At 42.3% G+C, this 72,089-nt stretch overlaps 2 protein-coding genes across 3 annotated transcripts in view; one reads left to right on the forward strand and one right to left on the reverse strand.

Moving 5' to 3' along the window:
• Positions 1-25,384: 25,384 nt before the first annotated feature.
• On the forward strand, positions 25,385-57,895 carry klc3 (kinesin light chain 3). Its single transcript, XM_056283152.1, has 15 exons — positions 25,385-25,515; positions 34,861-35,099; positions 37,410-37,475; positions 39,765-39,929; positions 43,927-43,994; positions 45,575-45,586; positions 45,847-45,973; positions 48,356-48,438; positions 49,933-50,020; positions 50,791-50,892; positions 53,141-53,314; positions 53,996-54,078; positions 54,464-54,637; positions 56,193-56,259; positions 57,767-57,895. The coding sequence occupies exons 2-15, from the start codon at positions 34,890-34,892 to the stop codon at positions 57,863-57,865; spliced, it is 1,518 nt and encodes a 505-aa protein (XP_056139127.1). The 5' UTR covers positions 25,385-25,515; positions 34,861-34,889; the 3' UTR covers positions 57,866-57,895.
• A 5,468-nt stretch (positions 57,896-63,363) lies between these two features.
• ercc2 (excision repair cross-complementation group 2) overlaps positions 63,364-72,089 on the reverse strand; it is a 21,695-nt gene continuing 12,969 nt past the window's right edge. The window contains exons 18-24 of one of the 2 annotated variants that reach the window (XR_008810511.1): positions 71,175-71,267; positions 70,890-70,962; positions 69,944-70,014; positions 67,967-68,110; positions 67,284-67,427; positions 64,753-64,915; positions 63,364-63,652 (exon numbers count right to left, since the gene is read on the reverse strand). Coding sequence is in view for 1 of the 2 variants with exons in the window: in XM_056283293.1 (XP_056139268.1) it covers positions 64,823-64,915; positions 67,284-67,427; positions 67,967-68,110; positions 69,944-70,014; positions 70,890-70,962; positions 71,175-71,267 (618 nt within the window). In the remaining variant the exon portion in view is untranslated. Of the gene's footprint in view, positions 64,916-67,283; positions 67,428-67,966; positions 68,111-69,943; positions 70,015-70,889; positions 70,963-71,174; positions 71,268-72,089 lie in introns of both variants that reach the window. The other variant, XM_056283293.1, reaches the window with a different exon arrangement.

Consider the following 72,089-nt stretch of genomic DNA (forward strand, 5'->3'; position numbering starts at 1 on the left):
AGTAAGGTAGTACACTGTACACATATAAGCTGAGAGACACATAACACAGTAAGTAAGGTAGTACACTGTACACATATAAAGTGAGAGAGACATAACACTGTAAGTAAGGTAGTACACTGTACACATATAAGCTGAGAGACACATAACACAGTAAGTAAGGTAGTACACTGTACACATATAAAGTGAGAGACACATAACACAGTAAGTAAGGTAGTACACTGTACACATATAAACTGAGACACATAACACAGTAAGTAAAGTAGTACACTGTACACATATAAAGTGAGAGACACATAACACAGTAAGTAAGGTAGTACACTGTACACATATAAGCTGAGAGACACATAACACAGTAAGTAAGGTAGTACACTGTACACATATAAATTGAGAGACAGATAACACAGTAAGTAAGGTAGTACACTGTACACATATAAACTGAGAGACACATAACACAGTAAGTAAGGTAGTACACTGTACACATATGAACTGAGAGACACATAACACAGTAAGTAAGGTAGTACACTGTACACATTTCAACTGAGAGACACAGCAGAGTAAGTAAGGTAGTACACTACACATATGAGACACATAACACAGTAAGTAAAGTAGTACACTGTACACATATGAGACACGTAACACAGTAAGTAAGGTAGTACACTGTACACATATGAGACACATAACACAGTAAGTAAGGTAGTACACTGTACACATATGAATTGAGAGACACATAACACAGTAAGTAAGGTAGTACACTGTACACATATAAACTGAGACACATAACACAGTAAGTAAGGTAGTACACTGTACACATTTTAACTGAGAGACACAACACAGTAAGTAAGGTAGTACACTGTACACATTTCAACTGAGAGACACATAACACAGTAAGTAAGGTAGTACACTGTACACATGTAAATTGAGAGATAGATAACACCGTAAGTAAGGTAGTACACTGTACACATATGAGACACATAACACAGTAAGTAAGGTAGTACACTGTACACATATGAGACACATAACACAGTAAGTAAGGTAGTACACTGTACACATGTAAATTGAGAGACAGATAACACCGTAAGTAAGGTAGTACACTGTACACATATGAGACACAACACAGTAAGTAAGGTAGTACACTGTACACATATGAACTGAGAGACACATAACACAGTAAGTAAGGTAGTACACTGTACACATATGAACTGAGAGACACATAACACAGTAAGTAAGGTAGTACACTGTACACATATAAACTGAGAGACACAACACAGTAAGTAAGGTAGTACACTGTACACATATGAGACACATAACGCAGTAAGTAAGGTAGTACACTGTACACATATGAGACACATAACACAGTAAGTAAGGTAGTACACTGTACACATATGAATTGAGAGACACATAACACAGTAAGTAAGGTAGTACACTGTACACATATAAACTGAGACACATAACACAGTAAGTAAGGTAGTACACTGTACACATATAAAGTGAGAGAGACATAACACTGTAAGTAAGGTAGTACACTGTACACATATAAGCTGAGAGACACATAACACAGTAAGTAAGGTAGTACACTGTACACATATACAGTGAGAGACACATAACACAGTAAGTAAGGTAGTACACTGTACACATATAAACTGAGACACATAACACAGTAAGTAAGGTAGTACACTGTACACATTTCAACTGAGAGAGACATAACACAGTAAGTAAGGTAGTACACTGTACACATATAAGCTGAGAGACACATAACACAGTAAGTAAGGTAGTACACTGTACACATATAAATTGAGAGACAGATAACACAGTAAGTAAGGTAGTACACTGTACACATATAAACTGAGAGACACATAACACAGTAAGTAAGGTAGTACACTGTACACATATGAACTGAGAGACACATAACACAGTAAGTAAGGTAGTACACTGTACACATATGAACTGAGAGACACATAACACAGTAAGTAAGGTAGTACACTGTACACATTTCATCTGAGAGACACAGCAGAGTAAGTAAGGTAGTACACTACACATATGAGACACATAACACAGTAAGTAAAGTAGTACACTGTACACATATGAGACACGTAACACAGTAAGTAAGGTAGTACACTGTACACATATGAGACACATAACACAGTAAGTAAGGTAGTACACTGTACACATATAAATTGAGAGACAGATAACACAGTAAGTAAGGTAGTACACTGTACACATATGAGACACATAACACAGTAAGTAAGGTAGTACACTGTACACATATGAGACACAACACAGTAAGTAAGGTAGTACACTGTACACATATGAACTGAGAGACACATAGCACAGTAAGTAAGGTAGTACACTGTACACATATGAATTGAGAGACACATAACACAGTAAGTAAGGTAGTACACTGTACACATTTCAACTGAGAGACACATAACACAGTAAGTAAGGTAGTACACTGTACACATGTAAATTGAGAGACAGCTAACACCGTAAGTAAGGTAGTACACTGTACACATATGAGACACATAACACAGTAAGTAAGGTAGTACACTGTACACATATGAGACACAACACAGTAAGTAAGGTAGTACACTGTACACATATGAACTGAGAGACACATAACACAGTAAGTAAGGTAGTACACTGTACACATATGAATTGAGAGACACATAACACAGTAAGTAAGGTAGTACACTGTACACATATGAACTGAGAGACACATAACACAGTAAGTAAGGTAGTACACTGTACACATGAACTGAGAGACACATAACACAGTAAGTAAGGTAGTACACTGTACACATTTCAACTGAGAGACACAGCACAGTAAGTAAGGTAGTACACTGTACACATATAAACTGAGAGACACAACACAGTAAGTAAGGTAGTACACTGTACACATATGAGACACATAACACAGTAAGTAAGGTAGTACACTGTACACATATGAGACACATAACACAGTAAGTAAGGTAGTACACTGTACACATATAAAGTGAGACACATAACACAGTAAGTAAGGTAGTACACTGTACACATATAAAGTGAGAGACACATAACACAGTAAGTAAGGTAGTACACTGTACACATATAAGCTGAGAGACACATAACACAGTAAGTAAGGTAGTACACTGTACACATATAAAGTGAGAGACACATAACACAGTAAGTAAGGTAGTACACTGTACACATATAAGCTGAGAGACACAACACAGTAAGTAAGGTAGTACACTGTACACATATAAAGTGAGAGACACATAACACAGTAAGTAACGTAGTACACTGTACACATATAAACTGAGAGACACATAACACAGTAAGTAAGGTAGTACACTGTACACATATAAACTGAGACACATAACACAGTAAGTAAGGTAGTACACTGTACACATATAAAGTGAGAGACACTTAACACAGTAAGTAAGGTAGTACACTGTACACATATAAGCTGAGAGACACATAACACAGTAAGTAAGGTAGTACACTGTACACATATGAACTGAGAGACACATAACACAGTAAGTAAGGTAGTACACTGTACACATATGAACTGAGAGACACATAACACAGTAAGTAAGGTAGTACACTGTACACATTTTAACAGAGAGAGACAACACAGTAAGTAAGGTAGTACACTGTACACATATAAACTGAGAGACACATAACACAGTAAGTAAGGTAGTACACTGTACACATATAAACTGAGAGACACATAACACAGTAAGTAAGGTAGTACACTGTACACATATAAATTGAGAGACAGATAACACAGTAAGTAAGGTAGTACACTGTACACATTTCAACTGAGAGACACATAACACAGTAAGTAAGGTAGTACACTGTACACATGTAAATTGAGAGACAGATAACACCGTAAGTAAGGTAGTACACTGTACACATATGAGACACATAACACAGTAAGTAAGGTAGTACACTGTACACATATGAGACACATAACACAGTAAGTAAGGTAGTACACTGTACACATGTAAATTGAGAGACAGATAACACCGTAAGTAAGGTAGTACACTGTACACATATGAGACACAACACAGTAAGTAAGGTAGTACACTGTACACATGTAAATTGAGAGACAGCTAACACCGTAAGTAAGGTAGTACACTGTACACATATGAGACACATAACACAGTAAGTAAGGTAGTACACTGTACACATATGAGACACAACACAGTAAGTAAGGTAGTACACTGTACACATATGAACTGAGAGACACATAACACAGTAAGTAAGGTAGTACACTGTACACATATGAATTGAGAGACACATAACACAGTAAGTAAGGTAGTACACTGTACACATATGAACTGAGAGACACATAACACAGTAAGTAAGGTAGTACACTGTACACATGAACTGAGAGACACATAACACAGTAAGTAAGGTAATACACTGTACACATTTCAACTGAGAGACACAGCACAGTAAGTAAGGTAGTACACTGTACACATATAAACTGAGAGACACAACACAGTAAGTAAGGTAGTACACTGTACACATATGAGACACATAACACAGTAAGTAAGGTAGTACACTGTACACATATGAGACACATAACACAGTAAGTAAGGTAGTACACTGTACACATATAAAGTGAGACACATAACACAGTAAGTAAGGTAGTACACTGTACACATATAAAGTGAGAGACACATAACACAGTAAGTAAGGTAGTACACTGTACACATATAAGCTGAGAGACACATAACACAGTAAGTAAGGTAGTACACTGTACACATATAAAGTGAGAGACACATAACACAGTAAGTAAGGTAGTACACTGTACACATATAAGCTGAGAGACACAACACAGTAAGTAAGGTAGTACACTGTACACATATAAAGTGAGAGACACATAACACAGTAAGTAACGTAGTACACTGTACACATATAAACTGAGAGACACATAACACAGTAAGTAAGGTAGTACACTGTACACATATAAAGTGAGAGACACTTAACACAGTAAGTAAGGTAGTACACTGTACACATATAAGCTGAGAGACACATAACACAGTAAGTAAGGTAGTACACTGTACACATATGAACTGAGAGACACATAACACAGTAAGTAAGGTAGTACACTGTACACATATGAACTGAGAGACACATAACACAGTAAGTAAGGTAGTACACTGTACACATTTTAACAGAGAGAGACAACACAGTAAGTAAGGTAGTACACTGTACACATATAAACTGAGAGACACATAACACAGTAAGTAAGGTAGTACACTGTACACATATAAACTGAGAGACACATAACACAGTAAGTAAGGTAGTACACTGTACACATTTCAACTGAGAGACACATAACACAGTAAGTAAGGTAGTACACTGTACACATGTAAATTGAGAGACAGATAACACCGTAAGTAAGGTAGTACACTGTACACATATGAGACACATAACACAGTAAGTAAGGTAGTACACTGTACACATATGAGACACATAACACAGTAAGTAAGGTAGTACACTGTACACATGTAAATTGAGAGACAGATAACACCGTAAGTAAGGTAGTACACTGTACACATATGAGACACAACACAGTAAGTAAGGTAGTACACTGTACACATATGAACTGAGAGACACATAACACAGTAAGTAAGGTAGTACACTGTACACATATGAACTGAGAGACACATAACACAGTAAGTAAGGTAGTACACTGTACACATATAAACTGAGAGACACAACACAGTAAGTAAGGTAGTACACTGTACACATATGAGACACATAACGCAGTAAGTAAGGTAGTACACTGTACACATATGAGACACATAACACAGTAAGTAAGGTAGTACACTGTACACATATGAATTGAGAGACACATAACACAGTAAGTAAGGTAGTACACTGTACACATATAAACTGAGACACATAACACAGTAAGTAAGGTAGTACACTGTACACATATAAAGTGAGAGACACATAACACAGTAAGTAAGGTAGTACACTGTACACATATAAGCTGAGAGACACATAACACAGTAAGTAAGGTAGTACACTGTACACATATAAAGTGAGAGAGACATAACACTGTAAGTAAGGTAGTACACTGTACACATATAAGCTGAGAGACACATAACACAGTAAGTAAGGTAGTACACTGTACACATATACAGTGAGAGACACATAACACAGTAAGTAAGGTAGTACACTGTACACATATAAACTGAGACACATAACACAGTAAGTAAGGTAGTACACTGTACACATATAAAGTGAGAGACACATAACACAGTAAGTAAGGTAGTACACTGTACACATATAAGCTGAGAGACACATAACACAGTAAGTAAGGTAGTACACTGTACACATATAAATTGAGAGACAGATAACACAGTAAGTAAGGTAGTACACTGTACACATATAAACTGAGAGACACATAACACAGTAAGTAAGGTAGTACACTGTACACATATGAACTGAGAGACACATAACACAGTAAGTAAGGTAGTACACTGTACACATATGAACTGAGAGACACATAACACAGTAAGTAAGGTAGTACACTGTACACATTTCAACTGAGAGACACAGCAGAGTAAGTAAGGTAGTACACTACACATATGAGACACATAACACAGTAAGTAAAGTAGTACACTGTACACATATGAGACACGTAACACAGTAAGTAAGGTAGTACACTGTACACATATGAGACACATAACACAGTAAGTAAGGTAGTACACTGTACACATATAAATTGAGAGACAGATAACACAGTAAGTAAGGTAGTACACTGTACACATATGAGACACATAACACAGTAAGTAAGGTAGTACACTGTACACATATGAGACACAACACAGTAAGTAAGGTAGTACACTGTACACATATGAACTGAGAGACACATAGCACAGTAAGTAAGGTAGTACACTGTACACATATGAATTGAGAGACACATAACACAGTAAGTAAGGTAGTACACTGTACACATTTCAACTGAGAGACACATAACACAGTAAGTAAGGTAGTACACTGTACACATGTAAATTGAGAGACAGCTAACACCGTAAGTAAGGTAGTACACTGTACACATATGAGACACATAACACAGTAAGTAAGGTAGTACACTGTACACATATGAACTGAGAGACACATAACACAGTAAGTAAGGTAGTACACTGTACACATTTTAACAGAGAGAGACAACACAGTAAGTAAGGTAGTACACTGTACACATATAAACTGAGAGACACATAACACAGTAAGTAAGGTAGTACACTGTACACATATAAACTGAGAGACACATAACACAGTAAGTAAGGTAGTACACTGTACACATTTCAACTGAGAGACACATAACACAGTAAGTAAGGTAGTACACTGTACACATGTAAATTGAGAGACAGATAACACCGTAAGTAAGGTAGTACACTGTACACATATGAGACACATAACACAGTAAGTAAGGTAGTACACTGTACACATATGAGACACATAACACAGTAAGTAAGGTAGTACACTGTACACATGTAAATTGAGAGACAGATAACACCGTAAGTAAGGTAGTACACTGTACACATATGAGACACAACACAGTAAGTAAGGTAGTACACTGTACACATATGAACTGAGAGACACATAACACAGTAAGTAAGGTAGTACACTGTACACATATGAACTGAGAGACACATAACACAGTAAGTAAGGTAGTACACTGTACACATATAAACTGAGAGACACAACACAGTAAGTAAGGTAGTACACTGTACACATATGAGACACATAACGCAGTAAGTAAGGTAGTACACTGTACACATATGAGACACATAACACAGTAAGTAAGGTAGTACACTGTACACATATGAATTGAGAGACACATAACACAGTAAGTAAGGTAGTACACTGTACACATATAAACTGAGACACATAACACAGTAAGTAAGGTAGTACACTGTACACATATAAAGTGAGAGACACATAACACAGTAAGTAAGGTAGTACACTGTACACATATAAGCTGAGAGACACATAACACAGTAAGTAAGGTAGTACACTGTACACATATAAAGTGAGAGAGACATAACACTGTAAGTAAGGTAGTACACTGTACACATATAAGCTGAGAGACACATAACACAGTAAGTAAGGTAGTACACTGTACACATATACAGTGAGAGACACATAACACAGTAAGTAAGGTAGTACACTGTACACATATAAACTGAGACACATAACACAGTAAGTAAGGTAGTACACTGTACACATATAAAGTGAGAGACACATAACACAGTAAGTAAGGTAGTACACTGTACACATATAAGCTGAGAGACACATAACACAGTAAGTAAGGTAGTACACTGTACACATATAAATTGAGAGACAGATAACACAGTAAGTAAGGTAGTACACTGTACACATATAAACTGAGAGACACATAACACAGTAAGTAAGGTAGTACACTGTACACATATGAACTGAGAGACACATAACACAGTAAGTAAGGTAGTACACTGTACACATATGAACTGAGAGACACATAACACAGTAAGTAAGGTAGTACACTGTACACATTTCAACTGAGAGACACAGCAGAGTAAGTAAGGTAGTACACTGTACACATATGAGACACGTAACACAGTAAGTAAAGTAGTACACTGTACACATATGAGACACGTAACACAGTAAGTAAGGTAGTACACTGTACACATATGAGACACATAACACAGTAAGTAAGGTAGTACACTGTACACATATAAATTGAGAGACAGATAACACAGTAAGTAAGGTAGTACACTGTACACATATGAGACACATAACACAGTAAGTAAGGTAGTACACTGTACACATATGAGACACAACACAGTAAGTAAGGTAGTACACTGTACACATATGAACTGAGAGACACATAGCACAGTAAGTAAGGTAGTACACTGTACACATATGAATTGAGAGACACATAACACAGTAAGTAAGGTAGTACACTGTACACATTTCAACTGAGAGACACATAACACAGTAAGTAAGGTAGTACACTGTACACATGTAAATTGAGAGACAGCTAACACCGTAAGTAAGGTAGTACACTGTACACATATGAGACACATAACACAGTAAGTAAGGTAGTACACTGTACACATATGAGACACAACACAGTAAGTAAGGTAGTACACTGTACACATATGAACTGAGAGACACATAACACAGTAAGTAAGGTAGTACACTGTACACATATGAATTGAGAGACACATAACACAGTAAGTAAGGTAGTACACTGTACACATATGAACTGAGAGACACATAACACAGTAAGTAAGGTAGTACACTGTACACATGAACTGAGAGACACATAACACAGTAAGTAAGGTAGTACACTGTACACATTTCAACTGAGAGACACAGCACAGTAAGTAAGGTAGTACACTGTACACATATAAACTGAGAGACACAACACAGTAAGTAAGGTAGTACACTGTACACATATGAGACACATAACACAGTAAGTAAGGTAGTACACTGTACACATATGAGACACATAACACAGTAAGTAAGGTAGTACACTGTACACATATAAAGTGAGACACATAACACAGTAAGTAAGGTAGTACACTGTACACATATAAAGTGAGAGACACATAACACAGTAAGTAAGGTAGTACACTGTACACATATAAGCTGAGAGACACATAACACAGTAAGTAAGGTAGTACACTGTACACATATAAAGTGAGAGACACATAACACAGTAAGTAAGGTAGTACACTGTACACATATAAGCTGAGAGACACAACACAGTAAGTAAGGTAGTACACTGTACACATATAAAGTGAGAGACACATAACACAGTAAGTAACGTAGTACACTGTACACATATAAACTGAGAGACACATAACACAGTAAGTAAGGTAGTACACTGTACACATATAAACTGAGACACATAACACAGTAAGTAAGGTAGTACACTGTACACATATAAAGTGAGAGACACTTAACACAGTAAGTAAGGTAGTACACTGTACACATATAAATTGAGAGACAGATAACACAGTAAGTAAGGTAGTACACTGTACACATTTCAACTGAGAGACACAACACAGTAAGTAAGGTAGTACACTGTACACACATAAATTGAGAGACAGATAACACAGTAAGTAAGGTAGTACACTGTACACATATAAACTGAGAGACACATAACACAGTAAGTAAGGTAGTACACTGTACACATATGAACTGAGAGACACATAACACAGTAAGTAAGGTAGTACACTGTACACATATGAACTGAGAGACACATAACACAGTAAGTAAGGTAGTACACTGTACACATTTCAACTGAGAGACACAGCACAGTAAGTAAGGTAGTACACTGTACACATATGAGACACATAACACAGTAAGTAAGGTAGTACACTGTACACATATGAGACACATAACACAGTAAGTAAGGTAGTACACTGTACACATATGAACTGAGAGACACATAACACAGTAAGTAAGGTAGTACACTGTACACATATGAACTGAGAGACACATAACACAGTAAGTAAGGTAGTACACTGTACACATATGTATTGAGAGACACATAACACAGTAAGTAAGGTAGTACACTGTACACATATGAACTGAGAGACACATAACACAGTAAGTAAGGTAGTACACTGTACACATATGAACTGAGAGACACATAACACAGTAAGTAAGGTAGTACACTGTACACATATAAACTGAGAGACACATAACACAGTAAGTAAGGTAGTACACTGTACACATATGAGACACATAACACAGTAAGTAAGGTAGTACACTGTACACATATGAGACACATAACACAGTAAGTAAGGTAGTACACTGTACACATATGAATTGAGAGACACATAACACAGTAAGTAAGGTAGTACACTGTACACATATAAACTGAGACACATAACACAGTAAGTAAGGTAGTACACTGTACACATATAAAGTGAGAGACACATAACACAGTAAGTAAGGTAGTACACTGTACACATATAAGCTGAGAGACACATAACACAGTAAGTAAGGTAGTACACTGTACACATAGAAAGTGAGAGACACATAACACAGTAAGTAAGGTAGTACACTGTACACATATAAACTGAGACACATAACACAGTAAGTAAGGTAGTACACTGTACACATATAAGCTGAGAGACACATAACACAGTAAGTAAGGTAGTACACTGTACACATATAAATTGAGAGACAGATAACACAGTAAGTAAGGTAGTACACTGTACACATATAAATTGAGAGACAGATAACACAGTAAGTAAGGTAGTACACTGTACACATTTCAACTGAGAGACACAACACAGTAAGTAAGGTAGTACACTGTACACATATAAATTGAGAGACAGATAACACAGTAAGTAAGGTAGTACACTGTACACATATAAACTGAGAGACACATAACACAGTAAGTAAGGTAGTACACTGTACACATATGAACTGAGAGACACATAACACAGTAAGTAAGGTAGTACACTGTACACATATGAACTGAGAGACACATAACACAGTAAGTAAGGTAGTACACTGTACACATTTCAACTGAGAGACACAGCACAGTAAGTAAGGTAGTACACTGTACACATATAAATTGAGAGACAGATAACACAGTAAGTAAGGTAGTACACTGTACACATATAAACTGAGAGACAGATAACACAGTAAGTAAGGTAGTACACTGTACACATACAAACTGAGAGACACATAACACAGTAAGTAAGGTAGTACACTGTACACATAAACTGAGAGACACATAACACAGTAAGTAAGGTAGTACACTGTACACATATGAGACACATAACACAGTAAGTAAGGTAGTACACTGTACACATATGAATTGAGAGACACATAACACAGTAAGTAAGGTAGTACACTGTACACATATAAACTGAGACACATAACACAGTAAGTAAGGTAGTACACTGTACACATATAAACTGAGACACATAACACAGTAAGTAAGGTAGTACACTGTACACATATAAACTGAGACACATAACACAGTAAGTAAGGTAGTACACTGTACACATATAAACTGAGAGACACATAACAGTAAGTAAGGTAGTACACTGTACACATATAAGCTGAGAGACACATAACACAGTAAGTAAGGTAGTACACTGTACACATATAAACTGAGAGACACACAACACAGTAAGTAAGGTAGTACACTGTACACATATAAACTGAGAGACACATAACACAGTAAGTAAGGTAGTACACTGTACACATATAAACTGAGACACATAACACAGTAAGTAAGGTAGTACACTGTACACATATAAAGTGAGAGACACTTAACACAGTAAGTAAGGTAGTACACTGTACACATATAAACTGAGAGACACATAACACAGTAATTAAGGTAGTACACTGTACACATATGAGACACGTAACACAGTAAGTAAGGTAGTACACTGTACACATATGAGACACATAACACAGTAAGTAAGGTAGTACACTGTACACATATGAATTGAGAGACACATAACACAGTAAGTAAGGTAGTACACTGTACACATATAAACTGAGAGACACAACACAGTAAGTAAGGTAGTACACTGTACACATAAATTGAGAGACACATAACACAGTAAGTAAGGTCGTACACTGTACACATATAAACTGAGAGACACATAACACAGTAAGTAAGGTAGTACACTGTACACATATAAACTGAGAGACACAACACAGTAAGTAAGTAAGATAGTACACTGTACACATATAAACTGAGAGACACATAACACAGTAAGTAAGGTAGTACACTGTACACATATAAACTGAGAGACACATAACACAGTAAGTAAGGTAGTACACTGTACACATATAAAGTGAGAGAGACATAACACTGTAAGTAAGGTAGTACACTACACATATGAGACACATAACACAGTAAGTAAGGTAGTACACTGTACACATATGAGACACATAACACAGTAAGTAAGGTAGTAGTACACTGTACACATGAATTGACAGACACATAACACAGTAAGTAAGGTAGTACACTGTACACATATAAACTGAGAGACACATAACACAGTAAGTAAGGTAGTACACTGTACGCATATAAACTGAGAGACACATAACACAGTAAGTAAGGTAGTACACTGTACACATATAAACTGAGAGACACATAACACAGTAAGTAAGGTAGTACACTGTACACATATGAGACACATAACACAGTAAGTAAGGTAGTAAACTGTACACATATGAATTGAGAGACACAACACAGTAAGTAAGGTAGTACACTGTACACATAAACTGAGAGACACATAACACAGTAAGTAAGGTAGTACACTGTACACATTTCAACTGAGAGACACAACACAGTAAGTAAGGTAGTACACTGTACACATTTCAACTGAGAGACACATAACACAGTAAGTAAGGTAGTACACTGTGCACATATAAACTGAGAGACACATAACACAGTAAGTAAGGTAGTACACTGTACACATATAAATTGAGAGACAGATAACACAGTAAGTAAGGTAGTACACTGTACACATATAAACTGAGAGACACATAACACAGTAAGTAAGGTAGTACACTGTACATATATAAACTGAGAGACACATAACACAGTAAGTAAGGTAGTACACTGTACACATTTTAACTGAGAGACACATAACACAGTAAGTAAGGTAGTACACTGTACACATTTTAACAGAGAGAGACAACACAGTAAGTAAGGTAGTACACTGTACACATATAAACTGAGAGACACATAACACAGTAAGTAAGGTAGTACACTGTACACATATGAACTGAGAGACACATAACACAGTAAGTAAGGTAGTACACTGTACACATGAACTGAGAGACAGATAACACAGTAAGTAAGGTAGTACACTGTACACATTTCAACTGAGAGACACATAACACAGTAAGTAAGGTAGTACACTGTACACATGTAAATTGAGAGACAGATAACACCGTAAGTAAGGTAGTACACTGTACACATATGAGACACATAACACAGTAAGTAAGGTAGTACACTGTACACATATGAGACACATAACACAGTAAGTAAGGTAGTACACTGTACACATGTAAATTGAGAGACAGATAACACCGTAAGTAAGGTAGTACACTGTACACATATGAGACACAACACAGTAAGTAAGGTAGTACACTGTACACATATGAACTGAGAGACACATAACACAGTAAGTAAGGTAGTACACTGTACACATATGAACTGAGAGACACATAACACAGTAAGTAAGGTAGTACACTGTACACATATAAACTGAGAGACACAACACAGTAAGTAAGGTAGTACACTGTACACATATGAGACACATAACACAGTAAGTAAGGTAGTACACTGTACACATATGAGACACATAACACAGTAAGTAAGGTAGTACACTGTACACATATGAATTGAGAGACACAACACAGTAAGTAAGGTAGTACACTGTACACATATAAACTGAGACACATAACACAGTAAGTAAGGTAGTACACTGTACACATATAAAGTGAGAGACACATAACACAGTAAGTAAGGTAGTACACTGTACACATATAAGCTGAGAGACACATAACACAGTAAGTAAGGTAGTACACTGTACACATATAAAGTGAGAGAGACATAACACTGTAAGTAAGGTAGTACACTGTACACATATAAGCTGAGAGACACATAACACAGTAAGTAAGGTAGTACACTGTACACATATAAAGTGAGAGACACATAACACAGTAAGTAAGGTAGTACACTGTACACATATAAACTGAGACACATAACACAGTAAGTAAGGTAGTACACTGTACACATATAAAGTGAGAGACACATAACACAGTAAGTAAGGTAGTACACTGTACACATATAAGCTGAGAGACACATAACACAGTAAGTAAGGTAGTACACTGTACACATATAAATTGAGAGACAGATAACACAGTAAGTAAGGTAGTACACTGTACACATATAAACTGAGAGACACATAACACAGTAAGTAAGGTAGTACACTGTACACATATGAACTGAGAGACACATAACACAGTAAGTAAGGTAGTACACTGTACACATTTCAACTGAGAGACACAGCAGAGTAAGTAAGGTAGTACACTACACATATGAGACACATAACACAGTAAGTAAAGTAGTACACTGTACACATATGAGACACGTAACACAGTAAGTAAGGTAGTACACTGTACACATATGAGACACATAACACAGTAAGTAAGGTAGTACACTGTACACATATGAATTGAGAGACACATAACACAGTAAGTAAGGTAGTACACTGTACACATATAAACTGAGACACATAACACAGTAAGTAAGGTAGTACACTGTACACATTTTAACTGAGAGACACAACACAGTAAGTAAGGTAGTACACTGTACACATTTCAACTGAGAGACACATAACACAGTAAGTAAGGTAGTACACTGTACACATGTAAATTGAGAGACAGATAACACCGTAAGTAAGGTAGTACACTGTACACATATGAGACACATAACACAGTAAGTAAGGTAGTACACTGTACACATATGAGACACATAACACAGTAAGTAAGGTAGTACACTGTACACATGTAAATTGAGAGACAGATAACACCGTAAGTAAGGTAGTACACTGTACACATATGAGACACAACACAGTAAGTAAGGTAGTACACTGTACACATATGAACTGAGAGACACATAACACAGTAAGTAAGGTAGTACACTGTACACATATGAACTGAGAGACACATAACACAGTAAGTAAGGTAGTACACTGTACACATATAAACTGAGAGACACAACACAGTAAGTAAGGTAGTACACTGTACACATATGAGACACATAACGCAGTAAGTAAGGTAGTACACTGTACACATATGAGACACATAACACAGTAAGTAAGGTAGTACACTGTACACATATGAATTGAGAGACACATAACACAGTAAGTAAGGTAGTACACTGTACACATATAAACTGAGACACATAACACAGTAAGTAAGGTAGTACACTGTACACATATAAAGTGAGAGAGACATAACACTGTAAGTAAGGTAGTACACTGTACACATATAAGCTGAGAGACACATAACACAGTAAGTAAGGTAGTACACTGTACACATATACAGTGAGAGACACATAACACAGTAAGTAAGGTAGTACACTGTACACATATAAACTGAGACACATAACACAGTAAGTAAGGTAGTACACTGTACACATTTCAACTGAGAGAGACATAACACAGTAAGTAAGGTAGTACACTGTACACATATAAGCTGAGAGACACATAACACAGTAAGTAAGGTAGTACACTGTACACATATAAATTGAGAGACAGATAACACAGTAAGTAAGGTAGTACACTGTACACATATAAACTGAGAGACACATAACACAGTAAGTAAGGTAGTACACTGTACACATATGAACTGAGAGACACATAACACAGTAAGTAAGGTAGTACACTGTACACATATGAACTGAGAGACACATAACACAGTAAGTAAGGTAGTACACTGTACACATTTCAACTGAGAGACACAGCAGAGTAAGTAAGGTAGTACACTACACATATGAGACACATAACACAGTAAGTAAAGTAGTACACTGTACACATATGAGACACGTAACACAGTAAGTAAGGTAGTACACTGTACACATATGAGACACATAACACAGTAAGTAAGGTAGTACACTGTACACATATAAATTGAGAGACAGATAACACAGTAAGTAAGGTAGTACACTGTACACATATGAGACACATAACACAGTAAGTAAGGTAGTACACTGTACACATATGAGACACAACACAGTAAGTAAGGTAGTACACTGTACACATATGAACTGAGAGACACATAGCACAGTAAGTAAGGTAGTACACTGTACACATATGAATTGAGAGACACATAACACAGTAAGTAAGGTAGTACACTGTACACATTTCAACTGAGAGACACATAACACAGTAAGTAAGGTAGTACACTGTACACATGTAAATTGAGAGACAGCTAACACCGTAAGTAAGGTAGTACACTGTACACATATGAGACACATAACACAGTAAGTAAGGTAGTACACTGTACACATATGAGACACAACACAGTAAGTAAGGTAGTACACTGTACACATATGAACTGAGAGACACATAACACAGTAAGTAAGGTAGTACACTGTACACATATGAATTGAGAGACACATAACACAGTAAGTAAGGTAGTACACTGTACACATATGAACTGAGAGACACATAACACAGTAAGTAAGGTAGTACACTGTACACATGAACTGAGAGACACAACACAGTAAGTAAGGTAGTACACTGTACACATTTCAACTGAGAGACACAGCACAGTAAGTAAGGTAGTACACTGTACACATATAAACTGAGAGACACAACACAGTAAGTAAGGTAGTACACTGTACACATATGAGACACATAACACAGTAAGTAAGGTAGTACACTGTACACATATGAGACACATAACACAGTAAGTAAGGTAGTACACTGTACACATATAAAGTGAGACACATAACACAGTAAGTAAGGTAGTACACTGTACACATATAAAGTGAGAGACACATAACACAGTAAGTAAGGTAGTACACTGTACACATATAAGCTGAGAGACACATAACACAGTAAGTAAGGTAGTACACTGTACACATATAAAGTGAGAGACACATAACACAGTAAGTAAGGTAGTACACTGTACACATATAAGCTGAGAGACACAACACAGTAAGTAAGGTAGTACACTGTACACATATAAAGTGAGAGACACATAACACAGTAAGTAACGTAGTACACTGTACACATATAAACTGAGAGACACATAACACAGTAAGTAAGGTAGTACACTGTACACATATAAACTGAGACACATAACACAGTAAGTAAGGTAGTACACTGTACACATATAAAGTGAGAGACACTTAACACAGTAAGTAAGGTAGTACACTGTACACATATAAGCTGAGAGACACATAACACAGTAAGTAAGGTAGTACACTGTACACATATGAACTGAGAGACACATAACACAGTAAGTAAGGTAGTACACTGTACACATATGAACTGAGAGACACATAACACAGTAAGTAAGGTAGTACACTGTACACATTTTAACAGAGAGAGACAACACAGTAAGTAAGGTAGTACACTGTACACATATAAACTGAGAGACACATAACACAGTAAGTAAGGTAGTACACTGTACACATATAAACTGAGAGACACATAACACAGTAAGTAAGGTAGTACACTGTACACATATAAATTGAGAGACAGATAACACAGTAAGTAAGGTAGTACACTGTACACATTTCAACTGAGAGACACATAACACAGTAAGTAAGGTAGTACACTGTACACATGTAAATTGAGAGACAGATAACACCGTAAGTAAGGTAGTACACTGTACACATATGAGACACATAACACAGTAAGTAAGGTAGTACACTGTACACATATGAGACACATAACACAGTAAGTAAGGTAGTACACTGTACACATGTAAATTGAGAGACAGATAACACCGTAAGTAAGGTAGTACACTGTACACATATGAGACACAACACAGTAAGTAAGGTAGTACACTGTACACATGTAAATTGAGAGACAGCTAACACCGTAAGTAAGGTAGTACACTGTACACATATGAGACACATAACACAGTAAGTAAGGTAGTACACTGTACACATATGAGACACAACACAGTAAGTAAGGTAGTACACTGTACACATATGAACTGAGAGACACATAACACAGTAAGTAAGGTAGTACACTGTACACATATGAATTGAGAGACACATAACACAGTAAGTAAGGTAGTACACTGTACACATATGAACTGAGAGACACATAACACAGTAAGTAAGGTAGTACACTGTACACATGAACTGAGAGACACATAACACAGTAAGTAAGGTAATACACTGTACACATTTCAACTGAGAGACACAGCACAGTAAGTAAGGTAGTACACTGTACACATATAAACTGAGAGACACAACACAGTAAGTAAGGTAGTACACTGTACACATATGAGACACATAACACAGTAAGTAAGGTAGTACACTGTACACATATGAGACACATAACACAGTAAGTAAGGTAGTACACTGTACACATATAAAGTGAGACACATAACACAGTAAGTAAGGTAGTACACTGTACACATATAAAGTGAGAGACACATAACACAGTAAGTAAGGTAGTACACTGTACACATATAAGCTGAGAGACACATAACACAGTAAGTAAGGTAGTACACTGTACACATATAAAGTGAGAGACACATAACACAGTAAGTAAGGTAGTACACTGTACACATATAAGCTGAGAGACACAACACAGTAAGTAAGGTAGTACACTGTACACATATAAAGTGAGAGACACATAACACAGTAAGTAACGTAGTACACTGTACACATATAAACTGAGAGACACATAACACAGTAAGTAAGGTAGTACACTGTACACATATAAAGTGAGAGACACTTAACACAGTAAGTAAGGTAGTACACTGTACACATATAAGCTGAGAGACACATAACACAGTAAGTAAGGTAGTACACTGTACACATATGAACTGAGAGACACATAACACAGTAAGTAAGGTAGTACACTGTACACATATGAACTGAGAGACACATAACACAGTAAGTAAGGTAGTACACTGTACACATTTTAACAGAGAGAGACAACACAGTAAGTAAGGTAGTACACTGTACACATATAAACTGAGAGACACATAACACAGTAAGTAAGGTAGTACACTGTACACATATAAACTGAGAGACACATAACACAGTAAGTAAGGTAGTACACTGTACACATTTCAACTGAGAGACACATAACACAGTAAGTAAGGTAGTACACTGTACACATGTAAATTGAGAGACAGATAACACCGTAAGTAAGGTAGTACACTGTACACATATGAGACACATAACACAGTAAGTAAGGTAGTACACTGTACACATATGAGACACATAACACAGTAAGTAAGGTAGTACACTGTACACATGTAAATTGAGAGACAGATAACACCGTAAGTAAGGTAGTACACTGTACACATATGAGACACAACACAGTAAGTAAGGTAGTACACTGTACACATATGAACTGAGAGACACATAACACAGTAAGTAAGGTAGTACACTGTACACATATGAACTGAGAGACACATAACACAGTAAGTAAGGTAGTACACTGTACACATATAAACTGAGAGACACAACACAGTAAGTAAGGTAGTACACTGTACACATATGAGACACATAACGCAGTAAGTAAGGTAGTACACTGTACACATATGAGACACATAACACAGTAAGTAAGGTAGTACACTGTACACATATGAATTGAGAGACACATAACACAGTAAGTAAGGTAGTACACTGTACACATATAAACTGAGACACATAACACAGTAAGTAAGGTAGTACACTGTACACATATAAAGTGAGAGACACATAACACAGTAAGTAAGGTAGTACACTGTACACATATAAGCTGAGAGACACATAACACAGTAAGTAAGGTAGTACACTGTACACATATAAAGTGAGAGAGACATAACACTGTAAGTAAGGTAGTACACTGTACACATATAAGCTGAGAGACACATAACACAGTAAGTAAGGTAGTACACTGTACACATATACAGTGAGAGACACATAACACAGTAAGTAAGGTAGTACACTGTACACATATAAACTGAGACACATAACACAGTAAGTAAGGTAGTACACTGTACACATATAAAGTGAGAGACACATAACACAGTAAGTAAGGTAGTACACTGTACACATATAAGCTGAGAGACACATAACACAGTAAGTAAGGTAGTACACTGTACACATATAAATTGAGAGACAGATAACACAGTAAGTAAGGTAGTACACTGTACACATATAAACTGAGAGACACATAACACAGTAAGTAAGGTAGTACACTGTACACATATGAACTGAGAGACACATAACACAGTAAGTAAGGTAGTACACTGTACACATATGAACTGAGAGACACATAACACAGTAAGTAAGGTAGTACACTGTACACATTTCAACTGAGAGACACAGCAGAGTAAGTAAGGTAGTACACTACACATATGAGACACATAACACAGTAAGTAAAGTAGTACACTGTACACATATGAGACACGTAACACAGTAAGTAAGGTAGTACACTGTACACATATGAGACACATAACACAGTAAGTAAGGTAGTACACTGTACACATATAAATTGAGAGACAGATAACACAGTAAGTAAGGTAGTACACTGTACACATATGAGACACATAACACAGTAAGTAAGGTAGTACACTGTACACATATGAGACACAACACAGTAAGTAAGGTAGTACACTGTACACATATGAACTGAGAGACACATAGCACAGTAAGTAAGGTAGTACACTGTACACATATGAATTGAGAGAGACATAACACAGTAAGTAAGGTAGTACACTGTACACATTTCAACTGAGAGACACATAACACAGTAAGTAAGGTAGTACACTGTACACATGTAAATTGAGAGACAGCTAACACCGTAAGTAAGGTAGTACACTGTACACATATGAATTGAGAGACACATAACACAGTAAGTAAGGTAGTACACTGTACACATATGAACTGAGAGACACATAACACAGTAAGTAAGGTAGTACACTGTACACATGAACTGAGAGACACATAACACAGTAAGTAAGGTAGTACACTGTACACATTTCAACTGAGAGACACAGCACAGTAAGTAAGGTAGTACACTGTACACATATAAACTGAGAGACACAACACAGTAAGTAAGGTAGTACACTGTACACATATGAGACACATAACACAGTAAGTAAGGTAGTACACTGTACACATATGAGACACATAACACAGTAAGTAAGGTAGTACACTGTACACATATAAAGTGAGACACATAACACAGTAAGTAAGGTAGTACACTGTACACATATAAAGTGAGAGACACATAACACAGTAAGTAAGGTAGTACACTGTACACATATAAGCTGAGAGACACATAACACAGTAAGTAAGGTAGTACACTGTACACATATAAAGTGAGAGACACATAACACAGTAAGTAAGGTAGTACACTGTACACATATAAGCTGAGAGACACAACACAGTAAGTAAGGTAGTACACTGTACACATATAAAGTGAGAGACACATAACACAGTAAGTAACGTAGTACACTGTACACATATAAACTGAGAGACACATAACACAGTAAGTAAGGTAGTACACTGTACACATATAAACTGAGACACATAACACAGTAAGTAAGGTAGTACACTGTACACATATAAAGTGAGAGACACTTAACACAGTAAGTAAGGTAGTACACTGTACACATATAAATTGAGAGACAGATAACACAGTAAGTAAGGTAGTACACTGTACACATTTCAACTGAGAGACACAACACAGTAAGTAAGGTAGTACACTGTACACACATAAATTGAGAGACAGATAACACAGTAAGTAAGGTAGTACACTGTACACATATAAACTGAGAGACACATAACACAGTAAGTAAGGTAGTACACTGTACACATATGAACTGAGAGACACATAACACAGTAAGTAAGGTAGTACACTGTACACATATGAACTGAGAGACACATAACACAGTAAGTAAGGTAGTACACTGTACACATTTCAACTGAGACACAGCACAGTAAGTAAGGTAGTACACTGTACACATATGAGACACATAACACAGTAAGTAAGGTAGTACACTGTACACATATGAGACACATAACACAGTAAGTAAGGTAGTACACTGTACACATATGAACTGAGAGACACATAACACAGTAAGTAAGGTAGTACACTGTACACATATGAACTGAGAGACACATAACACAGTAAGTAAGGTAGTACACTGTACACATATGTATTGAGAGACACATAACACAGTAAGTAAGGTAGTACACTGTACACATATGAACTGAGAGACACATAACACAGTAAGTAAGGTAGTACACTGTACACATATGAACTGAGAGACACATAACACAGTAAGTAAGGTAGTACACTGTACACATATAAACTGAGAGACACATAACACAGTAAGTAAGGTAGTACACTGTACACATATGAGACACATAACACAGTAAGTAAGGTAGTACACTGTACACATATGAGACACATAACACAGTAAGTAAGGTAGTACACTGTACACATATGAATTGAGAGACACATAACACAGTAAGTAAGGTAGTACACTGTACACATATAAACTGAGACACATAACACAGTAAGTAAGGTAGTACACTGTACACATATAAAGTGAGAGACACATAACACAGTAAGTAAGGTAGTACACTGTACACATATAAGCTGAGAGACACATAACACAGTAAGTAAGGTAGTACACTGTACACATAGAAAGTGAGAGACACATAACACAGTAAGTAAGGTAGTACACTGTACACATATAAACTGAGACACATAACACAGTAAGTAAGGTAGTACACTGTACACATATAAGCTGAGAGACACATAACACAGTAAGTAAGGTAGTACACTGTACACATATAAATTGAGAGACAGATAACACAGTAAGTAAGGTAGTACACTGTACACATATAAATTGAGAGACAGATAACACAGTAAGTAAGGTAGTACACTGTACACATTTCAACTGAGAGACACAACACAGTAAGTAAGGTAGTACACTGTACACATATAAATTGAGAGACAGATAACACAGTAAGTAAGGTAGTACACTGTACACATATAAACTGAGAGACACATAACACAGTAAGTAAGGTAGTACACTGTACACATATGAACTGAGAGACACATAACACAGTAAGTAAGGTAGTACACTGTACACATATGAACTGAGAGACACATAACACAGTAAGTAAGGTAGTACACTGTACACATTTCAACTGAGAGACACAGCACAGTAAGTAAGGTAGTACACTGTACACATATAAATTGAGAGACAGATAACACAGTAAGTAAGGTAGTACACTGTACACATATAAACTGAGAGACAGATAACACAGTAAGTAAGGTAGTACACTGTACACATACAAACTGAGAGACACATAACACAGTAAGTAAGGTAGTACACTGTACACATAAACTGAGAGACACATAACACAGTAAGTAAGGTAGTACACTGTACACATATGAGACACATAACACAGTAAGTAAGGTAGTACACTGTACACATATGAATTGAGAGACACATAACACAGTAAGTAAGGTAGTACACTGTACACATATAAACTGAGACACATAACACAGTAAGTAAGGTAGTACACTGTACACATATAAACTGAGACACATAACACAGTAAGTAAGGTAGTACACTGTACACATATAAACTGAGACACATAACACAGTAAGTAAGGTAGTACACTGTACACATATAAACTGAGAGACACATAACAGTAAGTAAGGTAGTACACTGTACACATATAAGCTGAGAGACACATAACACAGTAAGTAAGGTAGTACACTGTACACATATAAACTGAGAGACACACAACACAGTAAGTAAGGTAGTACACTGTACACATATAAACTGAGAGACACATAACACAGTAAGTAAGGTAGTACACTGTACACATATAAACTGAGAGACACACAACACAGTAAGTAAGGTAGTACACTGTACACATATAAACTGAGAGACACACAACACAGTAAGTAAGGTAGTACACTGTACACATATAAACTGAGAGACACATAACACAGTAAGTAAGTAAGGTAGTACACTGTACACATATAAACTGAGAGACACATAACAGTAAGTAAGGTAGTACACTGTACACATATAAACTGAGAGACACATAACACAGTAAGTAAGGTAGTACACTGTACACATATAAACTGAGAGACACATAACAGTAAGTAAGGTAGTACACTGTACACATATAAACTGAGAGACACAACACAGTAATTCAGGTATTACACAGGACACAACTGACAAAAACACTTGGACATTATGAGGACGTAAGGCTGTGTCGGTTAGTTACCATGGTGACGGGGATAGACTGGACTAGAATAGAATAGGGTGTCGTGGGGAAGGGTGTGGGGGGGCTGTTATGGGTCTTTACTACACACAACACCGCGTCCTCATTTAATTATGACGGAGCAGCAACGTGGTCCGGGACAATGCTGTCATTGTTACCGCCGCAGTATTGCCGATGGGCTCCCGAGGCCCCCCTGGCTGCGGTTCGCAGCAGCGGCCGATAGAGGGCGTCGTCCCGATGAGAGGCCGTCCCGCAAAGGCGGCGCGCTGCATGCCGGGAATAGGAGGATCAGGTAAGCTCCGGCGATGACAGCGGCCGTCTAGAGGGGGGGAGAGGCTGCAGGTGGCTGGTGCGCCGGTGCGTTGACCCAGGTCGCCGTCCAGTCCGTCGCGTCAGTAAAAGCCGGGACGGGGACAGCGCATGGTGGCGGTGGACGTGGGATCCGGTGTGCACGGCGAGAAACCCGGAGGGAGGCGTTTAAAAGAGGTCGAAACCAACCCCAGCGGTCCGGGTTTAAGCGGGTAGGTCGGTTATAAATAACTTTTATTTCTGTCGGTCTTGGCACCAAGCCTTGCTGATTTTTTTTGTTGTCGTTGTATTTTTGTTCTTATTATTTTTTTAATCCTGTTATCAGAGCGCCACTACATAACTCCTGCACTCCCAGCCGCTCCATGCACATTCCTCACGATGCCGTCGTTGTTATAAGCGGTTATAAGCGGCGTATTTTACTCACGACGCTTTGCGCCTACTTTACACGGCACGTTTGCCCGCTTTGACGGCTCGTGCATCTGATGCGAAGCGGCGCGCGCGTCGCTATTGTCGGCACGGGGGGTTTTATCCGTCTGGCCTGTTGCGCCGCCCACAACAAACAAAGCGCGTGGAGGCACCCCCGTCATCGTGATAAATAAGAGCCAACATGAGTCCGGATCGGACCCCCCCCCCCCCCCGAAATCATCCGCCTTCTGTCGCTGGGTTTCCTCTGTGCAAGATGGGAAAGAAGCTTTCTAGGGTCCCAGCTGCAAATCCACGTTGTGTTTGTAGCAGGCAGGGCAACTGACTGACACACGGCAGGTCTCTGCAACAGGCGACGCGGCTGCGTCTGTTTACGACCCTGGAGCACGTTTCACTTCAGTTCACCTCACTTCGTTTTGGCGGTGCTGTTTTGACTTGACTGTCAACGCACAATTTTGCCAAAGCAGTAACCTATAAGCTGAAACGTAACATCTTGCCAAAGTAACACAAAGAACGACATAGACGAGCAATATTCATGTGGAATTGTGAAGTATTTACACAGAATGATACGAAGGTCAGGAATATGTAAGATGAGGAGTCAATTGGCTTCACAGCAAATTACATCTATTTAGGAATTACAGCGCATCCGGAAAGTATTCACGCCCCTTCACTTTCCCCACGTTTTGTGATGTTACAGCCTTATTCCAAAATGGATTAAATTCCTTTTTTTCCTCATCAATCTACACACAATACCCCATAATGACAAAGCAAAAAAGGTTTTGTAGAATTTTTTGCAAATTTATTAAAAATAAAAAACTGAAATATTGCATGTACATAAGTATTCACACCCTTTACTCAGTACTTGGTTGAGGCACCCTTGGCAGCGATTACAGCCTCAAGTCTTCTTGGGTATGAAGCTACAAGCTTGGCACGCCTATATTTGGGGTATTTCTCCCATTCTTCTCTGCAGATCCTCTCCAGCTCTGTAAGGTTAGATGGGGAGCGTTGCTGCACAGCTATTTTCAGGTCTTTCCAGAGATGTTCAATGCGGTTCAAGTCTGGGCTCTGGCTGGGCCACTAAAGGACATTCACAGACTTGTCCCGAAGCCACTCCTTCGTTGTCTTGACTATGTGCTTGGGGTCATTGTCGTGTTGAAAGGTAAACCTTCGTCCCAGTCTGGGGTCCTGAACGCTCTGGAGCAGGTTTTCATCAAGGATCTCTCTGTACTTTGCTCCATTCATCTTTCCCTCGATCCTGACTAGTCTCCCAGTTCCTGCCGCTGAAGAACATCCCCACAGCATGATGGTGCCACCACCATGCTTCACCGTAGGGATGGTATTAGCAAGGTGATGAGAGGTGCCTGGTTTCCTCCAGACGTGACGTTTGGCATTCAGGCCAAAGAGTTCAATCTTGGTTTCATCAGACCAGAGAATCTTGTTTCTCGTGGTCTGAGAGTCCTTTGGGTGCTTTCTGGGAAACTCCAAGCGGGCTGTCATGTGCCTTTTACTGAGCAAAGGCTTCCGTCTGGCCACTCTACCATAAAGGCCTGATTGGTGGAGTGCTGCAGAGATGGTTGTCCTTCTGGAAGGTTCTCCCATCTCCACAGAGGAACGCTGGAGCTCTGTCAGAGTGACCATCGGGTTCTTGGTCACATCCCTGACCAAGGCCCTTCTCTCCTGATTGCTCAGTTTGGCTGGGGGCCAGCTCTAGGAAGAGTCCTGGTGGATCCAAACTTCTTCCATTTACGAATGATGGAGACCACTGTGCTCTTTGGGACCTTCAAAGCTGTAGAAATTTTTTGTACCCTTCCCCAGATCTGTGCCTCGATACAATCCTGTCTCGGAGGTCCACAGACAATTCCTTTGACGTCATGGCTTGGTTTCTGCTCTGACATGCACTGTCAACAGTGGGACCTTATATAGACAGGTGTGTGCCTTTCCAAATCATGTCCGCTCAATTGAATTTACTACAGGTGGACTCCAATCAAGATGTAGAAACATCTCAAGGATGATCAGCGGAAACAGGATGAACCTGAGCTCAATTTTGAGTGTCATAGCAAAGGGTGTGAATACTTATGTACATGCAATATTTCAGTTTTTTATTTTTAATAAATTTGCAAAAATGTCTACAAAACCTTTTTCACTTTGTCATTATGGGGTATTGTGTGTAGATGAGAGAAAAAAAAGGAATTTAATCCATTTTGGAATAAGGCTGTAACATAACAAAATGTGGGGAAAGTGAAGGGGTGTGAATACTTTCTGGATGCACTGTATGTAAAACTTTAAATTATGTAAAAATTAATATATAACACACAGCCTAATGGGCTGAATAAGGTTTCTCTCAGAAACCTGGGGAGTGATGGAAGTACAAGGAAATATGATTTTTTTTCCTCTTATGTCCCTTATCTTTTTATCAAGTATTCCCCGGGTGTGTTGGTATGTCGGTGGCCCCAAGGGCAAGGCTGGGTCTCAACATAATGCTGTAACTGCTTCAGAAGAATAAGGATGAGGTCATTCACAGCAATGCATTGAAACTAAATGTATTGAATATCCCTCCCCCCCTTTTCTCCCCAGTTGTACCTATAGTGATGTGTCGTAGGTTAGTTTACATTATTACTACAGTGACCCCCCCCCCACAGGAGTTACCATAAACTGATTTACGGCAGTGCCTAGCAGAGCACGAATAAAGCATGTTAAACAGCTCTTTTGGTTGAGTCATTTATGGTTATTTTAGCCAACCAATACAGTACCTGGCCAATACCCCCACTCTTTTGAGCCATCCTGGTCGCTGCTCCACCCCCTCTGCTGATCCGGGGAGGGCTGCAGACTACCACATGTCTCCTCCAACCCATGTGGAGTCGCCAGCCGCTTCCTTCAACCTGACAGTGAGGAGTTTCACCAGGGGGGTGTAGCACGTGGGAGGATCAAATCAAAATCAAATTAAATCAAATCAATTTTATTTGTATAGCCCAATATCACAAATTACAAATTTGCCTCAGTGGGCTTAACAGCAACACAACATCCTGTCCTTAGACCCTCTCATCGGATAAGGAACAACTCCCTAAAAAACCCCTTTAACAGGGGGAAAAAATATGAAGAAACCTCATGCTATTGGATCACGGATCACGGAGGATCACGCTATTCCCCCCAGTTCCCCCTCCCCCTTGAACAGGCTCCCCGACCGACCAGAGGAGGCGCTAGTGAAGTGACCAGGACACCACATCTGGCTTCCCTCCCACAGACACGGCCAGTTGCATCTGTCGGGACGCCCGACCAAGCCGGAGGTAACACGGGGATTCGAACCGAAGATCCCTGTGTTGGTAGGCAACGGAATAGACCGCTATGCTACCCGGACGCCCTGTATTGAATATCTTTTTCAGTCTACTAAAACATAGTAAAAGTCTGTCTGTTTTTATTTTTGACTAATCCTATCCTATAGGTCTAGATATATTGGCCTACCATTTGGGGTCGGTTCCAGGCATGGGCATGGGGGGGGTGACAATGCCCCACCAGATGCTCTGCATGCCCCCCCAACACCAAGTGTGCCCCCCTTCACCCCAAACTACAAAAATAGAAAGGTTTTTTTTATTGTCCTTGTCAGTTCAGCTAGTCATAAAAATGCCACGTAGAAATAATATGTTGTACTAATATCTGATTGGTTGGTTTGGCCATATAAAAGATGGTGACACAGCGAGAGAGCGGTGTCATTTCTCTGATCAGTACCTACTGTCACTTGATTACTGTACACCGCTGCCTGTACTCTTTGGTTATTAGCCTAGCTTGCTGAGTGACTCCGGTGGTGTTGGTTTACTGAATACCAAACGTGTGACCTCAGTGATGACGAATGAACCCTTAGGTGCTGGCTCTATGAATTTAGGTGCACTCTCCACAGGATGTCCAGTAAGAACAGAAATGATGGTGATGGGTCAGTGAATCCAGTTCATGCCACTCATTTATTACTGATAGTTTGGGATACTCCTATGTAGTTACTACATTAAAGGGAATAAACATAGAAGATGTACAGACATTAGGCATGTGCAATAGTAAAAACATAAACAGTATGGCATGAAATACACAGTGTGGTCAAGGAGCCATTCTAGAGTCAGCCCCCGGGTTATGTCGTCAGCAAGATTGACTCCTGAGTTAACATACTGTCAGAGACTACCCCCCACCAGTTCCTGGATGTCCGAAACTCTGGCACCAAAGAGTACCTTATAGCAGCAAGATTGACTCCTGAGTTAACATACTGTCAGAGACTACCCCCCACCAGTTCCTGGATGTCCGAAACTCTGGCACCAAAGAGTACCTTATAGCAGCAAGATTGACTCCTGAGTTAACATACTGTCAGAGACTACCCCCCACCAGTTCCTGGATGTCCGAAACTCTGGCACTGGGAGAAGGATGCTGAATATGGAGCTGCCAGGGAAGAGGAAAAGAGGAGGTTTGTGGATGCAGTGAGAGAGGACATGCAGGTGGCTGGTGTGACAGAGGAAGATGCAGAGGACAGGAAGAGATGGAAACGGATGATCCGCTGTGGCGCCCCCTAACAGGAGCAGCCAAAAATAGTAGTAGTAGTAGACAAGGAACGACAGTAAAGAACATCGGCAATAGTTAACTAACGTGCTATGACCATCAATTACAGGGACTCCATCGGCGTCACTATACATGAGACAGTACAATACTACAGCAATGCGGACTACTGCAACTCCTCAGCTCGGGCCAGACGCTTCACTCTGAGAGCATGCCAAGTCGATAGACAGATGAATGGAGACCTATGATTGGTGCAGAGAATCCTGACACTGTCTGTTCACGTGAACTCCATGTGCAAGGCCACACACCCCAGGACTGTGCATGTGAACTGTGAGTGGGCTGAAAGGGGGGATACATGTGCTGGAAACTGGTGGTGAGTGGATGACCTTATGAACAGTGGGAGTCTCAGTGGGGTAGACTTGATGTTTAAATACTCATGCCAGATCGGTTTAAGAGGCTACTTGCAGGTTACATCCAGTAGTGGTTGGTGGATTGTCATAATTTCAAATCATTTGGAATTACCTGCTGGCAATGGTTAGCTGGCTCCACCTTTGTGTGTTTGTGTTAGCTGGCTGCAACCTGCACATTGGTTCATATTTGTGTACTCTCTCCACTGCACCCTATGATCCCATTACCCCATGATCCCATTACCTATGATCCCATTACCCCATGCACCACGCATCGAGACGGTGTCCCTTTGTTTCCCCAAAGCGTAACTTTTGTCTGAAACAGAAACAGAAGACCAATGCGCTAACAGGCTACTGATGTGTTAGATGGACTAAGCAATGAAGTGTGTATAATATGAAAAGGTTTTGAGTCACACAACTCAAAAGAAAAAGTTTTAAAAAAAAAAAAAACCCAATGCAAAAAACCTTTGTAAAAAGCTGTTGTAAGATGTAGTGTAGAGAGAGAGTGGGTGGTGGCATGTAACGGTATCAGAGGGAAAATAAACGTGAAAACTTGTAACGAGCAGAACACGTTATGTAAGAGTCAATGTTAGATTAGATCACAATAATGATGATGATAATAAGTATAATAATAGGCTCCAGCATCCCCGCAACCCTGAGAGCTGGATAAGCAGTTTGGATAATGGATGGATGGGTAATTGGTCATTGGCCTCCAATAAGGGGGGGGGGGGGGGTTAAAATGGAAAAGAAAATTATGAACCAATTACAATATAGCTTCACATGTAAATAGAAAATAGCACTGTTGGAAGACTGGAAAACTAATTACTATAGCTTTAGATAAAAACAAAACAGTGTTGGGGCTTCCAGGTAGTGTAACGGTCTATTCTGTTGCTTACCAACACGGGGATCGCCAGTTCGAATCCCGGTGTTACCTCCGGCTTGGTCGGGCGTCCCTACAGACACAATTGGCCGTGTATGCGGGTGAGAAGCTGGATGTGGGTATGTGTCCTGGTCCCTGCACTAGCATCTCCTCTGGTTGTCGGTCGGGGCGTCTGTTTGGGGTGGGGGTGGGGGTGGAGTGGGGGACTGGGGGGAATAGCGTGATTCTGCCACACGCTACGTCCTTCTGGTGAAACTTCTCACTGTCAGGTGAAAAGAAGCGGCTGGCGACTCTACATGTATCAGAGGAGGCATGTGGTAGTCTGCAGCCCTCCCCAGATCGGCAGAGGGGGTGGAGCAGCGACCGGGACAGCTCGGGAAGAGTGGGGTAATTGGACGGGTAAGATTGGGGAGAAAAGGGGGGGGGTACAGTGTACATTATAGCTTGCAACCAACCAGCATCTCTTGCTTCCCCTCCCCCCCAATCAAAGCAGTCTAGAAGCAGGCCTGCTGCCACTATTAGGTATCTTAATTTAACTCTTGTAAAAGATGGAGGTAAAATAGGTTTAATGGTATAGTTTACCTTTGTAATAAAAGTAAGATTACATCATCCAAATGGCAATGAAACACCTGAAATAAATCTTCAAAGTAAGTTCTGTAACGGATGAGAGTAATATCTTATTGCTCTACTTTAGACACACACATGCACACACACGACAACTCACTGCCATCCACACTGATTTAGGCCTATTTGCGATTTAGGCCCTAGCTGAAGGCAATACTGTCGTTATTATTACACTACTAATATAACGTAGCTCAATCAATGCCCGCTGCAGGAATCGATCCGAGGTGCACTGCACCGCAAGGTGACATCGCTGACCGCTCGGCCAAAGGGCCCGACCCCTCAGCAGACTGGCCAGTGAGTCTCTTGTAGTTTTACAGTAGTCACCTTCTCCTGGAAGCGCGCCCTCGTGCTGTGTCATTCCGCGCTCTGAAGAGACTTCTGAGGATCTGCATGCTTCCGGACACTTCCGGACCCCACGGCTGCCACCAATGTAACGTAGCTCAATCAGTGCCCGCTGAGGGATTCGATCCGAAGTGCACTGCACCACAAGGCGACGTCGCTGACTGCTCGGCTAAAGGGGCCAACCCCTCAGCCGACCGGCCAGTGAGTCTCTTGTAGTTGCTACTATACGCCCATTTCACGCCGCGGCCATCTTGGATTTTAAAAAAACCAAGTGGTGGGAACTTAGCCACGCCCCCTTCTTACTCAATCGGAAATCAATGCAGCCGGGGCCAGCAGCAGCAAGCATGGTTTGGACAACCAACCTCGAGCACCTACCGTCATTTACCACAATATGAAACTAAGCTGGATCTTTTCTTCTTCGAGTACTTTCTGCCTCTCCTGTGCCAGTGAGGAGAGACACACACACAGGGCTGTATTCAAAGAAGCTGTTTAACCACAATAAAATAAAAAATAAGATACATTTCATTTTTATACTGTACATTCAATATTTATACATTAGATTGTCCCATCTACCATATTTTCATTCTTTGTCCTTTAACTTTAACAAAACTGTTGGTTCATTTTAAACTAAAATATGTTCGGTCAACTGTCATTCTGTTGTAGCAATAAACTGGAACTGGCTACCAACTCAAATCATCAATTGTTTACTAAACTAAGATAGTGATTGCTCATCTCAAGCTGTGGGCTAAAAAATGGGACTGTACTGAAATGAAGTTAAATATGTTTCAATCTATCTCAGGTTTGTGTGCACTATTTTCTTGTCAGCTGAATTTGACGAAGGTTTAAAACAGTGGTCCCTGAAAATGTGTTAGGAGAGCACACACAGTCCACAGTTGGTTGACTGTTCCACTTAGTGAAAGGGGTATGACTCCATCAAAAATGTGGTACTCCTTTAAGCGTCTTATTGACCGTTCGATGTGTATTCTCAAGCCAGCAATACTCTGTGCGTCTGTGAGCTCATCACAGCTAAACTGCCCACTTGGGCCTAAAAATGCAGGGATGACAAGTTTTACATCTATTTCATCGAGCAGGTCTTTGATAAGGAAGCCCTTATCGGCCATGACCTCATCACCTGACTCTAAGAGGTCCAGAACACCTGACCTCTTAGTTATCTCCTTATCAGAAATACATCCTGTGTATAGATTACTTACCAGGCTAACCGACCCTGAGGGAGTGATCCCAATTAGGGATTTCAGTGTAGTGTTACTTTTATAATGGGAGTATGTCATGGTGTTCAAAACCTTCGAACTAGCTGTCTCGATGCGGATCTCTGTGCAGTCTAGTGTCACTCTTGTGTTTGGGTAGAATTCCCTGAATACTGGTGGCATTAGCTCGTCTACTGCTGCTCTACTAGGCCATATTGGGAGGGTCCCGAACATAAAGAGCAAATAGTGGCCCACGTCGTACAGTTCCTGCTGACTGTGGCCGGCGACACATTGAATCGTACAGATAAATCCAGAGCAAAAAGCCCTGCCTCACACGGCACAAGAACAGGAAAAACTGATCAATCAGCGATAAATGCTCTGCATGGAAGCCAGACACAGAAATGGACTCTGCAGTAGGCTGTAAAGCTAGGAAGAGTGCTTTGAGGGTGTGGTAGTCCTTAAAACCAGTGTAAAACCTGATCAGATCGGGCGCACACTGGAAGCGTTCTAGACCAAAACGCTCACTTTTCAGCTTTTTATTTTCGTCCTCCAGGAAAGCGATGCGTTTCTTTACTGCGTCAAGCTGGTCTTCCACAGAAAGGGGCTTCACGTCGTAGTCATGATCAGGTAGAGTCGCCCAAACCTCACTGGACACATGAGGATATGTCATACATGTGGGACGCAATATAAATCCACACAAGTTCCTGTTATCAAGATGATGTGTCAGAACAGAGCTATCCACTATTGAAAGATTAGTGAATATGTATATATATATATATGTGTGTATGTATATATATATATACACATATATAGACTTATCTCTTTCCCTTCTTTGATAGGAGTTGCAGGATGGTACAGTGTTTTCAATGAAGTAAGAAGGGGGCGTGGCTAAGTTCCCACCGCTTGGTTTTTTTTAAATCCAAGATGGCCGCAGCGTGAAATGGGTGTATTGCTGCTACCATGCTGCTTCTGTACTACAACCGCTACTACTACTAATACAACTACTTCTACGACTACTATTACAAATATTACTACTACTGCTGCTACTGTCATGACCACAACTGCTGTTTCATTGTGATCAAGAATATTACAGTACGGCTGATGTACCACACTACCTCTAATTTCTTTACACTCTCTCCATGTCAGTTCTGGAAGGAGGAACCACAGGTGGAACCATGCTGTCGGGGGAAGAGATTCTGTGCAGCACGCGGCAGGTGATCGCGGGGCTGGAGGCGCTGAAGGGAGAGAACCGCACTCTCCTGGACAACCTGCAGGAGGCAATGGAGAGCCGGCCGGCATCAGAGAACGGCAGCGTAGAGCAGGAGAAGAGCGGCATCATCCAGGAATCCCTGGAGAGGATAGAGCTCGGCCTGGGGGAGGCACAGGTAAGGGTGGAGGGTAGAATAGAACAGAAGAGAATATGTAGGTGTATGCATAGCAGAAAACTGTTTGGAGGTGTGATGACCTCAGAAAACCAAATTATTGCAAAATTCTTGCTGTTATCTTGTTATGTTGCCAGAATACAAGAAGCAAAGAAAGGAACACTCGAATTTTATATTTGAATAGTTTATTTGAATGACGTAACGCAAGAACTTATGTTGCACAGGAGTCACAAAACCAAACTGGAAAGTAACATTCACGCAAAAGATGACGTAGTTTACTTTGCCAGCCCTGTGTGTACAATGTGCAGTGAGGATATAATTATTAAAGGCGCAATCCTTAATTCGAGTGTGAAGAAAATGATTACCGTGCTACCAAAATACAAAACACTAGAACCTGCCGTCACTCCCAACTTGACAGGTCTCTTGATTTAAGGACTAAAACTGAACAACAACTAACTCTGAGTTTTTAATGTTTTCTAAAGCTGTAAAAGGCTTGTTTACATCAGTAATGGTTGCTAACGTTTGAGTACAACAGGCCCACGTTTTCAATTACATTAACCGAGAAAGCCACAAAACGCTTGTTTTCCATCTAAAACTCAAACTCTTCAATTATGTATGTAAATAAACCTTAGTTTTGTATGGTCAAATAAATTACGGATTAGGCCTTTAAGGAAGTAGTTACTTCAGACTTGTGGCACATACTACTGATTCGATGGCTAGAACACCTGGCACAACAGATGGATGAATATTACTATTACTATTACTTTTCTGTGGCAGAATAGAAAAGCAGCAGTAATGAAGGGACTGGTTTGAAAACCACTGGTACGTAATTACTGTGTAGGATTAAATTCTATTATATATACTCTGGATTCAACAATTCCAAGACTTTGCTGTGTTTAAGGGTCAAAACATAAACATTTATTGAATGAAATTAAATTACTTGATGCAAAAATTAACACTTGTAAGTTAATCTTGATTCAGAGATTCAATTTGAATAAGTGACAGTCGGAAGCTGTTTGTTCTCTGGCCACACACACACACAAACCTCTGCCTTGGTGTTAACTAAATCATAATTTGAAATTAAAAACAAACAATAGTCAGATAATTCACTCAAAACGTCCTCGCGACACAATTTATATATGAATTAATCGAATCGTACATTCATTTTTCTGTAACGTAACCAAACAAGAATGTCGGCCCCAACATGCTCATGCCGTTGGATCTGGGTTACAGAAACTAAAGCGACCCATGGATGCATGTGAGGCTAGTTTATTTTTGGATTTTCGTCTTCAAGCTTTGTGTTTCCTATGAAAGAGTATTCATCTCATCATCTCATCTCATCTTCAGCCGCTTCTCTGGGGTCGGGTCGCGGTGGCAGTAAGCTAAGTAGGGCACTCCAGACGTCCCTCTCCCCAGCAACGCCCTCCAGCTCCTCCTGGGGGATCCCAAGGCGTTCCCAGGCCAGATTAACATGTAGTCCCTCCAGTGAGTTCTGGGTCTACCCCGGGGTCTCCTCCCAGTTGGCCATGCCCAGAAAACCTCCAAAGGAAGGCGTCCAGGAGGCATCCTAATCAGATGCCCGAACCACCTCAACTGGCTCCTTTCGATGCGAAGGAGCAGCGGCTCTACTCTGAGCTCCCTCTGGATATCTGAGCTCCTCACCCTATCTCTAGGGCTGAGCCCAGACACCCTACAGAGGAAACTCATTTCAGCCGGTTGTACCCGTGATCTCACCCTTTCGGTCACTACCCAAAGCTCATGACCATAGGTGAGGGTTGGAACGAAGATTGACTGGTAAATTGAGAGCTTTGCCTTCTGGCTCAGCTCCCTCTTTACCACAACGGTCCGATACAACGTCCGCATTACCATTGATGCTGCACCAATCCACCTGTCAATCTCCCGCTCCATCCTACCCTCACTCGTGAACAAGACCCCGAGATACTTTAACTCCTTCACTTGAGGCAGAAACTCATCCCCAACCCGGAGGGAGCAATCCACCATTTTCCGGTAGAGAACCATGGCCCCAGACGTGCTGACTCTCATCCCGGCCATTTCACACTCTGCTGCAAACCACCCCAGTTCACGCCGGAGGCCGCGTTCTGATGAAGCCAACAAAACCACATCACCTGCGAAGAGCAGAGATGCAATTCTGAGGTTCCCAAAACGGACACACTCCTCACCTTGGCTGCGCCTTGAGATCCTGTCCATGAATATCACAAAAATATCACTAACACTAAGAATATCACTAAAAATATCATCAGAAGAGTATTTGTTCAGTATCATATGTTGCTGACCCATCTTTCCTCCTCCCAGGTGATGATGGCGCTGTCTGCCCACCTGGGCTCACTAGAGGCGGAGAAACAGAAGCTGCGAGCGCAGGTGAGACAAAAACAGGAAGCAGAAAAGACCAGAAGCCGATCTTCAGCCGCCGGGTAGCGGTATAAAGTGGTGTGTTTGTGGAGTGTGTGACCTTGAAGGAGACATGCTGTAAGCGATTGGGTCCATCTGATAGCCATGACAGTTGATTCCCAGTTTTCACTCAGTCATTTGGGAAACTTCTTAAGTGTGTCGATCGCTTTTTCTCTGAACATCTCCACGCTTCTTTCTGGTTTAAAGCTCTGGTTCTCAGCCCTGGGGTCACGAGATGGTCAAGGAGAAGAGCAGAAAAGAACTTGTTTTAGACTGTGGAATGGTTTTTACATTACGTGGCCTATTGCCTTCGAATAGATTTTACTGAGTGTGTTTGTGAGGGTCAAAGTGTGTGTGCACGTGAGGTGCCGTTATTTCAATAAATCGAAAAACACTAATTAAAGCCACAATCAGATTAGTTGTTGTTCTGTCTGTGGGCAAAGCGAGGACTTCCTGTGTGAGTTTGGTATTTTTCATGTGTTATATGACAGTCATCCCTGAACAGTCTCGGGCAGACAGTTTATGAGCCGTCAATGTGTTTGCATTGGGGTGTTGGGAGTTATGTGACCAGGTGCTGGGGGGGGGGGGGGGGGTCGAGCACCAACCTGATTATTCTGGGGGGGGGGGGGGGTTCACATCTAAAAAATTGAGAACCACTGATTTAAAGGAGGTGGCACGGTGGCGCAGTGGTTAGCGCGGTCGCCTCACACCAAGAAGGTCCTGGGTTTGAGCCCCGGGGTAGTCCAGCCTTGGTGGGTCGTCCCGGGTCGTCCTCTGTGTGGAGTTTGCGTGTTCTTCCCATGTCTGCGTGGGTTTCCTCCGAGGGCTCCGGTTTCCTCCCACAGTCCAAAGACATGTAGGTCAGGTGAATTGGCCATACTGTGTGTGTCGGCCCCGTGTGATGGCCTGGCGGCCTGTCCAGGGTGTCTCCCCGCCTGCCGCCCAGTGACTGCTGGAATAGGCTCCAGCATCCCCGCGACCCCGAGAGCAGGATAAGCGGTTCAGGTAATGGATGGAGGATTTAAAGGAATGGTTTGGATTTTTTGATGTCTATGTGTGTGTTTCAGGGACATGCAGAAGACTGCTCAGTATTATGGCGACTAATGGAGTGTTATCCCTACAACATACTATATACAGACTGAGTGCTTGACTCCTACAGTGAGGGGGTCCGGGGGCTCTCTTATGTTGTGGGGGGCATTTTCCTGGCATGGTTTGGGTCCATTTGCCCCCTTAGAGGGAAGGGTCACTGCAAATCAATACAAAGTTATTCTCTCTCCCCCCCACCGCTTTTTCTCCCCATTTATACTTGGCCAATTACCCCACACTTCTGAGCTGTCCCGGTCGCTGCTCCACCCCCTCTGCTGATCCGGGGAGGGCTGCAGACTACCACATGTCCCCTCTGATACATGTGGTGTCACCAGCCGCTTCTTTTCACCTGACAGTGAGGAGTTTCACCAGGGGGATGTAGCGCGTGGAAGGATCACGCTATTCCCCCCCAGTTCCCCTTCCCCCCCGCAGAGGTGCCCCGACCGACCAGAGGAGGCGCTAGTGCAGCGACCAGAACACATGCCCACATCCGGCTTCCCACCTGCAGACATGGCCAATTGTGTCTGTGGGGACACCCAACCAAGCTGGAGGTAATACAGGGATTCGAACTGGGATCCCCTGTGGTGGTAGGCAGCGGAATAGACCGCCACGCCACCTGGACTGCCAGTACAAAGTTATTCTGAGTGAGCACCTTTATCCTGTGATGAGACATGTCTATCCTGACGGGAGTGGTCTCTTCCAGGATGACATTGCCCCCATCCACAGAGCACAAAGGGTCACTGACTGGTTTGATGAGGATGAAAATGATGTGAATCACACGCTATGGCCTTCACAGTCACACGATATTAACCCGGTTGAACACTTATGGGAGGTTTTGGACCGACGTGTGAGACTGCACTCTGCACCATAATCATCAAAACACCAAATGAGGGCACATCTTTTGGAAGAATGATGTTCATCCCTCCAGTAGAGTTCAGAGACTTGCAGAATCTATGACAAGGAGCACTTAAAATATTCTGGAGGCTCATGGTGACCCAACACCTTACTGACACACTTGATGTTGGGTCTTCTCTTAGTTTGTCATAGAGAGAAAGAGAACATTTTGAAAATCGTGGTTGTGTCCCTCTAATGTGTAATTGGAAGTGAAACGGTTCTCGAGATAAAGAAATATTTTCGTGGTTCTCCTCCTCCTTCTCCTCTTCTTCCTTCTAGGTACGTCGGTTGTGTCAGGAGAACCAGTGGCTGAGGGACGAGCTGGCTGGAGCCCAGCAGAGACTACAGGACAGAGAACAGGAGCTGGTGACCCTGGAGGAGCAGAACAGACACCTGCAGTTCATGTCCTCCATACGAAAATACGACCAGGACGAGCCCCCCCTGGTGAGGACACCTGCTCAAACACACACACACACACACAGTGTGTGTATTTGTGCATGTTCAGATAAAAATGACAATCAGTATCTAGATTACAATCAGACTAAGATTTAATATAATAGGAATTTGACTGGGTGTGTGGGTCAGCTGAGATACTTAGACATGACATTTCAAATGTAACACTTTCACAGCAACTATTATTATTATCATTGTTATTATTATAGTAATGATAATAATAATAGTAGTAATGATAATAATAATAGTAATGATACTAATAAAAGTTTGTATTACATTATATATACTGTAAATACAAGTTTTGAATTCTCTACATATGCCTAAAAAAATCACATTTATTATGAAATTATTAGAAGTGATGATGTCATAAGTCCATGTACATGATGACAAGTTTACAGTGGCAAAAGAAACAGTAAACAATGTATCTCCTTTATACATTATTTATATTATGAAGTGTTCACATCAAAGAATTCTAAATATTGTTGAAAGAAATAAGTCTTACATCACATCAGCACTGACATCTGACATCAGCACTGACAACTGACATCAGGACTGAACCAAACCTGAGAAAACTGTGGAAATGGGAAGGAAACTTGTGGGGGTATAGTTGTGTGGGGGTATAGTTGTGTGTGTGTGTGCGTGCGTGTGTCCAATTAGACCCCAGCCAAGATACGTCAAAACTTTTTCTTAAAAATGTGAAAAACCCGATCTGACCTAAGACCACCCAGTCTGGTCTTAGGCACACTGAGGCACACACACCAAACAACACAAACATACAGAGAGAACGGCAATGTCAGATAATAACATGCAACAATGTCAGATAATAACATGCAACAGTGTCAGATGATAACATGCAACAATGTCAGATAATAACATGCAACAGTGTCAGATAATAACATGCAACAATGTCCGACAATAACATGCAACAATGTCAGATGATAACATGCAACAGTGTCAGATAATAACATGCAACAGTGTCAGATAATAACATGCAACAATGTCAGATAATAACATGCAACAGTGTCAGATTATAACATGCAACAGTGTCAGATAATAACATGCAACAATGTCAGATAATAACATGCAACAATGTCAGATAATAACATGCAACAATGTCCGACAATAACATGCAACAATGTCAGATAATAACATGCAACAGTGTCAGATGATAACATGCAACAGTGTCAGATAATAACATGCAACAATGTCAGATAATAACATGCAACAATGTCAGATAATAACATGCAACAGTGTCAGATAATAACATGCAACAATGTCAGATAATAACATGCAACAATGTCAGATAATAACATGCAACAATGTCCGACAATAACATGCAACAGTGTCAGATGATAACATGCAACAATGTCAGATAATAACATGCAACAGTGTCGGATAATAACATGCAACAATGTCAGATAATAACATGCAACAATGTCCGACAATAACATGCAACAGTGTCAGATGATAACATGCAACAATGTCAGATAATAACATGCAACAATGTCAGATAATAACATGCAACAGTGACAGATAATAAAATGCAACAATGTCAGATAATAACATGCAACAATGTCAGATAATAACATGCAACAATGTCCGATAATAACATACAACAGTGTCAGATAATAACATGCAACAATGTCAGATAATAACATGCAACAGTGTCAGATAATAACATGCAACAGTGTCAGATAATAACATGCAACAGTGTCAGATAATAACATGCAACAATGTCAGATAATAACATGCAACAATGTCAGATAATAACATGCAACAATGTCAGATAATAACATGCAACAATGTCAGATAATAACATGCAACAGTGTCAGATAATAACATGCAACAATGTCAGATAATAACATGCAACAATGTCAGATAATAACATGGAACAGTGTCAGATAATAACATACAACAGTGTCAGATAATAACATGCAACAATGTCAGATAATAACATGCAACAGTGTCAGATAATAACATGCAACAATGTCAGATAATAACATGCAACAATGTCAGATAATAACATGCAACAATGTCAGATAATAACATGCAACAATGTCAGATAATAACATGCAACAATGTCAGATAATAACATGCAACAATGTCAGATAATAACATGCAACAATGTCAGATAATAACATGCAACAATGTCAGATAATAACATGCAACAATGTCAGATAATAACATGCAACAATGTCAGATAATAACATGCAACAATGTCAGATAATAACATGCAACAATGTCAGATAATAACATACAAGAGTGTCAGATAATAACATGCAACAATGTCAGATAATAACATGCAACAATGTCAGATAATAACATGCAACAATGTCAGATAATAACATGCAACAATGTCAGATAATAACATGCAACAATGTCAGATAATAACATGCAACAATGTCAGATAATAACATGCAACAGTGTCAGATAATAACATGGAACAAAGAAAACAGATTTTGAGAGCATTCGTATGAAATTCTAATCATCCACCTTTTCATCCATTCATCCTATATGATGATCAGTTTTTGTAATTCATTCATATCTTTGCCATCAGCCACCTCCAAGGTGCTTGAAGATCCACTCCAGTGATTTTCATTTCGTCAGACAGGTTGTATTTGGTAATATTAATGTTAGGCGTGTGAGGAGGATCATTTGAATGAGTGAATGAATGAATTAATGTTAGGCGTGTCAGGAGCATCATTTGACTTGTTTTAGGGGACACAGGCAGTTCTCCGCAGGTTGAATTCAAAAGACTGTTGATAGCTAGCAAGCTCGCTAACTAGCAAGATGTTGCTAGGCAGCCATTCAAAAACAGACCAAGTGGGGCGTCCAGGTAGCGTAGCGGTCTATTCCGTTACCTACCAACACGGGGATTGCCGGATCGAACCCCCGTGTTACCTCCGGCTTGGTCGGGCGTCCCCTACAGACACATTTGGTCATGTCTGTGGGTGGGAAGCCGGATGTGGGTGTGTGTCCTGGTCACTGCACTAGCGCCTCCTCTGGTCGGTCGGGGTGCCTGTTCAGGGTAGAGGGGGAACTGGAGGGAATAGCGTGATCCACCCACGCGCTACGTCCCCCTGGTGAAACTCCTCACTGTCGAGTAAAAAGAAGCGGCTGGCGACTCCACATGGATCGGAGGAGACACGTGGTAGTCTGCAGCCCTCCCCGGATCAGCAGAGGGGGTGGAGCAGCGACCGGGACGGCTCGGAAGAGTGGGGCAATTGGCCGGATACAATGGGGGAGAAAGGGGGGGGGGCAAAAAAACAGACTAACTGACAGTGACAATTCATTCACTGTCCAATCAAATCAGAGTATTAGATGATGTCATTTATTACTAGAAGCTGATTGGTTTTCTGAAATAGTTTAATTATGTCGACAACCAGGAGGAGAGTTTCGCAAGGGGCTTTAGTCACATTTTACAATATTGGCAGTTCTGACATCCTGGAAACTTGACAATAACCTAAAATACATTGAGGTTGAACAACACAGTTTTCATTGGATCCATCCATCCATCCATCCATTATCCGAACCGCTCTCAGGGTCACGGGGCTGCTGGAGCCTATCCCAGCAGTCATTGGGCAGCAGGCAGGGAGACACCCTGGACAGGCTGCCAGTCCATCACACAGGCCCCCCCCCCCCACACATACATTCACACCTAGGGACAATTTAGTTGGCCGATTCACCTGACCTACATGTCTTTGGACTGTGGGAGGAAACCCACGCAGACACGGGGTGAACATACAAACTCCACACAGAGGACGACCCGGGACGACCCCCAAGGTTGGACTACCCCGGGGCTGGAACTTTTCATTGGATTGGATCATGAAATCCCTCCCTCCAATACAAATAATAAATAACAAATCAGCCTCACAATAGAACTGTTAATTTTTCAGGGGCAGTATTAGTAAATACTGAGAGCATATGGGGGGTTAAATGGAGAGCGGTGGTTGTACTGAATGTGTTTTGTTGTTTTCTCATCTAACAGGATGACAAAGACACTTCATCTACTAAGGAGTCTCTGGACGACCTTTTCCCATCTGAGGAAGAAGAACAGTCACAGAGTAAGAGACTCTGTGTGTGTGTGTGTGTGTTTATCATTTCTCTCTACTGTCTCTTTTTATGAATCCATCCATCCATCCATCCTTTATCCGAACCGCTTATCCTGCTCTCAGGGTCGCGGGGATGCAGGAGCACACATACCCACATCCGGCTTCCCACCCGCAGACACAGCCAATGGTGTCTGGTCGGGACGCCCAACCAAGCCGGAGAGAACACGGGGATTCGATCCAGCGATCCCCGTGTTGGTAGGCAATGGAATAGACCGCTATGCTACCCAGATGCCCCCTTTGTTGGCGTTTCTGTCCAACGGCTAGAAGGGACATCCGACTCCCTTGTTTTATTTCCTGTCAGTTTAGATACAATACCTGTAACAAGCAAGCTGGTGTTACTTTTCACATGCACCCTAACAAGTCAGTCCTTACATGTGCAAACTTACATGATTAAAAACATCTCTGATTAGTTTTGAGCCCAGTCTCAGCACTACAAAAATCGTGTTATCTGAACAAGACTACTACTACTACTACCACTTTCGGCTGCTCCCGTTAGGGGTTGCCACAGCGGATCATCCGTTTCCATCTCTTCCTGTCCTCTGCATCTTCCTCTGTCACACCAGCCACCTGCATGTCCTCCCTCACCACATCCATAAACCTCCTCTTTGGCCTTCCTCTTCTCCTCTTCCCTGGCAGCTCCATATTCAGCATCCTTCTCCCAGTATACCCAGCATCTCTCCTCCACACATGTCCAAGCCATCTCAATCTTGCCTCTCTTGCTTTGTCTCCAAACCGTCCAACCTGAGCTGTCCCTCTAATATACTCGTTCCTAATCTTGTCCTTCTTCATCACTCCCAATGAAAATCTTAGCATCTTCACCTCTGCCACCTCCAGCTCCACCTCCTGTTTTTTCGTCACTGCCACTGTCTCCACACCATACAACATAGCTGGTCTCACAACCATCTTGTAAACCTTCCCTTTAACTCTTGCTGGTACCCTTCTGTCACAAATCACTCCTGACACTCTTCTCCACCCACTCCACCCTGCCTGCACTCTCTTCTTCACCGCTCTTCTGCACTCCCTGTTACTTTGGACAGTTGTATCTGAACAAGACTGACAGTCTTAAATTGGACAGAAATATCTTTGCATCTGGTTTCAAGAATCATTTACTCATCAAGTACTATGTAAGATTATTTATATTATGTAGTAGTTATCCCGAGCTGCCTAACCTAATTATTTAAAAATATATTTAAAAATAGCATTGTGAAGAGCATTTAAGAGAGCCGCTGTAAGTGGTTTTGTCTGATATTTTCATTATTAAACTTAGGTTATGCTTCAGGCTAGATAGAATATCAGCACAATTGAAGTTGTATCAAAATTTCTGGTATTTCAGGTAAACAAGTGATTTTATCTTCTTTCAAGAAATCTTGGCCAGTTGAAATATTTTACTGCAGGGGCAGATTCTATTGTAGCGAATTCGGGGGGCAGTCGGGGAAACCGTCGCCACAGCCGAGACGCGAACCCGTATCTCCCACTCCGCAAGCGACAACGTTAACCGGTCGACTAAAGGGTCCGACCCGTTAGTCAAGGACCAACGTGTCTACTTGTCCATGCATGTTACAATATTGCTTATTTTGGCGATTGTCTTACTTGAATATGCTAAATTTTGTCTAAGTTTTGATATGGCATTTTTGCGTTAATAATTTCCAGCTCTTTTCGTTCATGCTGCCGTGAATCTGCCGTCGAGCCCTCATCAAGCCGCCATCACAGGCAATCTGGCCAAAGACGTATCTAAATGTTTAGAAAAGCTTCTCCTCTTTTCCTCTGGTCTCTTTAGTGTCGCAGCCCCACCACAGCAGCGCGGCGGCCGCAGCTCAGCAGGGCGGCTATGAGATCCCAGCCCGCCTGAGAACCCTCCACAACCTGGTCATCCAGTATGCGTCGCAGGGCCGGTACGAAGTGGCTGTACCGCTCTGCAAACAGGTGAGTGTGTAATGAGGTCTGCAGCCACTGCAGGCAGGGCGATTAAATGTGCTTTGTGTCGTGTTGCTCTTTTTCACAAACATGGCCAACATACCTTCCGCTTTGTCTTAGTAAAGCTCCTTCACCTGCAGCGTTAAAAAGCCAACTTTCAGTCACTTCTTTGGTGTTTCAACATAGCTTATAACGCAACATAGTGATGTCACTGACTTACTCATATCTCAATGTTTTCTTTCGTAAGACGACTGCACGACTTTAAAGAAGTGATTCGATTGAGGGCCACGAAATGCTAATAGCTCTGAAATTACCATTAGCCTTGATGAGCCAGTTAGCATTTTGAATAACCACTAGCCTTGATGAGCCAGTTGGCATTTTGAATTACCACTAGCCTTGATGAGCCAGTTAGCCTTTTGAATTACCACTAGCCTTGATGCGCCAGTTAGCATTTTGAATTACCACTAGCCTTGATGAGCCAGTTAGCATTTTGAATTACCACTAGCCTTGATGAGCCAGTTAGCATTTTGTGACTGTCGATCAAATCACTTTTTTATAGACGTTTGGTTGTCTGACAACAGAAACATAAATATAGTCAATGACAACACCTGTATTGCGTTATACGAAACCCAAAGTAAGGACGGGCTGAATTGAAGGTAACAGAAAGTCGACTTCGTAACATTGCAGGCAGGAAATGGCGAGAGCCGAGCCTTACCTTCTGTGATGAAGCGGGAGTATGTCGGCCATGTTTGTGAAGATGGTCTGTTAAATGTAATACGAAAGTAAATGACTTATGAACCCCCCTCTTGTTGTTCGACGCCCCGCCTCATCAAAAGACTTGGCTCGCATTCAGCCCTGAGGTAACTGTTGTCATCCCAGCAAACCTGGGCTATCCCAAAAACTTTTCCCAGGCTTTGGATATTCGGCCCATTTTCCTACAAATATCCGGAATTTGTTCGAAGTTAATTACTCATTAAAGAGAAATCAAGGCCTTAGACTGGTGACGGATAATGAATGCAGCCACAGTGGTGATTTGTGCCCTGTACGCTTGTGTATAGCTAATGCTACGCGTCAGCTGGTCACTGAGAGAAAGTCAATCGTCGTCGTTTTTCAGAGATCAAATAACAAAAGTTAACCACACTCACATTTGGCACAGAAGTATTTGAGGAGATAGCTTTAACTTTGTTCATATATTCTGACAATAATGCTAAGCTAATCATTTGTCACTAATGCCGGTAGCCTGGCTACATATGCTAGCAGGTTAGTAAACCGGTGTTATGCCAAATTCCGCTCCCTGCCAGGATTTCACTCCCTTTTGCTTGAATGCACATTAAGAATCTGCCAGCTGCAATAGTTTAATTTTCTTCATTTCAGTACTCTGTGGTTCTCTTCTTCAGTGGCGATACTGTATATAAAAACTCCTGATGTGGCTGTGCCAAAAACAAAAAAAATCCACGAAACCTCTAAATATTGAAATTATGTTCAAATACCAACCCTCCAAATGAGTATCTGAACAATCAGATATCCAAGGAAAGCAACCAAAAAGAAAGAAAAAGGCAGATGCCGACGCTCATGTTCTATACTGGCCAGCTTTCTATTTCAATTTGTCTTACTTGCTTTGTTTTCTTTTTGTTGTTATTAAGATTGCTGAACAACAGAGGTCTGGTTTGTTTTCTGCCCACTCACGTCACACTACCTTCAAAATGTCTGGTACTACATCGCTAGTCAGAGTGGGGCCTGCAGTGCAGCAGGGGTGACAATTTCTACACAAAAAGGCTAAAAAACTTTTTTTTTCTCAATTGAAAGCTGTTTGGTGAAGTTGGCCAATGAAATTATAGTTCAATATTGATAGATTTCATCAGGTCGAAGGCATACAGACATGTCCATAACCCACAACACATCAATAAAGGTTTAATTACACTTTTGGGTGAACCATGTGTAATTTAATTTAACCCATCACAACCCAGTAAGCACACATGCCCACCACTGTGTTCTTCGGTCCTTTTCAGGGAAAATTTACTCTCTAGCACTGAAGCAATAATTCAGCATAGAAGCTCCTTTTCCATTGTTGTTCTGTTATATTCTTTTCTATTCTCGTATCGTCTTTTTCTGTTTTCTATTATCAGTCTTACAGCGTACACTTGAAATATAATACCCTATTCACTTATTTACATTGACTTTTATGTACTACTTGCACGCTGGATAGAAGAATTCCCTAAATCCCTGTCAGGTTCTTCCATGTTGACTCAATCGTGTGTTTAAAGTCGGCAAGACAGTACTTGTTGAACAGAACTGCTTGTTCAGCTGTCTCGTGCATAATATTTACATATATTTACACATGTAGATGTACTAGTCTGTATCTGATGATACTATTTTTGTTTGTGCTGACAGGCCCTGGAAGATCTGGAAAAGTCCTCAGGCCACACCCACCCAGACGTAGCAACCATGCTAAATATACTAGCACTGGTGTACAGGTGAGCCTGCTTAGCAGAATCAGAATCCAAATTAGAATTTGTTGCCAAGGTACAAGTACATACAAGGAATTTGTCTTGGCATGTTGGTGCAAACACCATGGTAGTGCTGTTCAAACACCACGGTAAATGCCTTGGCTCCAACTCCAACCCTTAAAAACCCCTGTGAAAACACTTGAGGATAAAGCCCAATAATAATAATGTAAGACTGACTTGCTCACCATACAATCTTTTCAGATAGCTCGGTGTGAGGGCAGCTAGTAGCAGCTCACTAGTGTCCCCATGGTGAGGTTCACATTTTGAACCGTGGGCAATACAGGAGACACAACTGGAAAAGTTTCTGAATGGGGACTTTGTGTGTGTCCCGCTATTGCAATTGTTGACTTCTACAGGTGGTGGTGCACCTATACAGCTGCAGGGGTATAAGGGAAAGAGACTCCACACTTGGCAGGTAGAAACGAGCAGTTGGCAACTCCATGTACATTGGAGAATTGGACACACGAGTTAGTCTACACACTTTCCAACCAACATAACGGTTTTGCAATAGTCAATAGCAATACCAGATAGTGACGGACCTCACAGCAAATGTGAGCTAATGAATGATAAGTAATACAGACACATTTTTAAAATTAAAATGTGATCTAATTTTAAGGGGAGCCATGCTTCCCATGTAGTCTTAAAGCAATCACCTCTTCGACATACACGTTGATGAGTCATTCACTTTTGTAAATTAATATGTATTCTACTTTGGGGTCAACCAGGGTGGTCCGGTGGCCCAGTGGTTAGTGCTGTCACCTCACAGCAAGAAGGCCCTGGGTTTGAACCCCGGGGTTGTCCAACCTTGGGGGTCATCCCAGGTCGTCCTCTGTGTGGAGTTTGCATGTTTTCCTCGTGTCTGTGATGGGTTTTCTCCGGGTGCTCCGGTTTCCCCCACCATCAAAAAGCCATGCACGTTAGGGTTAATACTGCTGTCTGTGCCCCTGACCGAGGCATGGCAAGACGAACTGGAGGTGGTCCCCGGGTGCTGCACGGCGGCTGCCCACTGCTCCTAGCTACACAGCTAGGATGGGTTAAATGCAGAGAGGAATTGCCTCACAGGGATGAATAAAGTAGAAAAAAAAGGAGCAAAACCCTTCCTCATCCCAGCTTCCAGACTCCCATCTCCACCATATGGCAACGTGTCTCTCTGGCTGTGTTCCTTCTGTTGTGTAGCTTTTGTTCATGCGGATTGTGAAGCGATCCGTTAACTGTTGTGATGACATGAGAAAGCAACCGAACACATTACTCGTTAAGAAATCATCGCTGCGAAGCTGATGTGAAATCACAGCTATTTACAGCTCAACGAAGGTCTCCCGCTTTTCTGTTCATGGATAAAAAAACAGGCGTTTTTATTGTGTAGCACTTAAGAAATGTTATTTTTGTGGAAGCTGTCTGTACGTGTCTGTTGTCTGGATTGTGACGAGCACAAAACCGGTGCGACTGTGTTTGTCTTTACAGGGACCAGAACAAATACAAAGAGGCAGCCAACCTGCTGAACGACGCCCTGGCCATCAGAGAGAAGACTCTGGGGATGGACCATCCGGCTGTAGGTCCTCTTCTCCTTTTCCAGATAGTCCTAACTCTCCTGTCTTTTCTCTTGAAGAGGTGGATTACAAACTAGTCATCTGTTATCTCTAAAGAAAACTAAAACTGTTCAACTGGCAGCCAAAGGGACTTTTTTTTTTTGTTGGACCCCCCCCCCCCTAATTGTACTTGGCCAATTACCCTATTCTTCTGAGCCATCCTGGTCGCTGCTCCACCCCCTCTGCCGATCCGGGGAGGGCTGCAGACTACCACATGCCCCCTCTGATACATGTGGAGTCACCAGCCGCTTCTTTTCCCCTGACAGTGAGGAGTTCAACCAGGGGGATGTAGCGCGTGGGAGGATCACGCTATTCCCCTCAGTTCCCCCTCCCCCCTGAACAGGCAGCCCGACCGACCAGAGGAGGCGCTAGTGCAGCGACCAGGACACATACCCACATCCGGCTTCCCACCTGAGGGTGGGATGCCCGACCAAGCCGGCGGTAACACGGGGATTCGAACCAGCGATCCCTGTGTTGGTAGGCGATGGAATAGATTGCTACGCTAACTGGACGCCCCAGCCAAAGGGATTTTGACCTTAAACAAAAAAACAGCGTTTAATTTCTGTTTTGGTATAAAAATGATCGTGCAGTTAGATTACAAATATGTAATATCCAGGAAACATGTGAGTAGAGGTGTCTCAGTTGCTTGTTAATGGGAGTATCTCATCTATTTCCGTGTGTGTGTGTGTGTGTGTGTGTGTGTGTGTGTGTATATGTGTGTTTGTGTGCGCAGGTGGCGGCTACACTGAACAACTTAGCGGTGCTTTATGGGAAAAGAGGAAAATACAAGGAAGCAGAGCCGCTGTGTAAGAGAGCTCTGGAGATCAGGGAGAAGGTGAGCACACACACACAAACACTGGTGTCAGCCTTTGTTTTACTGTCCTGACACTTAAGCTTGTCTTCAGTGGACTTGCTCTCCTGTACTGTGGTCTTTTTTTTTAAATAGCTCTCTTACAGCACAGTTGGTTTCATACTTGTCTGACCTGAGTTACCAGTGATTTACAAATAATGCTTGACACCGTTTTATCTTCCTGGAATTAATTTAATGAAGAAATTGCCCAACATTTCATCTACCTGAAACCTGTTCCAATGAAGCCACTGCCGAGCACCCGCTGAGTCATATCTGAGGTGGTTTTAACTCTGAGTCATAATAGTCTGTCTGGCATTTATGGTCATTATAAATCAGCAGAATCTGTTCTGTATTGTGTTGTCTGTAAGAGGGGAAGGAATCCTATGAGCAAAATGTTTTAAAGACCACTCACACACCTTACAGCAGGAATGATAATGGTAAGAACACCACAAAGTCGTGTTTGTCCGTCGCCATATTCGCCCGACACACTCCTCCCATACAGTCAGTTTCACATTTTGTCTTTACGTTGAGTCAGATTTTAACCAAACTGGCCTCATCAGACATGTAGGTCAGGTGAATCGGCCGTACTAAATTGTCCCTAGATGTGAATGCGTGTGTGAGTCGGCCCTGTGATGGCCTGGTGGCCTGTCCAGGGTGTCTCCCCACCTGCCACCCAGTGACTGCTGGGATAGGCTCCAGCATCCCCGCGACCCGAATTCTGGATTTGTTCTCTGTGTTTTGAAAGATATGGTGCCTTGTGGGAGCCAAGTTATGTTTATATATGTTTAGTTCTATCAATGCTGCAAATTCAGCATTTCTTTTTTCTAACCCTAAAAAAATATTTTGTACTTGTCTCACCTTGTTCAACCCATTTACATCTTGATCTACTAAAGGCACCCCTAATTTTCTCCTCATAAATATTGTCTGACTGGCTTTGTAGCAAATTCATATTGAATACCTCTTGGCTAGTTAAATTGCCACAATTTTTCATTTGCAGATCTAAAATTTCTTTGATGATTTTAATTTCTTTATCTCTTTTTAATTTTGCTTAATTTGCCTTTCTTAATAGCAACCTTTCGAATTTCATATTTCATTAATACCAAAAAATATCCATAAGTACCTATAGCACAGGCTTGATTCCAATACTTATCAATAATATTGTTAATTTCCAATTCAAGGTCTTCATTTTTTAGTAAAGCGTTATTAAGTTTCCAATAGCCTGTACCATATTTCTGTGTAGAAGTATCCTTTAGATCAAGTTTAATGAGGATCCCTTTATGATCTGTTAAAATAGCCGCTTCTATCAAAACATCTACGACCATATTAACAAGGTCATTGGAAATGAGCCAGAAATGGAGTTGAAGCCAAGCAGTGACCGAGCCACACGTGTTTCTTACCGTAGTACAGTTGCTGATTAAGTAGAACTTAACCTTGAATATTCCTGTGAGAAGATACTACAAACTGTGGAATAAAATACTTGTTTTATCCTTTCTTACATCGGAGTCCTGTGGAAGTTTTATCCTTTTCAAGTTAACGTACACGAGTTAAGTCCAGGCAGTTGTTGAGCTTCAACTCCCACTTGCCTTCTTGGGGTAGTCTGTACATATATACACAGAGTTACCCATCACCATAGATAAAAGTCATTGTGTGGGATAATATTTTTGCCACATTTCTGCACGTGTGAAGTGATTTTTTTTTTTTGCATGTGCATACATGTAGTTTTGTAGAGAAACGTTACAGAATAGAATGATCAGTTGTGAGCAAATGAAAATCAATTGTGCCTTCAATAAAAGTTATTGAGCATGTTTGCTAATATCCACTTTTATCTGTCAGCAGAAGTGAAAATCGACTCAAGCAAGCATGAAAAGGTTTTTTGTGATATTGAGGAAGTTTTATCACATTTTGCCATTTCTATCCAGCTTTTCTGCTGTGATACTTAATGGTGTGCATCACAAACAGGTCAAAATTCTGCACATATGTGGCTATTAGAAGACAAACTTATTTAGTACAAAATGTAGTTTTTGTTTGCTCAAAATGAGGGATACTTTAAGTGACAATACATATCTCTGCAAAGTTAAGTTTATGCGCATGCAAAAATAAAATCTCTTGGTGCAGTCAAAATATTCCCTTGTGTGTGCAGAAATGTGGTCCAAATATAAACTCATAATATTGTCATTGTAATGTGATGAAGTACTTGTATATGTGTCCTGACTGAGCTGAGCACATCCCTCAGGTTCTGGGCACGGACCACCCGGATGTGGCCAAGCAGCTGAACAACCTGGCACTGCTGTGTCAGAACCAGGGAAAGTACCAGGAGGTGGAGCAGTACTACGAACGGGCCCTACACATCTACCAGAGCCGACTCGGACCTGACGACGCCAACGTGGCCAAGACTAAGAACAACCTGGTGAGCAGAGGGGAAGAGCGGGGGGGGGGGGTGATGATTAGACTGGACTGGAAGTGAGATATGATGTTAGGTTAGGTTAAAACTAGGGATAAGTTTGGGGTTAAGGTTAAAGTTAGAACCAGAGTTGGGGTGGGGATACGGTTAAAAATAGGGTCGGGAATGGTTAAGTTGGCGTCATCTGAGTGAAATGTCGTACAAATAGGGAGTCCCCATTCGATGTCTTTGAAAAGATGCATTGAGTTTGGCCAATTATCTCTGTAGGGATGCCCGACCAAACCGGAGGTAACACGGGGATTCGAACCGGCGATTCCCATATTGGTAGGCAACGGAATAGACTGCCACGCCACCTGGACGCCCTAGCTTTGTTTTTTAATTAATGTAGCGTTATCATAATTAAACTGCTTTGCGTCAAAGCTGTTCTCTCGTGCTCCAAGCGGAGTGTCTGATGTCGGAGGAAGTAGAGACAATTGCTAAGCATCGGTTGGTGGATTGTCATGTCAATCACTTTTGCAAACCACCAGTTATCTCACTGTCACTAATAAATACATACGTATTGTTTTCCCCTCTCTTATTTCTTTGTGACGCTTTGTTCACATTCTTTCATTGTTCTCCCTACCAAATCCATCCTATTGTCTCTCTCTCTCTCTCTCTCTCTCTCTCTCTCTCTCTCTCTCTCTGCAGGCATCATGCTATCTGAAACAGGGGAAGTACAGACAAGCGGAAGCTCTCTATAAAGAGATCCTGACCAGAGCACACGAAAAGGAGTTTGGTTCTGTAGAGGGTAAAACAACCCAATTAAAACTATTCTTTTAATTTTGCAATATTACAAAACAGTTTTGGAGCCCGGTGTTATTGCTGACGCCTGTCATTATCCATCATAGCATCATAGCTATTTGGAAAACTAACATGTTGTTTTGTTGTGAGGTTATACTCCTCTCTTATCTGTGTCTTTGTATTTTTATGTGACATGACACAGTAAGGATACGGTAAAGGTAAAGACAGAAGTTGGTGGTCATTTGAGGTCATGTGTAACAGCGTTCGACATTCAAAATAAGTTGCTTTTATGTCCATCTTGTCTGAGTCTGCCATTCATATATGTGTCTCTGTTTGTCTATGTTTGTCTGTCTACCCGTCCATCCCAGGAGACAGGCGTCCCAGCTGGTCCGGTGTCGATGACAGCGGATCCCGGCAGGACGGACTCGGTAACTTGAGGCGCAGCGGCTCCTTCACCAAACTCAGAGAGTCGATCCGCCGCAGTAGCGAGAAGCTGGTCCGCAAACTGAAGGGGGTCGGAACGCCGGAAACAACCCCGAGGAATTCTGGGTAATCTTTCATAAAAACACACACAACCCAACCATTCATTCATTCGTTCATCTTCAGCAGCTTCTCCGGGATCGGGTCACGGTGGCAACAAGCTAAGTAGGGCACTCCAGACGTCCCTCTCCCCAACAACATCCTCCAGCTCCTCCTGGGGGATCCCAAGGCTTTCCCAGGCCAGATTGGACTCCAGCAAGTTCTGGGTCTACCCTGGGCTCTCCTCCCAGTTGGCTGTACCTGGTAAACCTCCAAAGGAAGGCACCCAGGAGGCATCCTGATCAGATGCCCGAACAACCTCAACTGGCTCCTTTCAACGTGAAGGAGCAGTGGCTCTACTCTGATTTTCCTCCCGATGTCCGAGCTCCTCACCCTATCTCTAAGGCTGAGCCCAGACACCCTACGGAGGAAACTCATTTCAGCCGCTTGTATTCACGATCTCACCCTTTTGGTCACTACCCAAAGCTCATGATCATAGGTGAGGGTTGGAATGAAGACTGACTGGTAAATTGAGAGCTTTGCCTTCCGGCTCAGCTCCCTCCTCACCACAACGGTCCGGTACAACGTCTGCATTACTGCTGATGCTGCACCAATCCGCCTGTCAATCTCCCACTCCATCCTACCCTCACTCGTGAACAAGACCCCGAGATACTTGAACTCCTTCACTTGAGGCAACCAAACCAAACAAATAAAAATACAAGTTTACAACATCAACGACAGATGCTGAGCAAGACCAGTCAGTAATTGCTTGTATGTGGCTTATTTAGGAAATTGTCACATACCATACTGCTATCTGTACATTCCAACTAAACCATCATGTGCAAAACACAATTTAACACTGGAATGACCAGGATTTCACTCCTTCCTAAAACGACCCAAGGCGGCCAACATGACGATTGAGATATTAATGTATTACATATGTTAGTATGTCTGTTAAGAAACGACTGACATCAAAATTAACATTTTAACAACTTTTACACTATTTTTCAAACAATTTAAAATGGCCGCCATCCAACGCCTGTAAATACTGCAACAACTCGGAGGTAGTCATGGTGCGTCTTGAAACAGCGTCTGTAACCAGACATGTTGGAAATAATCACAAGTCAAGTTTAGACCATTTCTCTGCACTGGAGGACGCTAGTGTGTCTCTAGGGCAAAGCAATGAACTTCACGAAGGAAATGATGCGACCAACACACCTCATAAATAGTCACATGACGCACATGATCACGTGCCAATTTACGAGCCGTCATTTTGACCGCTCATGGCAGTTTTAGGTAGATTTTATCATAACTTTTTTGTGTGATTGATCTAAAACTCATTTTAATGCAAATATATGCAATTTTAGGAGCATTCAGGGAACGGCAGGTCTTTATCTTTTTTTTTTCCCACAAAGTTATTAAACTTTGAAAATCCAAAACCATCAAAATTGACGGCCTTGGTCGTTCTAGTGTTAAATCAGGGAAACACGGCCAGCCTGGACAATAGAGGTCCGACATTTGTGTTTGGTGTGTAGAGGATATCCTGTCAGCCTTTCTGGACTGGTTCTGTTCTTCCGGTTTGCAGGATGAAGCGGGCCAACTCACTGAATGTTCTGAACGTGGGTGCCAGAGAGAGCCAAGAGGCTGCGCAGGTGAGCAGACGTCCATAAAGTGCAACCATATTCAACCACGTGCCATAAAGGGCCCCGCGTATGCAAGTTTTCACTCAAACCCAACATGGCGCCTGCTGGTTTCACCAGTTTACACACCTTCAAACAGAATAATCAGTAAAATTGGGTGATGTAGTTTTCGGTTGAAGAGAAAAAACCTGCCATACACATGTCCCTTTATGGCCTGGATCCATCCTGCTGTTTTGTGAAATGTAGAACCCCGGAAAGTTGGCTGGGGGTGGGCATGAGTCCTTGGTATTTCCTGGTCATATTATACGTATACAGGCGATGAGGCAGTGACGTCTACAAGAAACTGTGCGAAGAGTCGCTTTGCCTGCTATTCAACACAACTCAGAATCATGCCAAGGGTGAAGAAATAAGAGCTACAGAGCTACTGTACAATTTTGCCCCTTCGCACAGAGTTCGACTATGGCAAATTTTTATCCATGAATTCAGATGATCAGCCAGTAGTTGTCTTTTTGGATGTCCTTGACAAAATCCAAAATGGAGGAGTCCCTTATCTCAGCTGTGTCCCATGACCTGAAGCTCTAAAATATGATTTTTTTCAGAGTAAAGAAATGAAATAAAGATGCTGCTTGGCTTTCTGAACTCGATGGTAACGTCTCAGTATGTCTTGATAACATGAGAGATTTGAGAATGGCGCCACCTTGCCTTTCACTACAGGACATCATGTCCTTAATCGCCCCAAAAAGCAAACCAAAGCGAATCCTCTCACATTTCTGTAGCTGTGACGCCGTAAGGCAAAATATTACCCACAAAACCCTTAAATAAGCTCTCCTGTTACCTCACACACAATTTAAAAACTTGTCAGCTGGCTTACACTAAGAAGTCAATTTGCTCAGGGATCGCCGGTGCAAATCCTCCATAAGAATGATTTCTATTGGCGTCCTGGCTTGGTCAGGCGTCCCTACAGACGCAGGTGGGCTGGCAACTCCACATGTATCGGAGGAGGCATGTGGTAGTCTGCAGCCCTCCCCGGATCGGCAGAGGGGGTGGAGCAGCGAGCGGGAAGGCTCGGAAGAGTGGGGTAATTGGCTGGATACAATTGGGGGGAAAAGGGAGGGGGGGTGGAGATTAAAAAAAAGAAGGTAAATTTGCTAACGAATTCCTGCTAAAGTGCTGGTTTCCATTTTACCATAAAAGTCTAAAGAACTTTTTCTCTCAGGTTTACGACTGTCTTTACTTGTTCCTAGCCAGCGTTGGATGTGACACATACACAAGAAAAATATCTGTGAAGTTTTATATAAAGTTAACAGAAGCTGTGTTGAATCTCAAAACCAAACCACAAAATACGATCTGATTACCCATGTTTGGTTACTGAACAGACTGAATGCGCAGACAAAGTGAGACTGCTTTTGTGTAGACGGGAGTAAAAATGAGAAGATTTGATGTAACGTCTGTCAATACCCAGATGGAAGAAAATAACTTCTCTGTCATAATGACCAATGTTTTGTTTTCTTACTTTCAGCAACCGGGGCGTCTGACTGAGACACGAGGCCTGAGCTCGAGCACCCAGAGCCTACCACGCCGTGGCTCACTTGGTGGCTCACTTAGTGGGACCAGCTAACACACACACACACACACATCTCCATGTCCTACCATTAGACGCTCTTCGTGATCCTTTTTGCACTAGTAAACATTGTGTTTACACTCCGAGGGAAAATCTGATTTTAAACCCTTTTGGTCAAAAACTATTATTATCATGGCTGCCATGAGAATATACGCTGATGAGCTAAAACATGATGATCACCCTCCCAATATGCTTTTGGTCCTCCGTGTGCCGCCAAAACGGCGCCGAGCTGCCGAGTCATGGACCCTACAAGACCCCTGAGGGAGTCCTGTGGTATCTGGCACCAAAACATTAGCAGCAGATCCTTCAAGTCCTGTAAGTTGCGAGTTGGAGCCGCCGTGGATCGGACTTTTCGGTCCAGCACACCCCGCAGATGCTCAATCGGATTGAGATCTGGAGAATTTGGAGGCCAGGGCAACACCTTGAACACTTCATCACGAACAATGTGTGCAGTGTGGCGGGGTGCATCATCCTGCTGACAGAGGCCACTGCCATCAGGGCATACCTTACCATGAAGGGGTGTACCTGGTCTGCAACGATGACTAGGTGCACGTAGGTGGTAGGTGGCATGTGTCAAATTGACATCCATATGAATGGCTGGACCCAAGGTTTCCCAGCAGAACATTGTCTCCAGCATCACACTGCCTACACCGGCTTGTGGTCTTTCCACAGTGCATCCTGGTGCCATCACTTCCCCAGGTAAACAGCGCACATGTACATGACCATCCATGTGATCTAAAAGAAAATGGGACTCATGGGATCAGGCGACCTTCTTCCACTGCTCCGTGGTCCAGTTCTGACACTCGCGTGCCCATCGTAGGCACTTTAGACGGTGGACAGGGGTCATCATGGGCACTCTGACTGGTCTGTGGCTATGCAGCCCCATACGCAGCAGAGTGTGATGCACTGTGTGTTGTGACACATTCTTCCTGTAACCATCATTAAAATGTTCTGTGACTTGTGCCACAGTAGACCTTGTGTCGGTTCGGACCAGACGGGATAGCCTTCGTTGCCCTTGCGCATCAATGAGCCTTGGTTGTCGAATGCCCTGTTATTGGTTTGTGGTTTGACCCTCCTCGGACCACTGTCGGTAGGTACTCACCACTGCTGACCGGGACCACCCCACAAGCCTTGCCGTTTCAGAGATGCTCTGACCCGGTCATCTGGCCATAACAAGTTGGCCCTTGTTAAAGTCGCTCAGGTCTTTACTCCTGCCCATTTCTCCTGCATCCAACACGTTGACTACAAGACCTGATTGTTCGCTTTCCAGCTAATCTACCGAGACCTTGACACGTGGCCTTGTTGTTTGGAGATGACCAATGTTATTCGGTTCACCTGTGAGTGGTCATAATGTTTTGGCTCATCAGTGTATCTGAGTTGAACAGAGTTAAAGGCAAACTGTGTAAAACCTTTACCGTGATCTAGCCCTCAATTTTCTCAATTGATCTAAAGATTTGGAGATAGGTTTCACTTTTGACCCACTGATTTCCATTTGGTTGGTTTCTGTTCATTTTTGACATCCGCCCAAAATGATAATATACATAGAACATAAACACAGTACAGTTCTAAGTGCTGCATTTATCAGAGATTGTCAAGTTGTTTTGCCCCCAAACTCCTCATATTAACCCCCCGATTAACTTGGAGTGGATCGATCCAGAATCGTCTCTCCTCAGCATCCCTACCATTCACATTAAATTCAAAAAAGGTGGATAACTTTAAAGAAATACAAAGGGAAAGAGTTGAAAATCAGATTATTTCTTCCTGTGTAAATCCAACCATTTCTGACAATCACCTGACCTGTATTGTGGCATTGGGTTCAACGGCTTTCACTCACTCATCTCTTCCACCTCCTTAATACAGTTTTCAGTCATATTCATAGCTCTTAACAAATTATAAGGCACTTCAGTCACCATACTACACAGCGTAAAAAGTTCAACGGTATCCAGGAGCTGCAGCAGCCCATGGAGTTTCAGTGTCCAGCTCAAGAGCACTTGAGCATAAATGTCTATCCCAACTGCCCTAATACCCTAAACGTCCTAAATACAAGGGGGACATGGGTAGGACTCTGTCAGGAGAAACTAGGGATGGCTGTCACACTGAACGAGTTTGTAAACATCATGTGTTAAACATCTCTTTAGCAACCCGGTGAAATGGAAAACCAGATTTCTCTGTTCCCTCTGCTTTCACGAAAAAAGCAAACGAGAGAAATGTGATTTCACCATTCGTCATTATTATACATAACCAGTGACAACACGCCTCTTGAAAAAATTTCTGGAAAAAAAAAAGTTAAATATGTACTTGAACTGTGCACTACTACTGAAAACTCCTGTTGGGTTATTAATGGCTCATGTGAAGACCCAGCCTTAGCTGTGCAGTTTGCAAGGGCAATCATTCTTTCCCACGGGTGGATAATAACGGAACACGACAGGGTAGTACGTTACCACCAGCTGTGTAAATGCTAGCATATTTTTGTCTTTCATATTTCTTCTTTGACAGACGCTGGCAGGAGACTAGCCATTGTCCAGAGGTCCTGTTCTGTTTAAAAAAAAGTGAACGTTTTACACGGCCAGCAAAAACGTGAAAGCGGGTCGTGAATTTTGTCAAGACAAGTCACACACACACACAAAAAATTTGCTCCCTGACCTGATTAAAATTGGAGTGAGGTAATCTGTCCCTGTAAATATATTTGATAATAGGTATTGAAAGGTCTCTAACATAAGCACATGGCAAATATGAATGGGGGGGGAGCACACAGATTTTGGGATTATTGACACAAACATCAACTGACATGTCATTTGAGCAAATGTCACATCACGTCACCACAGCGGAAATGGTCAGAATTACAGTATTGAAACGACTGAATTTACAGTAACTATGCAAGTAACGTCTGTGAGATCTGCAGCAAGATGATTCGCAGATTTTCCGCATTACCCCTACCTGACAGTGATAGCACCCGAAAAACCCATCCAGTTGTTCCAGATCATTTCTTTTTTTTCTTTCTGGCCTCCAAATGACATGTTGTGACGTCAGTTGGTGGATGGAGAAACGACATACGGCCTCGCAGGCCTTCTCTCATCTACTCTCAACACACCGTTCCAAAACACATCCGCATTCTAGCATGCAGCAATGCATTCTGGTACACGTAGGCGCTGTGGCAAACAGCAGGACGCCGCCAGTCTAGTTTACTACTTTATTGCTTCAAACCGCACTACTCATCCGTGCCGCTTGCACATAAACACAAAACCACTGGCAGTATTTTCCTTTAACTAAGCAACCCCGGGACGTGCTGCTCTCTCTCAGCTGGTGTCTCCCGTTGCTCAGGCCTGAGCTGGTTTCCCACTTTTGATCAGTTATTTTTAAGACTAATTTTATAGACGGGAAAGTTTTAAGTTGTTCCGCTCTTCCCATTTTGTTCGCACACCGGTTAGATGATCTGTAACGTTCTTGTGATGTACAGTTTTCTTCGTTTTTGAAGCAGCTGGCATCAAACCCATGCTTTTATCACATCGGTTGGAAAGCGTGCTAAAAGTGTCGTCATGGCTTTGAATGAAGTGGTACATTCCTGTTAGTCAACCTTTTCGCTTTTCCCATTCCGGTTTGAGGAATAACAAAATGCTGATCAGGCATTTGAATGTCGCTCATGCTAAAGCACAATTACTAGAAGGATAAAACATTCCACACGTTAATGTTCATCCCTTTGAAAAGGAAGAAAAAAGTTAGGCCTGTTCTTTACAGAAACACGCTTCTTTCTTACAAAGGTGTGAACTTTACTACACATGGGACCGCCGTGTTTTCAATAGGAGCTGAATGATAAACTTTTAAAATGGTATGTGACCAAAATATCTATTTTTTGGAGTCGGACCTGTTGTTTACTGATGTTTCTAAAGTTAGGTGGATGCTGTCTTAAATACATTCAGTCCCCTTTCTTTTTGTCAATTTTAAACTCACATTTCCATCCTCACTAAGCCTTCAGTAAAGGTTTAAATATGGTACATACCTTCTTTACTGGACCAAGGCCTCAGATTTCCCCTGTAAGATATCGTCTGGTTTTGGAGGATATGGTGATATTTTTATATCACCAGTTGTGATTGGGGGAAAAAAAACGTAAGCCCCATTTAAGCAACGCAGCTGTGAGAAAACGAAAAAACGTGGAAAGTCTCCCATCAAACTGGAGTCTACTGGCTCAAAACTCATAAACCGCTGCAACGTCGATATTGTGAAATGCAATATATTGCACAGTACTCTACCAATTTGGACGTTTCAGGCACTTACGTCTATCGCATTTTCCCACTTTTGCATAAGCTATATGGATGTGTTAGAAACGTGTTCTCTCGATAGCCCAAAGTCAGCGTCATGTGCCTGAATGAACAATAATGCAATAATTATATGAATTGTTTTGTTGGTACACAGGCGGGACAATGACCTGTAATTCTTTGTATTTGACGGACTCACCTCGACTCGGTGAAGGGGTGAATTCTGATCTGGGGTGTCTTCCCTGAACAGGCGGTGTCCCTGCAATTGAATATCTATTAACTGTCACAGAGAAAGTACTGACTGTACATTTACTGTGATGAAATACTTTTACCACTGTTACTTCAGATGCATTGTAGTCCTGTAGAGACTAGCGGCTGGTTCCAGGCTAGCTAAGCCACCACTAGAACGTCACACAAGCTGAAAATAACAGTACGTATGTGTTATTTATGTAGAGAATGTTACACGGAGCCTCTTCCGGTGCCGTTTGTTATGGAAACCATGAATATGTCTGTATTTTATATTGGAAAACTTGAAATGAAATGTAAAATAAAGAACCTTGAGACTCTCTCGGCCTCCTTTATCCGTGTCCAAACCTTCTGTTCTGTGCAGAATGTTCCTCAGTTTTCTAGTTTTGCCTGTCGCGCGTCTGTCACTATTCATTCAACTTCCATATGCAAGTGTTAAGTATTGAGCCTATGTAACGACCACGGATGTGTAGACTCGCTAGCCCGTGGCTAACGAGTCGGACCCTTTAGTCGACTGGTTAGTGCAGTCCCCCGTGGTGCGGGAGACCCGGGTTCCCGTCCCGGCTGCCCCCTGAATTCGCCACAATTCTACCCCCCTCCTTCAGGAAGCGCGTCCCTGTGCTTCAGCATACCAGCCCACACGTTTCCGATGGCCTCACCATCCCACTTCTGACACAAATGTAGGGAACCGCCGCAGTCGGGATGGGAACCCGGGTCTCCCGCACCACGGGCAACTGCGCTAACCAGTCAACTAAAGGGTCGGACCCGTTAGCCAAGGGCTAGCGAGTCCAGTCATTCGTGATGGTTACACATATAAACGGCTGACGTGTTGTCTTCATATCGTTTCTGTGGTGGTCTTTGCAAACGTTCATTTGTGATGACGGATCACATCCCGCTTACTTGAAATTTTACCGGCACTCACGGGGTTGTCTCGTAAAATTTTCAACGCAAAATGCCCTCCAAAAAGCAAAAACACAACCCATCAGTTAAGTACAAACAAGTATTTATATTCCAAAGTGGTGGTTGAACAAGTGCACAAAAACTACCTTGCATCATTGAACGTACAAAAAAAGTGTCTATTTACAGTTGCAGCAGTGATGGAAGCAGCCGATAGCAGATTTGTCTGTATGACAGACGGTCTGTTGACCGGCGGAAGACATGGCGCACGGTCCCACCCATCAATATGTTTGCTGTTCATGCAACAGAATCTCCGACTGGCACCCGCTTACAAGGGACGTGTCCTTTTCAAACGTGCTTATCGAGTCTGGGAAGGATCGTTTGAAACCTACAGGTGTCAATAATAACAGATAAATCACCCAGCGTGTCAGTGTAATGTCAGCTGTACTGTGTGTAACTGCAACATCGACCCAAACCCGGCACACCCACGTGTTGACAATGGTTCGTCCGTTTTGAGAGTACGACACCGAGTAAAATCTACAGCTATCTCTAAAGGACGAACGGCATTTCTGGTTTCCCGTAGTTCCGCTATACCCGCCCCCTAACCCATACCGGGTGATCTGTAACACTGAACGTCTGCACCGAGACTGCAAAATATTACGTCAACCTGTGTAATAACGTGTAATGCAGGAATAACATGAATTATAAAAGCTGAAACATAACTGGAAAAAAAAAAGCTTCTCCCTGAATCCTACGTACGCTAAATTCTACCGGTCGTACCCCAAACACCCCAGAAAGCCGTGCTGGATGATGCGTGCAAGTTTGCGAGTTAGCAAGGCAAACCTCAAATGGCAGAGAAGACGGCGGTGGGATTTTAAGTGATGGTTTCGTTTCATCTAACAGAGTCCAAAAGGCGCATGTGCGCGAGCGCACACACATCCAGAACTATTGCTTAAGGTCGGAGTCAGGAAAAAGGACCCAGAGATTTAAGAAATGACGAGGACTTGTTAGTCGGAACGTCAACCGTGCTGAATCAGAAATGTGGAGCATCCAGTTCAGTGCGCGAGTCCTAGTTCTCAAATCTGTGGTTTCATTTCATATAAAAAGGAGGAAGAGAGAACGATGAATATCGGGGTCGGGAAAGTCCAGGTGGAGCTAAGCGTTATGACGATCGGTATATCAAAAGTTTAGCCCTGACAAACTGGGAACTCTGGCTTAGTCGCAGCAGCTACCTCAGTAACCAACAGCCTTTAAAAATACTTGCGGTTTGTTCTGTACTACTTCGCTGCTAGATGGGTGGAGTCGACCACATAGAGCCGTACAATGAGTGCTAGAAAGTTGAGATGATAACGCAAATACTTAAAAAGCTATTTTTATAAACTTCTCCTTCTGTGAAACTATGTGACTCGTCTCATTAAAGCAGACCCCACCTTCCACGTGAGCTGGGTATATAGAAAAGAAACTGTGTGCAAAAACTACTTGACCCACAACTCATTGACAAGTGAGTTCCTGGGCAGTGATGACATCAGCGAGCCCGGCGTTGCCGTGGTGATGACCCTCAGGCCTGGTGGGAAATCTGAGTGATCTTCTGCCGCATCTCCTCCGACTCCAACTGCTCCAGAGTCAATAGGGACAGACCCAGCTGGTCCTCCTGGGGAGGAGAGAGAGAGAGACAGAGAGGTCAAAGTAAACCATGAGATGAGAGGAAGCGGAGTTAAACCGAAGGGTCCAAAATGAGACACAAACACTCTTGCTACAAGAAGGTTGCAGGTTTGAATCGTAAGACCAGCCAGGAAACCCCATGTCAGTTAGAAGGGAATGAGTTATGCTGCATTCAGTCATAACTTTCTCATGATAGTCTGTCTGGTTTACTATAACAGCGCATCTGCCTTTGTCGGCTGGAAGGATGATGACGTTATTGTCCTTACTGAGAGTCGTGAGAGCGTTCCTCTCGTCTCTAGTGATGTTGGACGGCGGCGCCTTCGCATCGCTGAGGCAGGCTGACACTTTCGTCCACAGTTGCTCTGCTTCCGGGTCCGTGATGCGATTGGTACGGATCGCCGATTCCGTGGCTGTGATCAGTTCCACTAGCGGGATTTGCCTCGGCGTGACAATATATTTCAGTCCCTTAGCAAGGATGTCTTTCTCCGCCTGGGTGAGTTGTCTGTTGGACAGATTCTTCACCCACTTGTCCACATCGCCAGCATGTGTCTGGCGTCCATCTCTCGGTCTGCCGTTGAGGTCGCCGTCCACTGTCTGCCGATGTTTCTGGCGTGCAGCGAGTGGTGGAACTTCTTTTGCTGCCTGGTTTTCGACTTTCCGATGGTAAAATCGGTTTGTCTCACCCATTCAACAGCTGGCTCTGTGCCTTCTGGAGGATCTGGCTAGCTCGGTGGCCCTTGACCGAAGATTTCATTTGCAGTGTCTTGGGTGTAATCCCGCTCCGTCTGCATCTGAGGCCGAATCTCAGGTGGTTCCTGTAAGTCTGCCATCTTGCGCGACATTTGCTCATACTCGCGTACAAGTTTAAGGCAATCCTCGCCGAAATGAGTCAAAACGTCTTGATGCACGCTCAATAATCCAGGTGAGGAGATCCCAGAAAGTTGAACCAGTTCATCTGGACACAGCGTTTAGAGGGAGAAACGTTTCATCCCTCATCTAAGTTCGTCAGTCTTACCCGACCACAACTGCGTTGTTTATAAGGGTGGGGTCCCTGCAGTCAGCTGAGACGGAGGAGGTCACTTAGATGAGTGATGAAACATATCTGTCAATACACGTTGAGTCCAGACGAACTGATTCAACTTCCTGGGCTTTCCTTACCTGGATTATTGATCAGGCATCAAGACATTTGAGGGAAGTGCTTTCTTTCGTTACCGTTATTCTTTACCACCCTCACCAGAGTTTACCGTCCTGTTCTCGTCCCATTAAATGACCTGCAGTTTGCCGTCTACCATCTGCCGTTTCCTGCTGGATCCATCTGAACACAGCATAACACTCTCTACATTGTGTCGGACCGCAGCGGCTCAGTGGCTGGCTGTGGAAAACTGCTTGTGCTGGGACACTCCCATTGGTCAACTGAAATACTATTATTATCATTATATTACAAGGAATTTGACTTAGTATGTTGCTGTTGGTTACACAACATATACACATGTACACAGCAAGACTAAATAAGTGTAACTGAATCACAAGGTTCGATATCAAACGCTAAATATAATAAGTATAAAGTGAAAAATACAAATGTAAAGTAAAAAAAATTGAGACTTGTAAATTATATAAGAAATGTATGGTAACACTTTAGTATGGGGAACATATTGTATGTAAAAAAACTTAATTACTAGTGAATTAGTAATGATCAAGATGTCACTTTAGTATGGGGAACATATTCTAAGTAACAAAAACTTAATTTACAGTAATTTAACACTATGAACACTTGTAGTTTTTTGTGTTGTTATGTAAGAACAGACCATATTCATTAAGTGTTAGTAAGGGAGAATAACTCTTCTTGTGGTACTACCACCTTATAAAGGCCATACTAAGCAAAGCATATTGAGATGGTACTACTAATAAGCAATACTTCTGAGGTTATAGAGGGAAAACTCATAGTTAATGGCTTACTGGTTGCATAATAAGGCCGTGCAGAATAAGGCATTAATGACTACTTAATAATGACCAATTAAGAGCCAATATGTTGCTAATTTGCATGCTAATAAGCACCTAATTAATGGTGAATATGTTCCCCATACTAAAGTGTTCCCAAATGGATTTCTATTTAACTCTCATCATCATTATTTCATAGCAGATATTTCTATTATTATGATCAGTAGTAGTAGTAGTTGTACAAGTATTAGTACTAGTAGTAGTCATTAGCGGTTGTGCTGGGAGGCTCCCAGTGAGCACCAGTAGAGAACTGGTTGCACTGGGCAGCTCTCTGGTGTGAATGTGAACGCGCTGGGTGTGGAGTGCACAATACAACTCGACACAAACACAACACAACACCACCGTATGTTACACGGTACCTGTCGGAAGGGCTGCGCCATCTGCCGCAGGAAGTGCTTGGCCAGCTGGACGGTTTCGTCGACGGTCAGGTTCAGGCTGCCGTCGCTGATGTGCTCCTGGATCCACCGCGGCAGCTTCCCACGCTTGTCAGCTCGGGCGTAGCGCTGAGGAGAGGGAGAGGACGCCTTGCTCAGAGCTAGAGGAAGCCGCCTCAACTCTTCATCACCAATACCAGCGCCTCTTCATCCACTTACCTACCTACCAGCCAAGTTAAGAGACTCCTCAGTGCGTAAGATTGTCTCTTAAAAGATATTCTCAGATACCGTTAAGTTTTTGTTTTTTTTGCCCCTCTTTAGAATGATGTCTTTGTGTTGTTGGGTGTTGTTTATGTTGAGCTTTTGCCCCGTCAGATCGTTCCTGTGTGTCAACCAACTTGGTTAACAACAACAACAACAAAAAAAAGTTCAACCTGACAGAAGAGACCTCATATCGACTGTAGGAAAGCGGTTGGCCGCGGGTCAGTCGCAGCAGCAGCTGGTTGTACCAGGAAGCTCCGGGGAAGTGAAGGTGAGTCGTGTTTCATTTTGTACAGAGCAACGATGACAAAATATTTTCGCAGGCCGAGTTTCACCCTAAAACAACCAGATCACCAAAAATCATGTGCACAATATAAACGCCAGCAGGAAGGTGAAGAGACACACACCTTGTCAGCAAAAATCATGAGTCCGTAGTCGGTCTTGCCTCTGATGGCTCTGCCGACACACTGGGCCGCGTGGCGCATGGCGTCAAACGTCAGAAAGTCATTCTCCCGGATCTGGAACTGGTCCCGAAGGTACTCCAGACGAGCCTGGTGTGCGTTTGTGTGTGTGTGTGGAAGTAAAAAACAAAACATACTGTCAACAAGTTTCGTACAGCCGAGTCGCCTGACCTACATGTCTTTGGACTGTGGGAGGAAACCCACACAGCCACAGGGGGAGAACATGCAAACTCCACACGGGACGACCCGCCAGGGTTGGACTACCCCGGGGTTTGAACCCAGGACCGTCTTGCAGTGAGGCGACCCCGCTAACCACTGCGCCGCCGTGCCGGCTGTGATGCAGATATGAACAGGTGTATTTACAGAGGGCCCACATCACCTGCAAATCTTCACATTTCTCAGCTTATTTGTACATTTCCTGTTTTTCCACATTTACAAACACACATGAATACTAATGACCCCCCCCTGAAGGCTGATTCAGTTGAATGTAGAAGAGGCACAACAGCAAATTCTATCATGACACTTCCCCCCCCATCTTCACAAAGTACTTCGCATTCATGGGGGGGGTTAGAAACGATGTCTATTCCTAACTCTGGAGTCAGACAGATATACAAAAAAAGGTTCCTGGCATCTGTATTCGTTACCAGCAACGTATTCTATTCCTCCACCAATTACAATGTTTTAGACGGGTGGAGACGTTCGTGGTTCATTTCACTGAAACAGTGGAAGAAGTTCAGAAAATGGTCCCCCCTTCCTGTCATGCTGCCTGTAAGACCAGGGAACCACAACTTTTCAGTTATATCACCACATTACTAGAACCACAATCCCACAACACACCTGTTGGCATCATATCAGTATCCTGGCATCATATCAGTATATTGATATATCGGTATATTGATATCATATCAGTATATTGATATATCAGTATAATGATATCATATCATTATATTGTTATATCAGTATATTGGTATCATATCAGTATGCTGATATCATATCAGTATACTAGTATCATATCAGTATATTGATATCATATCAGTATATTGATATAATTTCAGTGTATTTGTATCATATCAGTATATTGATATCATTTCAGTGTATTTGTATCATATCAGTATACTGATATCATATCAGTATACTGATATGATACAAATACACTGAAATGATATCAGTATATTGGGATCATATCAGTATATTGCCCAGTTCTACATCCAGCTGAGTCACGTGTGACATATAAAAGCGTCACCATGCAACTCTAACACATTAGTGTGTAGCAACATGTATATCAGGAATGAACTCCCAACAACCTCCTAAACATTTCTTGTGCAGTTCTTGAAATTTTTTTCAAGGCCTGATTGACTGAATCTGTTTTCCAGAAGGGAGAGGGAATGAGGGAATGTATCTGTGGCTCCTTCATACTTTTTTTGGAATTTGCCCTTTTTCTCCCCAATTGTATCCGGCCAATTACCCCACACTTCTGAAATCCGCACTTCTGAGCCGTCCCGGTCTCTGCTCCACCCCCCTCTGCCGATCCGGGGAGGGCTGCAGACTACCACATGCCTCCTGCCATACACGTGGAGTCACCAGCCGCTTCTTTTCACCTGACAGTGAGGAGTTTCGCCAGGGGGACGTAGCGTGTGGGAGGATGTAGGGACGCCCGACCAAGCTGAAGGTAACACAGGGACTCAAACCGGCGATCCCCGTGTCGGTAGGCAACGGAATAGACCGCTACGCTACCGGGACGCCCCTCTTGAGCTTTTTTGATGACACCCTGCACACAGGAAGACGCTATACCGTTTACAACCAGCCGAAGAAAACACAACTGACTCAGATTCCCTTCTGCTGCGGCAGTGTGTGGACACCGGCATGGTGGAGGAGGAGGAGGAGGAGGGGAGGGGGAGAGGGGGGCGGTGTGGCGGCGCTCACCTTCAGGATGCGGCTCTGCGTGTAAACGTACGGCACTCCAAACATGATGACCGCCCGGCCAAAGTGGTGCACTGTGGGAGAGGAACGGCGTCTTTTAGAGGGGAATAAGTTTGTCATACTACATCTCCATAACACGCCGCCAGCAGCCACGACGCTGAGCAGCCGTCCTCGTGTCTCTGGAACGTCGCCGGAATCGTTCGCCGGGTGACGGGGCGGAAAACACCAGCGCCGGCGCGATGCACAGCTGTATGACGCAGCGCTGTTGCTACGGAAACCAGGAAGTAAGTTCTAACATCCACGCATTGTCCACCAGCGGGGTCAACAGCGGACACAATCTCAGCGGCGTTTCAGAGACACACGGAAGACTGAAGGCTGCCACTTGTCCTGCCCTGTACACCACACATCCAGTATGTTTTGCCTCGGCTGACTGGATCTTAACGTGGCGAGAGATCAAGTGAAAACGACAGTTGTTGGTTTTTTTGTGGATTTATTTTCTCCCCGATTCCATCCGGCCAGTCACCCCACTCTCCCGAGCCGTCCCGGTCGCTGCTCCACCCCCTGTGCTGAACAAAGAAGCAGAACCTATCAGCAGCTGAGTACCAGCTTGTCCTCGGCTTACTTATCTGGTCTTGGGGGGGGGGGGGGGCATTTTCGGCATTTATTTGACAGCGATAGTTGAGAGAGAGACAGGAAAGGCGGATGAGAGAGGGGATGACAAGCAGCAAAAGGTCCAGGCCGGATTCGAACCCAGGCCCCTGCGGTAAGGACTCAATTTCGATTACAATCTTTGTGTTCCTGACATCGACCGGCCCACTAGGTCAAAACTCCTCTTGTGTGAAAACTTACAGCAGCAACAGAAACTTGGAAAAATAAAAATTAAACCTTTACTGTGACTGAATGGGTTTATCAGACGAGGTGAGGGGGACAACGTATGACCGTCATTTACCGAAGTCTATTCCCTCAGACACCTTGCCCCTGGCCACAGACAGAAGGATGGCCCCTCTGCCATTCTCACAGGCCTGGAGAGAGAGAGAGGGAGGGAGGGGGGGAGAGAGCAAGAGAGAGAGGGAGGGAGAGAGGGATATGCAGGAGAGGTCAGTGTCATGTGACCTTTTAGCACAAATCCAGGATTATGATATCGCTCCACAAATCTACATGTAATGAATAAGACTAGTCCCCTTCCCTCTGTGTTTATTTGTATTCTCCCCCCCTTCATCAGCACGGCTCTGACCTCCTGGTACTTTTCCAAGGCCATGCTGGTCTCCGCAGCATCTGGAGTCTCAATGAAGATCAGCTTGTTCCTCTGGATGTTCTCCAAAATGCCCTAGACACACACATACACATACACGGGTTAGAAATACGGACAACTGTGGCACTTTCTGTGGAGCCAAAATGAAACACTGACACCACCCAAATCCACACTGAGGACACCAAATGTGTGTGTGTCAGGCATGCAACCTGGTTAGGGGTGAAAAGGGTGAGGAGGATGCACGAGTAGAGAAAACACAGATCCTCTAGGTGGGGGGTCTGCTTCTTTTTCTTTAATTAAACTACTAAACGCTCATTTCTGATGTCGTGCAGGATGACTCCGGTGCCGGTCACAGCTACGAGACTGAGCAAAATAAGGTAAAAGCATTATGTTATCACGTCCGATGTACCTTTATATCTGATATGATCACACTGACACGGAAAATTACCCAGGGGCAACCCCGCCAGCTACACAGCTAATCACAATTATTTTTAAAATCGTTAACTCTCCATATCCGCTCTGTGCCGGAAACCATTTTAAAAGGTGAAAAGAAAAATTACGGGCGTCCGGGTGGCGTGGCGGTCCATTCCGTCGCCTACCAACACGGCGATCGCCTGTTCGAATCCCCGCGTTACCTCCGGCCTGGTCGGGCGACCCTACAGACAGTTGGCCGTGTCTGCGGGTGGGAAGCCGGATGTGGGTATGTGTCCTGGTCGCCGCACTGGCACCTCCTCTGGTCGGTCGGGGCACCTGTGCGGGGGGGGGGGGGGGTAGCGTGATCCTCCCACGCGCTACGCCCTCCTGGTGAAACTCCTCACTGTCAAGTGAGGCGACTCCACATGTGTCGGAGGAGGCGTGTGGTAGTCTGCAGCCCTCCCCGGATTGGCGGAGGGGGTG

This window comes from Lampris incognitus, chromosome 7 (genome assembly GCF_029633865.1).
Source record: "Lampris incognitus isolate fLamInc1 chromosome 7, fLamInc1.hap2, whole genome shotgun sequence".
Lineage (NCBI taxonomy): Eukaryota > Metazoa > Chordata > Actinopteri > Lampriformes > Lampridae > Lampris > Lampris incognitus.

What these genes read in the sequence shown, in the direction of transcription:
- klc3 (XM_056283152.1), top strand. Translation starts at nt 34,890, where the DNA reads ATGCTGTCGGGGGAAGAGATTCTGTGCAGCACGCGGCAGGTGATCGCG. An exon ending in TGGGGATGGACCATCCGGCT is followed by an intron (nt 50,021 to 50,790) that starts GTAGGTCCTCTT and finishes TTGTGTGCGCAG; the next exon opens with GTGGCGGCTACACTGAACAA. An exon ending in ACAACCCCGAGGAATTCTGG is followed by an intron (nt 54,638 to 56,192) that starts GTAATCTTTCAT and finishes TCCGGTTTGCAG; the next exon opens with GATGAAGCGGGCCAACTCAC.